The sequence below is a fragment of the Haliotis rubra genome, unplaced genomic scaffold, assembly GCF_003918875.1.
Source record: "Haliotis rubra isolate DU_JTF1 unplaced genomic scaffold, ASM391887v1 Scf27, whole genome shotgun sequence".
Classification (NCBI taxonomy): domain Eukaryota; kingdom Metazoa; phylum Mollusca; class Gastropoda; order Lepetellida; family Haliotidae; genus Haliotis; species Haliotis rubra.
In genome coordinates, this window is record NW_025766780.1 from 2,995,854 (window position 1) to 3,067,942 (window position 72,089).

General features: G+C 39.7%; 2 protein-coding genes across 10 annotated transcripts in view; one reads left to right on the forward strand and one right to left on the reverse strand.

Moving 5' to 3' along the window:
• Window positions 1–288: 288 nt before the first annotated feature.
• LOC124280573 lies at window positions 289–45,446 on the reverse strand. Of its 9 annotated transcripts, none has more exons than XM_046716537.1 (13): window positions 45,303–45,443; window positions 44,577–44,663; window positions 43,370–43,474; window positions 41,656–41,706; window positions 41,350–41,451; window positions 40,861–40,944; window positions 40,048–40,104; window positions 5,765–5,866; window positions 3,608–3,691; window positions 3,134–3,199; window positions 2,731–2,763; window positions 2,253–2,373; window positions 289–1,885 (listed from the first exon to the last, which is right to left on the reverse strand). In XM_046716537.1, the coding sequence occupies exons 3-13, from the start codon at window positions 43,422–43,424 to the stop codon at window positions 1,162–1,164; spliced, it is 1,479 nt and encodes a 492-aa protein (XP_046572493.1). In that variant the 5' UTR covers window positions 43,425–43,474; window positions 44,577–44,663; window positions 45,303–45,443; the 3' UTR covers window positions 289–1,161. The 9 variants fall into 9 exon arrangements, with proteins under 9 accessions (XP_046572493.1, XP_046572492.1, XP_046572494.1 ...); XM_046716536.1 differs by having other exon boundaries at window positions 43,370–43,442; window positions 45,309–45,442; XM_046716538.1 differs by lacking the exon at window positions 45,303–45,443 and adding an exon at window positions 45,185–45,195 and having other exon boundaries at window positions 43,370–43,442.
• A 12,778-nt stretch (window positions 45,447–58,224) lies between these two features.
• LOC124280572 (organic cation transporter protein-like) overlaps window positions 58,225–72,089 on the forward strand; it is a 30,421-nt gene continuing 16,556 nt past the window's right edge. Inside the window, exons 1-2 of the mRNA XM_046716535.1 lie at window positions 58,225–58,509; window positions 71,029–71,254. Coding sequence (XP_046572491.1) covers window positions 58,364–58,509; window positions 71,029–71,254 — 372 coding nt within the window. The 5' untranslated portion in view covers window positions 58,225–58,363. The remainder of the gene's footprint in view (window positions 58,510–71,028; window positions 71,255–72,089) is intronic.

A 72,089-nucleotide genomic window follows, 5' to 3' on the forward strand; every position in this document is an offset into this window, starting at 1 on the left:
GTTTGGGGACTTATGAAGGAAAGTGTCAATAAGAAAAATCTGACAAATATCGCTGAAATGAAAGAAGACGTTTTCCGATATTGGGACAGCATGGACCACGACTTTCTAACTTCTTTGATCAGTAGTATGCCCCGCCGCATTGAAGCCTGCATTGCTGCCCATGGTGACTTGACAAAATCCTAACTAAATTTACAATCTTTAAATTCTCAATAATTTCTGGTTGTGTATGCAAATAAGTACAGTAAAATAATTAATAATAAATATACACGATGAAAGATGTCTTTTTTGTGTGGCAACACCCCTGTTAAGTTTGAAATGCATTGGTCCACATGCCTACTTCATCTAACGAGCAACGTCACTCAACCCTGACTATGCCTGGGTCGTCTAATTGCTACTGTTTACGTGTTTTTAAAATTAGACAGGTTGATACCATTTAGAAACTGGAGCAGTAAGGAAGGATAACAATATATGGCTGAACAACTTCTTTATTCCAGTGAGAGCAAAAGCGCTCAACTTACACAGAAACGCCGCTTCCAGTACAATAATAAAGAAGTTGTTCACCCATATTGTTATCCTTCTGGCAGTGACACAGATAGGCATATACAGTTTACATAGTCATAATACATATTCAAGCAGCGTTGTAAGGTTGAACAGAAATGGAAGTGATCTGTTATTAACAGCAGTACCTGTGAATATTTTAGAAAGAAACCATATATAGTATGACAAGTTCCACAGACACCAACGGTTTGAATGTGTCTGAAACATTAATGATAAACTGTGGAAGGATGACCAGTTGCATGTATGCCACGAATGTATGTTGGACCAATGTGAAATTACAGGCACAGCCTAAAATAGAGCTAAATGTATTGCACCCTGGCTTAAGGGATACTGGTCATCGATTAAGTCCGATGCTGATTATCAATGTGTGACCCTTGGTTCAAGATAGTGGAACATGGTTGGATAGTTTGTATTATTTACAATTCATCAAACGTGAAAGCAAGTGACATTTGTATGATAAGATGTGAAAAAACAAAACTATAGAGATATACAAGACATACAAGTTGCCATACTAAGCAGTAAATGGTTAAAGTTAGTATCTGTGAAAATAAAAGAGAAAAGTTCTAAACTGTTTTGCTAAAGTTTATCAGATTTTTTATCCGTTCAATTGACTTCAGCAAAACCAGGGAAGCTTTTGAAGTATTCTGTATCAGCATTATCGGGCTTGATAATTGGTTGCTGCACTTCTTTGTATTTCTCGAGAGCATCATAGACATGTTTGATTACCTGCCCGTGCACCTGTAGGACAGTAGCATGGGTTTGCCCACGGTCTAACTCATTCATAACCTCGCTATTCGTATTCAGTGCAGTGACAACACCTACGATGGCTTTAGTAAAGAAGCTTGACTGCAGATTATATGATTTCTCGTCGGCAAGTGAAGAAGACCACTGGACAACCTTTACGGGGTCACCCTTTTCTTGAGGACCTTTTCTGATGGTCATACATTCCCACAACCGAGGAACTGCATCTAATTCTTCTTCGTCTCCAACACCCTTTGTTTCTGGAAGTTCATCTCCATCCTTCGCTCCGACATTGGCTCTGCCACTGTAGCACATGTCCAGAATCAACAGAACATGCTTGGCAGGAATTGTCAGCAGCATACGGGCCAGATCTTCATCTTTATAATAGTCCTGAGATGGATCAGCCCTTGTGTCCACCTTAAACTGATGTGTTTTGCTGAAATGACCAGAATAGTAGAAAATGAAGTTGTTATCTTCAGAGTCTTCAAGTTCCTCTTTGAGGTCACCAATAGCCTTTTCTGTTTGCTTCTTAGTTGTTTGTTTTACAGAGCCTGGTTTTGGCCATACTGAGAACACTAGGTCCTCGCTGCAAACATAGAATGATTCATGTATCTCCACGTACATTCAGACAGAAAACACATTAAATTGATGGTCCATCACACCATTTTCTATTGCATTTTCTATGTCTATTTCAACGTTTAATGACCATGACGTTTACTGAAAACTACTGACATTTCCCGTACAATATCCGCCGGAAAAGCTAATAATTCTTAACTCTTAATATTAATATTTTTGAGAACTTATTGATAATGATTGATTTGAATATTTTCAAAATAGACTTGGATGAGTCTTGGATTATCATACTATGGCTGATACTTTAGCTTTTCTATTTATGTTTCTTGCAAATAACTTTAACAAATGCGTCATTCAACCACGAGAGCAGCAACATGTACCTCAGTCCAATCTTCTCACTTGTCAATAATGTCTTCATCAGTTCCACATCTCCCTTATATACTTTTATGTCGGAGGCTGTGCCGGCCCCAGATAAAAGCAGGGCTCCTGTCTTTCCATTGCCTGTAAACAGAATGCAAATATACATACAAAACAAAATAACCTCGTTAGTTATTTCGAATTTCGTGATTCTGTGTCAAGTGTCCAGGATTACTGTCTGCAGTGCATGACCGCTCAGCACTACAGTTTTTATGCGAATACAACCATGATATTTATCATTCGGTGGAGATGTTTTCAGTTGCAGCTATGTCATTGTCACCTCGGTAGGAAGTATGATGTCAATGCTGCTGTTATCATCGGTATAATCTGATCTTATGCGTTGGTCAGGACTGTGTTGTGGTTTTACCCGAAAAGCTGTATTTATGTTTATATGTTTTCGGATTTTGTTGGGTTTTTTTTCTAGAGTTTATATCTACTTACCAAAGGTGAGTTGATCAACCTTACGCTCCAAACCTAATGGAACAAAACAATATATTCAGTAGTTGATATCAATGTTTGTGAATCCACATAGCACTAAGATAATAGCAAAACGTAAATCATACCATTTTTATCACGTTTTGCTTAAAACCTTAATTCACTCAGTATTATACGTATTGGTAGATTAAATTGCCCCATACTCCAATAGGCATCGAACCACTTGATAGTTACTTCACCTTATTCGATATACACTGTCTAAATTGAGAAACTCACATCAAAATGTAATCAACAATAGGTTGTTCAAATATATAATTTGTTGTTAACGTTTACATGTATGTCAGTGTGTCGTTTCTTTTTGAGTTTATTCAAATTGTAGCATTTGTTATATTGTGGCAACAGAACAAACCTTGACCCCGTCCTGATGGTTCACCTTGTTCAGCGGCAGCGGCAGCCGCAGCAGCAGATGAAGTCACTGAAAATGAATCATTACAGGGAATGAAGCAGTCTCTACTCTATGTATAGGGGCGGTGGGGTAGCATGGTGGTGAAAGCGTCCCGAAGACCCAGGTTCGATTTCCCTCATGGATGCAATGTGTGAAGTCATTTCTGGTGTCCCCCGCCTCGATATTGCTATAATATCGCTAAAGTGGCGTAAAACCATACTCACTCATTCGCTCCGTATGTATGTTTGGCATACGGCAAGGCTCAAATAAGCTGCTTAGTACAGATATTTCGTCTACAATATTTTATCTCGTTTCTTGTTTTACTTAGCGTGATAGGTATAGCAGAGACCAACCATTATTTGGAATGAATGCAATGCCCTATCGTACATAGTGTATTGTATATCTGTTGTTTCTGGTTGTTTACGCTCAGTAACTGACCGATATTGTGGTGCATTGTTGCAGCCGTTGTTCCACCTCCTCTGGTTATCCCCCCAGTCTGTGCTGCTTCAAAGTATGTAGCATCTACAAGAAATAAGACACAATCGTATTACTGATACCATTACGTGTCACAAATGACTAATGGTTAAATCCGTGAACACTATTATTACAGAACGAAAATCGCACCTCAAGTAAGATTTATAATCCTCTTTGATCACGCGTTGATGCCATAAATACGCTTTTATATGTGCATAAATGCCTGTTTGTATATGTTTTACCGTCTGTCATAACCAAATGTGAGTCTCGCTGTCCTTCCTGCACCAAGGCTTATGTCTATATATATAATTATTCTTTTCAAGATGAAGAGCGGTGAGACGCAAATAAAATATGTCTGTCACACGATGGGTTACCTATTCATTGTTATAAAGGATCAATTTACATCACGACGGGTATAAGTGGGAAAACATGTCATAATCAACCCATTTTTGTGATATCGTATGAGAGTGTGAAAAGGTACGTCAGCCATCGATATTGTAGAATACTATCTATTAATGTGAATATACTGAACATCATTGAAAACGCACCACCTGTATTAGTTTGGATTTCCAAGAGCATAAATGAGCAATCGGTGTAATTTTTACATACATTTGTAGTCCAATGATTGGTAAAGAAAAGAAACAAGAACCAATCCAACAAAACAGTGAAGTTTTAATTCAGCTGACCATGAAAGAAAGATGGAGTCAAATTTGAAAGTCAGTAACGTATATAACCACCGTTAGCAGCAACACAAGGTCTGCAACGTCTCCTCATTGAACTGATAAGTCTCTGAATAATGTTTTGAGGCAATGCATTCCACTCTTGTTGGAAGGCATTCTCAAGTTCCCTAAGATTGTTGATCTGTGGGGGACGTGAGAGGCGTGGGCCGATGTAATCCCACAAGTGTTCAATGGGAGACAAATCTGGTGATAATGCAGGCCATGGAAGTAGAGGAATGTTGTTGTTTGCCAGAAACTGTGTTGCAACACGTGCAGTGTGCGCTCGAGCATTGACCTGCTGGAATGTGTGCAGCTATTGATGTTTGTTAAAGAAGGGAACGACGATGTTCTGAAGAATGGTGTCACGGTAGTAAAGGGCATTCACTCTGCCACGACAAACTACCAGAGCGGTTTTGTGATGATAACTGATCCCCCCCCCCCCCCACACACACACACACACACACACCATAATGCTTCCTTCACCCCACCGATCTGTTTGCACAACACAGTCCTGACGGTAACGTTATCCCCGTCGAGGCCCGTCAGCATTTCGCAAGTGAAAATGTGACTCGTCGGAGAACACAACACCATGCCAACGTCGTAACAACCACAAACGATGCTGTTCAGCCCATCGTCGGCATTCACGGCGATGTCTATCAGTCAGGATGGGTCCCACATAAGGGCGTCGACACCGTAATCCTGCTGCACGGAGACGGCGTCGGACGGTGGAACCACTGATCAAACCACGTCGGCCTTCGACAGCGTTGGCGGTTCTGGCAGCCGGCAACGTACGATCCCGAATATGGCGCCGAGCAATGTCCCGATCTTGGCGAGGGGTGGTAACACGTGCTTGGCCAGGACGTTGGCGGTCCCTGGTGGCTCCTGTTTGTTGGTACCTGTTGGTTCCTGTTTGTTGGTACATGTTGGCAAGTCTTATGATGGTGGAATGATGGCAAACAAATCGTCTGGCAATAATCCTGCTTGATGTGTCAACCTGCAACATGTCCAACGCCCGTTCTCGTTCCTCTGGTGACAATCTTGGCATTGCAAAATAAACTTTACTTGCGGAGGTACAACTAAAATGAGAACGTTTTTTTGCCGACGGTCATTTATACCCCTAATCAGCATGTTTTACGCATGCAATTTGTGCTTTTCGTGTGTGTTGTGCATGAATTTTGTTGTTGTCATATGATGTGTTCCATGATGTGTTCAGGCAATCCTTTCTTTACTGTTCAGCATTATTTATGTCTTTTGTGTTATTAACAATATTTCCAACGTTCATTTTCACTTTCAAAAAAATCCTATTACCATATTTACAGGTGGTGCGATTTCAATGATGTTTAGTATATATACTGTTGTACCCCTCGACGCATACACGCGAGTGTATTGTACGTGCACTTACCTTCACCTAAAGTAGTTTGCCCTCCCAATGCAGCTATGACGGTACTGCCATCATTTATCCCACCTGCTTGGCCAATCTTTACAATCTTTGGACCAGACGAAGCTGAATTGGGGAGAAGCACTAGGAGTATTTTTAATATCTATAGTAACACCAGTAACAATCGCATTGATGGGAGAGAAATTAATGAAAAAAAATGTACATGACAAACAATAATTACAGAAATGTGTTCTAAATCATGGACTTATATTGTTAATGAACTTAGAACATGTAATTATGTCACTAAGCAATACAAACCATTATTGCAGACTGCAGACATGATCTTGTGGATTTCTGCCCCATCCCGCTGACCACCTGTGTCACATACAAACCTGTGTCACATACAAACACATGCAAACACATGAGGCAATAGCATTCACAATATACCTAAAAGAATTCACCAGTGTAACAGAGAGATCCCAAATATACTTCAAACTGATTAGGCGAAGAAATAGGGAGATCTTGGATATACTTCAAACTGATTAGGTGATACAAAATGGAGATGCCGCATATGCTTCAAACTAATTAACCGATGAAATAAGGAGATTCGGAATACTTGAATGTTGTAGAGGTGGGGTGGGGTGGGGTGGGGGTGATAGTCTGTTTTGACAGGTGTCCTACTTAATTTGATGAGTGTGTTTAATGAGTTTTAATCCCTCTCACGTGACCTCATACGTGGGTTGCTAGGTGGCCTAATGGAAAAAAACCATTCTTATCAGTTCGTGACACGCATAAGGGGCATGACATGATAATGATGGGGTTTTTCCATTAGGTCACCTATCAACCCACGTATGAGGTCACGTGAGAGGGATTAAAACGCATTAACCACACTCATCAAATTTAGTAGGTCACTTGTCAAAAAAGGACTATGGATAACAACTTTTATGGATAACAACTTCTTTTCCTTTGTGAGTGCAACGTTTCGATACAGATTCTTGTACCGCTGTACCTGCCTGACAGCGGTACAAGAATTAAAGCATCGCACTCACAAAAGAAAAGAAGTTGTCATCCATAAATACTATTTGCCATTGTTTTTATTCCATACATCTAAACAGCCACTCAAAGAAGAGATCCCGAATATGTTTCAAACTTATAAGGCAATAAAATACTAGATTCTGAACAGGATTGGTCTGTTGAAATTTAATTGTGGTGAGTGCCATCAGCGGAGCAGGATACGCACACATTTTCGAGAACACCTTGTATCATCAGTGTTTGATACTGATAAATAAACACATATATTTCATGAGGTAGTCGGAGGTATACCAGGGACATAGCTCAAGGTTTCTCCTGACTTTGTTGCTGTTGAGTTGATTATGGAAATGGTTTTGTATGTTATATATGCTAGCGTCTCAAACATCTTAAAGTGTGGAATAAGAACTCCTGAATGATGAATCCTTCCTCCCGAAATACAACACCCGACGTTGTCAGCATTTGTAATGTAATACAATTTATACTCCTATCTGAACAGAGATAGAGGTCAGCAAATATGTGTACAAATATCATATATCTCCCTCTCCTCCACCCACTCTCTCTCTCTCTCTCTCTCTCTCTCTCTCTCTCTCTCTCTCTCTCTCTCTCTCTCTCTCTCTCTCTCTCTCTCTCTCTCTCTCTCTCTCTCTCTCTCACACACACACACACACACATTGGCATGGATCTGACCCTATAAATTGGAGACTGTTTTCACCTGTACCGGACATAAGTCATTAGTGGCTGTGATGTTAAGCAATATCCATTTAAAAGCGATATTAGAAACTTTACACAAATGCAGCTAGTTCAGTTGACTGTAACATATCATATATACGGCTTTTTGATGACGAGTCTGTTTAAATAACATCTAGCAAAATCAGTTATAAACGTCGTTAAAAAACTTAATGTATTTCTTGATATAACACCAACAAGCCTTTCAGTAAACATGTTACTTATTCTCTTTGTAATAAGATCAAAACAGACGTCCAGTTTATACTCAGTTTAGAAGTTCTACATGTTTGTAGACGATACCTGTTGACTGTGAGTCTGCATCTGTCATTTTCCTCTTTTTGCTTGCCATTATGTTTTAATCTTCAGACACTCTGGATGACTCTGATCTCCTTCAACCTGCAGAACGTAAAAACCACAGACATTAACCTTTGTGAAAAAATCAGATACCATCACAAATTAATCTGACTATTGACAAGTCTTGCTCGTTAGACCCGTCGCAAACACTGTCCCTGTAATCCTACACCACATATATCCGTAAACAATGAAATGCATACTATTAGTCTAACATTGAAAACTGTAACTGTGATAAAATCGCAATTGCAATTCATATAATTTCATCTGTATGACGGTGAAACCTAAAACCGTGATGGTGACATGTTCTGTATTCATAGCATGTACAGTAATACTGATGTTAGGCCGTGGGCGGAACCCCAAAATTGTGTCAAAGTGCTTCAACATATCTGGTGAATACAAAGTTAGGGTTTTATAATCAAGTTCGTTATTTATAAAGCCTATTAAAAACTTTTCTTGTTAAATCACGTGCACATTAATTATTTAGAAGCCTTAGAATGGAAAATTCTAAAGCAGTGAATCACCATGGTTTCAAGGCATTTTTGACCAATCAGGATACAGGAAGCAGCTATTTTGTGCGGTACTACAACATGGCCGCGGCCATGGCTTGGGAATGTTTATGTTCCATTACTAACAATAAAATCTGTGATTTAGGTCCATTTACGGATATAACAAGGCCAAAAGTGAGTGAATGTGTTGCAAAATGGAAAGAACTAGATGGCATTGAAACATCTGTAGTTGAGAAAGTTTGTACAGCTTCTAAAGGCACAGCTAAGTTCCATCTGAAGTGTTACCAAACATTCACCGATAAGAATAGCATTGAGAGAGCTTTGAAACAAAAAGACAAGGGTTGTTTGCATAAAGGTGAGGTAGATTCTCCTTTTAAACACTTGTTGTATTATGTTGCACTTTTGGCATTCATGCCTTAAATGGTAGATTAGATAATGATTTATGTTGCCAATCATATGCTTTGCTTTGGTTGCTGTGACTACAGGTTCTTCTTCATTATTTCCTTTCATCACACAGTTTATTGTAGGCACACTAGATAACTCATGTCATTCACATTCTAGCTCCCCACACTGCTCATTCAAACACATTTACCTCTAACAGTAATACACAGGAGGGTAAAAAGGACAAATGGACAAAATACATGTGGTTCTAGGATGAACACAGTGCATTCATTACAAACTTTAGGTCACACTTTCACACTTGGTAACACTTTTTTCAGAAAGCAGCTGATCACACACAAAAACCATATGATGCTACATTTGCTTCAACAAATAAGAACACAACCACCTTGATGGGATCAGGAATTAGAAAACATAAAACATGACAATTATGCAGCGCTCAGAGCTCATAGAGATCACAATGCAGATTTTAATATCTTCAGACAGTTACAAACACTCTTCAAATGTACATTCAAACAAAAATGAGTACTGTTCTAAAACAAACAGAAAGATAAATTAGTAGCAGCAAGAACTAACTCTAAATTATTTCAGAAAACACTTTCAACCAATATCACAATCATGTCAACAATAGATAGATCACTTCTCAAATCCTTTACGCATTAATACTCCTCAAAATACACAAGAACATTTACCTCCACCTTTACAACCTACAAGCAACACATTCTTTTTTAAATAAATCTTTTCCAAACAAGAAATATCTACAGCTATTCTCTCTTTGCTAAATATTAAAGCCCCGGGTCCATATGGAATTGCACATGGATTTCTAAAGGAGTCGAGACGTTTCATTGTCCCTACTCTCACTGATTTTTTAAATAAAAATTATGACTTTGGCTATTTCCATCCCATTTGGGGTAAGGGCATTCTTGCCCTTTGTTACAATCTGGCGACAAGAACGTCCACCGACAATTACTGTGGTATATCTTTGATTTACTCTCTTTGTAAATTATTTACATCAATTCTAAATAAAACATTAAAATTTGGTGCGATTTAATTTATTTTAAATAATATCATGTGTGAATATCAGGCTGGTTTCAGGGAAAACTATTTTACAATGGACCACGTTTTCACACTTCAGGCTATGGTACAGAAATATTCATGTAAGAAACAGGGTAGATTTTATTGATTTTTCAAAAGCTTTCAAGACACTTAAACATGATGAACCTTTACATCTTGTCCGTAAGGTTGGGGGACGGTGGGGTAACCAAGAAGTTAAAGCTTTGGCTCGTCACGACAAAGACCTGGGTTCGAATCCCCACATGGGTACAATACGTGAAGCCCATTTCTGGTGTTCCCCGCCGTGATATTGCCGGAATATTGCTAAAAGCGGCGTAAAACTACACTCACCATCACCGTAAGGTTGGGTTAAATGGGAAGTTTTAAAATATTATTACTTGTATGTATCATTCACTTTATGCCTGTGTTAGAACCCTTGAAGGACTTTCTAAACAATTTTCTTGTAATGTGGGTCCCCGTCAGGGACCTTATGTTTGCTAATGATGTTTCGGCTCTTTCAGACATGCATATTCAACTGCAGAAAATTTGATGAATGCCCTTGAATTATTTTGTAATGAAATAGGAATGAAAGTAAATCCATAAGGAAACTTAAGTTGTTGTTTTTAGAAAAGGAGGGCCTATATTTTATGAAAAGTGGTATTTTAATGGGGAACAATTGGAAACTGTATCTTTTTATAAATGTATTTGTCCCGGGGCACAACTATCTTTAGCATCTCCAGCCAGAAAGGCAATTTTATCAGTTAATCATCTTCAAAAGAAATTTGGAAACATTAATTGTACAGATGTATTCAAATAAATGTATTCACTAAACTTTGAAGAGCATTTAGAAGTGGAATGCATAAGAAAAGCAAGATTTATCGATGACAATTTCTTTATTGTGAATAACTCCTTCATCAGGTAAATTTATTCACTGATCACACCAGTTTTAAGCTATGGCTCAGGAATATGGGAAACTTCTTATTGTAAAAGTATTGGATCTCTACAGCTTGTTTTTGTAAAAATAAGTATCTAAAAATAAATAGGTTATATTGTAATTCTATGGCCCTGGTGAATGTGACAGATTGCCCTTGCAGCTTAATTATATGACCCATGTAATCATATATTGGTGTAGAGTAATACAACTTCCCCATGACAGATTACCCTTTCAAAGTTACCTTATGCTCAAGCCATTAGATGATAGTGGCAGAACAACATGGGCATAAAAAGCTAAAAGTATTCTTTTAGATTTTGGTTTTGGATATGTTTGGTTGATCCAAGATGCTGGTGATGTAAACATGTTTATAAGCTTATATAAACAAAGATTATCAGATAATTTAAAACAGTCTTGTACACTTCCTTGAGTAATTCCTCCTAATGTAACTATTATCTGGGTTTTTTTAAGTCAGTATTAAATGTTATTTACCGCTAAAGCTTTCTACCCGTTTAAGAGCTGCTTTAGCACTATTTAGGTGCAGTAATTTTAAGATAGCTGTAGAAACAGGGCGTTATATCAAAACTGACTATAATCAAATTCTGTACATCATGTAATCTAAAGGTCTAACCTACATCGAAGATGAATTCCATGTATTGCTGATTTGTGAATCCTATTCACAACTGAGAGAGAGGTATATTACAAAAATTGTTAAAAACCTTACACTGTATATTTTTAGTTGATCTTTTAGAGAATATTAACTTAAATATAACTTGTAAATTATGTTGCTTTGTATCTATTTAATGTTAAAAGGATTATTATAAACTCTCTTGAAAGATCATTGTGCCTATGAAGACACTGTAGTTTATAAATGTATTTTGGGCCTATGGCTTTTTACTGGAAATAAACTCTGACATTCAAATCATCAACATAATGTGTATTAATGACTCATTCTGTAGATGCTTCAAAAGTGTAAATACTGTTTCATATCTTATGTCTGATCAAATCTGTTTCCAGAAAGCTGAAACTGACAGAAATTTGGGCCTGTTGCCATTCAAATTTGATAGTTTCATGTCATATATACATGGATTTTATTTGTATCATGTATATCAATTATATTTAATTAATTAGATCAGTTGCATAGATGGATGTAATGTATGGTATTGTTTATGTCAGAGATAAATATAACATGTGTTATATTTAGGATTACACTTTCTCAGTAAAGTACAGATTCTAATATTGTTGTGTTGAGTCCCATCCGGGATTTGAACCCACACCCTTTGAGTCAGGCACCTAACCGCCAGCACGCTAAGTCAGCCGCCCAACCTGCGACCTCCACAGATTGGGCGGCTGACTTCATTTGCTAGTGATTAGGTGCCTGGCTCCGAGGGCGTGGGTTCGAATCCCGCATGGGACTCAACCCAACAAAATTACTAGGATCTGTACTTTACTGAGAAAGTGTAATCCCAAATATAACATGTTACATTTGACCACTTTTTTTAAATTGCATTGTGTAATCACAGATATTAATATGTTTATGGGCCAATACTCTTTTGGATTTATTTCACTTTAATGATTGGTGTGTAATGATCAACACCCTGCCGAAAGTTTAATTGGTGAAATTTTTAATTCACGAAATTTGAATTTTAACAAATATTGACTGATTATGAAATTATGAAAACATTTCTAATGTTTCTACAACATTACTTTTGCACAAGTACCATAAAAGGCTGTTACCAACAGGCCAAGGTCAAGGCCGTGTAATGAGAATCCGGTCAGGGGTAGGCTACCCTTCTTTTAAAGTCAAAGTCAAAGATGTTTATTGTACAAAAGGCCTCCGGCCCATATACATTGGAGTTATACATATACATTATACATATGGTGCAATAAGTAGTAATTAGTGACCCAGACAGCAAATCATTATACAGGCAGTAAATTATGTACAAGTAGGGAAATACGATGGACATACAACACTTTTTATCAGATTGTTACGTGTAATAAGAGCATAATTGATATAGTACGACAGCTTTATTATTACATGCTGGTCTTTCAGGAGCTGTGAAACATTAATGTGCAACTATTTCTGCAAGAAATGTTTTGCTTCTTAACAAGCGCATCCTGGGAATCATTTATATCTAGTTCTTGTATTCACAAAGTATGTTGAAGCACTCTCCTATTTCTAGAGGCCCTACACATTTCGGCCCACGGCCTGACACAGACTGAATTCTGAAACCCTACTCTACACCTCTATCAAAATGACCAGCCTTTGTTATCAAGCTGTATATCCAATGCATGGCTGAAAAGTGCAACAGTTTAGCAATGTCTTACCAAGGCCAGTTGAGAAGACATGCTTTCACAAATATCTTGGCTTTTCAATATTTTGTTTTAGGTTACCAACACGTATAATTCCTCATGATGTTTAGCCCAGTACTGGTCGCAACACATGTATGCATTGTGATCATTCTTTCCACATTATGAATGGTACGTAGGTCTCAAAACTTTCAAAGTCAAAGTCGATCTACCAACTTTTCAATCGTAGAATATTTGTTATAAAAATTGGCTAAAGTTTAGTACAATCGCCAGTGGCTGAAGGGATGGTGTAAATCCAGCTAAGGTCCATGCAGGTAGCAAAAGTACTGTAAGTTCCAGTGGTCCCTAGTATGGCGATCAACCTTCAGTTGCTGGTGCTCTATAGCCCGTGTTTCTGTTGTAATGTCCTAAATAGTATATAATTTTAAGTTACAATGATAGTGTTCAATCTCTAACTGTGATATTCTGGTTGTTATTATTAATGAAGTGTTATATTAATGAAGACGAATTTTAAATCCTGCCCAAAATGTCCAATTAATAATAATAATAGACAAACATACATAAATGAATATTTCTGTCAATGAATGTTAACGAAATGTACGAATTGTCGTACAGTAACATACAGGTTATTGTTACAAAGTTATTATGAAACATACATTTATGAATATATTCCATGCATTTTTAGAAATGTAACAATTCATCCAGACATCCAGATCATATACTATAGATCCATGGACTATGGACTATAGACTTATGAATAAACAATGATTATCAAACTTCATCACATCGCATTCAATCAATCAATCAAGTTTTTTTCGTAAAAGGGTCTTAGGCCCACTTACAATAGAAAACAAACAAGTGTTATCATAAGATAGTGGCAATTGACAGACAGATTCATATGTGTAAAGAACACAGTGACAATGCTTCCTGAATGTAATTAGAACAATCTGTTCCTGTTGAAAAATTTGTACATGATAATGTGTTGAAAAAAGTATTGCTGGTCTATGTAATTTGGTAATGCTTAAAATACTTACAGCGCAAATCATGATAAACTTTACATTCAAATATAAAATGAAATTCATTTTCTTCAAAGTTATCATTACGAATATTACAAAGTCTTTGGTGCCTCAAATCTACCAAATATTGAAAGTGCACCAGTTCGTAACATTGTTATTGTACGCCTCGCATCTTTAGATTTCAATAAAGTTAAATATGGTTCAATGCAAAATACATTTTTGATAGAGGAATAAACACCAAGCAATGAACATTTGTGCATTTCTGACAATATCAATGAATTATTGCTTTTGACAATCACCAACTCTTACATGAAAATCTTTCAAAAACTGTTCCTCGTTGCCAACCCCTTGAGCTTCCCACACAAATCCAAAACCATAACTAAACAAAGTATTTCGGACAAAATATACCCCCGTTTTCCTAGTACTAACTTTGTCTAAACTGTTTCACATAATATAGCACTGCTTTGGATTCTATCCTTCAGTAAGTGTAAAAGTTTGAAGCAGTACTTCATTACACGTTATAAACTATCAACATAAATATAATTTCTACCACATTCCGCCAAAACAGCAGCGTTAGAGCATTTATAACTTACATCCAACACATACTTACAAAACCTAAAATGAAACTGTTCAATAACATGCCATTTCTGAAAAAAAAACATATTTCCGAAGCGTACAAAATTATCGGCTTTATCTGAACGTCAAACATTTTGAAAAAATAGTAGGAACATTTTTAAGTCTCCCATCCAACCTCAACTGATCATGAGGACAAGGCGTTATTCGCTTTACTTACCAGATTTTGAACCGATTTAGACCACGAAAGTCTATTTGAAAACAAGAAACCCAAATGATTGAAATATGTAGAAACGTTTAACTTATGATCACCAAAGTACCATGACTCATACCGCCTTAATTTACCTCCCTTTCTTAAGACTTAATAGCTCTGTTTTCTCAACATTTACAGACAAACCCCATTTTTTACAAAACTCTAATAATACATTGATCTGCCTCTGAAGACTAATACAATTCCATAAACTCTGGATCAATAAATACGCCCCTGTCACCAGAAGTAATTATTTCCGTATACAAATGATTAACAAACAATGCAAATAAAAGAGGACTTAAAATACAGCCTTGTCTAACCCCACGCAAAGAATCAAAATATTCTGAAACGTCTAAATTATTTAACATATAACACTAGCCTTTGTCTTTGAATACATATCTCTAAAGATATGATATTGAATATAGAACTATGCATATGGATACTATTAAAAAAAATATATTAGATAACAGAACAAACCAAATAAATCTCTATTACCTGAATCGAACGCCTTATGGAAATCAGCAAATAAACAATCAAATCTACCTCCTGTTTTTGACAAATATTTTTGTATAACACTTTGAAGAGTAAAAATGTCATCTACCGTAGAATAGCCTTTACGGAAGCCACCTTGACACTCAGGATACAGATCTTTTAAACGCCTGTTCATAATGGAAGTAAAAAACATTGCCACAAATATCCATAAGAGAGATACCACGATAATTATGTACTTGGTGAATGCTTCCTTTTTTATGCAATGGAAATATAAAACTAAGTGACCACTGATCTGGAAGTTTACCTGACCAGAAAACGCCATTAAACAAAGTACAAAAATATGTGTGAAAAACAATTTTATTACCCTTAAACATCTCAGGCGGAATACCCGCCGACATAGCTGGAATATTGCTGAATGCAGCGTAAAACTAAACTCACTCACTCAGGAGGAATCACCATCTGGACCAGGACTTTTGTTAGGCCGTAAACTACCAAGAGCAAATTCCACCTCTTCAATACATATGTCCCTGTTCACAACATTGTTGATATCATCATCATTACAGATTTCACAGATTGACTTTTGCACATCATGATTTACAATATAATCTTTTGTAAAGGATAAAAAAATCTTCATCAATATGAATATCTTGAATATTTAAAACATCTTTGAAATAGTCAACCCATGACAAACATCGCACGGATATATACGTGACACTAAATCTACTTTAAGAGATATATTTTTTCCATAGTCAGTTCATGTGATGCGGCTCTCGTTTTGAGGTTACCCTGTCATTTAAGCAGCCTCTCGTAAATGATATCCTAACGTGAAAATAACACAATATAAAAGTTATGGCGGACATTGTGGAATTAAGCTATATATTTAAGTTAAATGTTTTATAAACGGAAGTTATGGATACTACAAAAGATTTGAAAATAAATACAAAACAAATGTTTGAATCCAGTGTCAACGTAAAAATAGAAAAATATCTGTGTACCGAATGTCAGTTTGCTGTAATTTTATGGCTCAAATACAGATAAAATAGAGCCTGTTGGCTAGAGACGTTTTCCAAACATGGCTAATATTGGTTCGCGCATGTCCTGATCTTACGATATTTGTTTCTTTTCTCTCTGAAGTGATGTAGCCTGGTGGTTATGTCGTGAGCTGTCACACCGATTGCAAGGATCGATTACCCACATACTTCGCAGTGTACAAAAGCCTTTTCTTTGTTTCCGCATTCAATACACTACTGGAGTAATGCAAAAACCTGTGTGTGACTCCAACACATGCATGATCTATTATTAAAACCTGTTGTAGCTACATTGTTTCAATGTACCGCCATGTACACATGTCTTCTGCTGTGTGCAGTGTCCTATTTTACAATGACTACTTCATTTTGCCGCGTAGTTATATCGCACGATATATTCTCGGTCGTGGAGCAATGTCTTTGTTCGACATGATGTTGATGGATGAATGTACAGATCCTTTACTTTACATTCAGTACAAAAGTCTGAGACTACTTACTTAATCTGAAACCTGATTGTACAGATGATACAGCAGAGACGTTCTTCACACGGCCAGGCAGTCACCGTGAATGACTGCGAGGCTTTCCTGTGAATAGAAACAGAAATAATAATAACATGAGCGGGAAACCCCAGGTGACATGTACCTGTATTTGAATTGCTGACTTGCACGAACTGCTTTTCTCGGGGAATTTCAGTTGACTCATTACATTTACCTGGAATATGTTATTCTTCTCACCCATATCAATACGGTGAATATATTATCTCGAAACGGGGCACCTCTGAATGTCGTTTTCTATCTTTCAGATTTTCGTAACCATATACTGATAAAGGATATGTTTGATGGTTGAGATAAAGGCACGGACATTTGAAGCGAGACGTTGAAGTCTTTTCTTCGATACACCATTGGAATAAAGCCTGTGTGTAACTCCAACACGGGTATGATCTATTATTAAACCTGTCGTTATGTACAGTCATTACAAATGATACTGCTGTATACAGAGTCCTATTTTACATTGACTATTTTGCAGGTACTAATATTGAATTATGATATTATATTCTCGGTCGTGGGGCAGTGTCTTTGCTGGGCATGATGGTGATGGATAAGTATACTCCATAGATCATTTACTTTACATCAAGAATCGCGGATCTGCTGTCCGTTGAATAGAGGGCCTTACCTATATCTATGTACATCTGAAACTACTTACTTGATGTGAATCCTGATAATACAGATGATATAGCATGGAAGTGAGTCGCACCCCGAGGACGAGTAAATGAAATGGACTATCTCCTGTAAACAGATACGAAACGTAGCAATTAGAGGCGGGGAAAACCCAAGTTATCAACACTCATGTTTGAAATGTTTCCTTGTTGTACTTTCTTCTCGGGGAATTAGTCACGTGGAATAATTTACCAAGCACGATCTCCTTGATTCATATACGCTATTGGCTATAGTTGTTCTGAAGGGAAAATACAGTGACTTGCCAAACGTATTGCAAAACTCATTGCTGACGTCACCGATATACGATCAATAGCGTTCCCGTAGTGATACCAAACAAGCAGATGGAGTAACTTACCATATCAAATTGTACTTGGTAACCAATCCCTTCTGACTGATAACTCTACGTGTTCTCCTCGGATTTGCTCTACGCAGGGAACCGATGAAAACACAGCGCTTGAGTGAGTGAGTTTAGTTTTACGCCACTTTTAGCAATATTTCAGCAATATCACGGCGGGGGACACCAGAAATGGGCTTCATACATTGTATCCATGTGGGGAATCGACTTCCGGTCTTCGGCATGACGAGGAAGAATAGTCGCTCAACGTCTCGAAGTGACACTCACGTGGTTTTCATACTCGCCTGCCATTACGTCTGAACTAATTCTCAACGGGAATCATCACAAACAGACATTCTCGAACTCTGTAACTGGTATATGTGTTGTAGTAACTCTCTAAACGTTTGTGCTTGATGTTCTATGTGTATGCAACGCCTTGATTGTCTGACACACGTATCGTCTGCAAAGTCTCAATCCACAGCAAATACCGTAAAACTTCCAAAAGACTGCACAAAACTCTAAATGACTGCATTTTGGAAATGAACTCAAAATCTAAAGTTGTGCTCTGAAGTAAATTCTCCAAAATGTCAGAAACTAAAAAACATGCTTCAACATCGGGTGGTGCTACTCCAACTAACTCTCAAAATACACAAAGCTTGCCAGTCTTCCAGAGTAATGTGCCATTACCTCCTAAGTTAGAAATTCAAGGAAACCTCTGTAGTAACTGGAAAAGATGGAGACAATTATGGGACTCATTTGAAATTGTAGCGAGAACACTAGAACAGGACCACAAGTATAGATACCTTTATTACATGTGTGGGTTCTGATGCACTTGAGATCTACAATGGTCTACCATTTCCAGATGCAGAATCAAAACATAACATTGACTGCATTCTCAATTTGATGGAACGACAATGTCTTGGAGAGACAAATGTAGTTTATGAACGTTACATGTTCAACAACCGCACTCATCAAGAGCACGAGAACATCGACACGTATGCTACTCAGCTTCGAGCTCTTGCTCAGTCATGTGAATTTCGAGATCGACATGATGTACTTATCCGTGACCGGATCGTATGCGGCATCAGAGACAATACTGTAAGAAGAAAACTGTTACAGGAATCATCTCTGTCTCTAAAAAAGTGTATTGATGTTATTAGAGCATCTGAGTCAACTTCGTGCCATGTTTGGAAATGAAGAAATTCACTTTGCTCAAGGACGTTCCACAAAATAGAAGTTGAGGAAACCTAAACCTGAAACTCTGAGATTCGACTGTCAGTACTGTGGTACTAGGCATGCACGTGACAGGGATTCTTGTCCAGCCCTTGGCAAGGAATCTCACAACTGTGGTAAAATGTCTCACGCAACCTGCAATGTTATCTCAAAGTCTGACCTACCTGCGAATATCCAGCTTGAAGACTCAAATATCAAGTTATACATGTACAACAAGACTATCATTCCTGCAGAAGGTGTGACTACTTTGAAACTCACAAACCCCATGAGTAGTATATACTGACTGACTGACTGAGTATGGTTTTACGCCACTTTTAGCAATATTCCAGCAACATCACGGCGGGGGACACCAGAAATGGGCTTCACACATTGTACCCATGTGGGGATTCGAACCCGGATCTCCGGCGTGACGAGCCAATGCTTTAACCACTAGGCTACCCCACCGCCCCAGTAGTATATACAATAGCGATACGAGATCAATTCCAAGAAAAGACTCTGTAAAGCTTTATTTATGAAATATAGCTTTTGTCAGGCCCTTATCTCTCTCCGCTAGTGTGTATACCAGTTAACTTCCTGGTCACTATGACCGCGAACCAACACTTCCTTGTTACGTGACACTATTGGGATCACTCGACGAGGTAAGTGTTCAATATTTGAATCGCCTTTGGGGGGTAACATTGTGCCGTGGGGTATGATCAATAATTCCTCTCTGACGAAACCTCTCGGTGGCCCATCTTTCAAGTAGTACAAGTTCGGTTCGTCGGCTTTGATGTCCACTTTAAGTTTTGATTGACCGTGTCGGATCGGTGGCTCGTTTCTGAGTGTCTGCTTTGTGTTCTCCCGGTTGATAGAGGTATCTCACGGGAACCCGGTCCGGTATCTGTTTCTCCTTCCCACGCGATGGTGCAGCCGGTTTGGCCGTCACTGATTTCAGTTTGATAGCGTCGGCCGGTTTCTTGTTGGTGAGCCGAGTGGTTTCGTGGTTGATAGCCGACACCACTTGAGGTAGCCGCGCTACCCATTCCGTCGATCGTCTCCCCGGGTTGCCCATCTCTCTAATGCCCGTATAAGCGCTCGGCCAAAGTCCTATTGAATCTCTCGACTATGGCTTGACTGGGATGAGCTCCGGCTGCGCCACGCCTGACCTGGACGCTGTGCTTAGTTAGCAGTTGTGACATGCTACCCATGAACTCCCGTCCGGGATCGACTTGCAGCTCTGTGGGCCATGTCAGCAGGCTGCGCTTGTATATACGTTCGAATCCGCGTGCTACCTGGGCCGAGTCTTTCGCGATTAAGGGTTTGGCTTCTTTGTAGTGGCTGGCCACATCCACGACGGTTAGGGCATACTTGTACCTCTTGTCGTGGGGTAGGAACTTGGTCGGTCTGGTGGATGCTATTGGGTACGGCAATGCCGAACTTTCTTCTAGGTACGTAGAGTGGTGCCGGTAGGTAGGGCTTGTTTTTCCAGCCACGCTTTGGTGTCGTCCGGGGATACTCTTGCCATTTTGGCAAGCTTATGTATGGCGCTCGCTCCTTTCCAGTACCCTAGCGAGCTGTAGTAAATAGCCTCAAACTTTCTCTGGTTCCGTGACATCGTATACATACGGCTATGTCTTTGGTTCAATTTTCTCATGCCCGTACGCGTATGTGTTGATTCCATCGGCGGCTATCCAACGCTTCGTGTCCATCGGCGACAGGGACGTCTTGTTTATCGTCAGTCCGTGTTCATCTGATGCTTGAAGGTGCGGGCCCTGAACAGGGCCTCCTTGAACCTGGCGTGTATGATGTGTTGTTTCACCACGTACTTCTTGACACCCTTCGCTTTCCGGATCTAGCTATTGTCGGCTTTCAGGATGGAGAACATCTTGGGCCTCAAGCCTATGTACTCGGCGATCGGCGTGCCAGCACACTCGTCCTTCAGCTTACCGAGGACCTTTTTGTTAACCGTGCTGTGCATGGCATGGCCCTTGGGGTAGTCGCTGGTGTCGTACAGGTGTATGTGCTTCTTCATGTCCTCGTACACGTCTTCGGTTCGAATCTCCATCAGCAGGGAGTCCGTGTCCTTGTACAGCACTTCGGGTTGAGCACCCTATGGGTTTTAGTCAGCCTCATACCCAGCAACAGGTACAGCTGCAGGTTATGATAGTGAACGATGTACTTGGTCTTGTTCATCTAGTTGGGTACGAGTTTTTCGACGTTGGCTAGCTTATTACCCCCCGCCCTCTGTTGGTAGTCAGACATCCAGTCCGGGTTAACCATCAAACGTTCTATGGCCAGGGGGTAGCCTTTGTGGGACTTGTGTAATGCTGCTGGGTACTCCAAGTCAACTTCGAGTATGTAACCTGGCCCCGAATCCGGGGGGTATGCTCATGACGTCTATCTCAGGCACCCACTCGAACCCCCTGGTGGGTAGATACTGGCTCATGGCCCAACCTGGAGGTTGTTGGCGTCGAGATAGAGGAGATGATTGGTGGGTTTGCTAGACTCGTAGCCCTTCACGTACTTATTGTTGGCTCTCGCATACCGTTTGGCAGCCATGGAGATCCCACCTCGCAATCTTTTCTTGATGAACATGTGCATGTTGCAATCAGTGAGGAGTTCCAGCTTAACTCTGGTCTTTTTCAGCAAGGCATACCAAGAGAGACCGGGGCTCAACCTGGGGTAAAGGTGATACTGCTTGAAACACATCTTTCTGAACGTCTCGAACACGTCAGCCAGCAGGAGTACGTCCGTTCTCAAGTACAGGTCGTGGTAATCACCCAGGTTCCTGCAGCCCAGTTTCTCCCACACATTCTGGGCGTGGTCGTAATCGCCCTGGGTGATGGCCGTGTCGGTCAAGTTGCTGTAAAATTCACTGATGGGGGTAGTCGGGTCTCGGCAAACTTGGCCCAGCTGTTCATGTACTCGTAGGGGTAAACACCCTTCCTCATCAGCAGGGGTTGAGTCTCGGCGTCGGTGTAGCGATCGGTGATGGGGAAGGTATCGTTGACCAACTATCAAGACACGACAGTAGGAACTGAACTTAGTCTATGAACCTCAGGCCGTTCAGGGAGGAGATGTATCTCTCCATGTTGCTGGGGATGCACGTCAGGTTGCCGTCGACCCTCGCGATGGCCTGCATGATCAAGTGAGAGTTGTACCCTCTCAAGTTGTCGAAGACCACGTGGATGTTGATTGTTTTGGGGTTGATTCTGAGCTTGAGGTTGCACGCGCTGTGAGCAGCGCCTCTGTACTCCCCGGCGATGTGACAGTGATCTCTTACCGAATCGCCGTTCAGCAGGCCGTCGCACACGTGGCAGTGAGTGCTGCAGCCGTGAGCTCGCTGGTCGGCTTGGGTCAAAAGCATGGGAACGGCGGTGTACAACCTCTTCCTTGGCCGTGTCTGCCATCACATCAACTGGTCAAGGAAGTGCTATTGTTTTTCTATCTGTCCGTTGTTGAGTCATCACCTGTCCATTGTTGTCAAAAACTGTATATATATATATACTTAGTATGCTCACATATAGATTGTGAGAGAGTTCGAGTCCGGTATACCGACGGCTGTGTAAGGACGACCGCGAGCAGGATAATGCCACTCGTAGGAAACGCCCTGGGGTTGAGCAGGTACTCCGCTCACCCTACCTTTATGCCTTGTATATTTTTTGTCATGTAACTAAAGAAGTTTGAACTCAACGTATTCCTACGTCTTGTCAACGTATTGTACATACACTTCATTTTAAACATGAGCTAATTCCCCAGGCGACCATATACCACACGTTGACAATTGCATGCTAAGACTTTCGTACAAGAAATGCTGATTGGCTTTATTCTTCTTACTCTATGAATCGTAATCACACGATGAGTTCATCATAATAGCTAGAAGTACAAGTAGACCTGACCTGAGACGTTGACATTATTCATACAGGCAGATTATTCAAATGTCTAATATACATAGCTTTTTTATGGAATGTCTAATGGTTGCTGGCCACACATCTCCCAATACAAGAGAGAGTAACGCTTGTAATGAATCGACCGTGATATTCAGCAGCATACGGTACCATTCGTATGGTCATGTTAAGGCATGACACTGTTATCCTTTAGCAGATGAGGAATACGGGAAGACAAGTACCACTATACAAGGTCCCATGATCCCATTTCTATTGAAAACATTATTCACACAAAAGACGCATTTTCCAAGCAGTAACAGATGCTTGCAATATATCGTCAAAACCAAATGTTTTAAAATGGTGCCTCTTAAATGTGTATCTCTTTTCTTTGTGTGGATATAATAGTATATACTATATATCTTGTATAAAATAACATTTATTTGTTGTTACTGCGGTTAACCTTTGTGATTCAAATCGAATATTGAGTATACATGAGCGTGACATTCTCTGTGGCACTGTTGACTCACGAGAACATCAAAACAAGCACACGTGTAATTCCTGATTCGTATAACTTCACGCTGATCTGATGATATCCTCTGTAACAGGGAGAGGACGCAATAACGGCATGAAGATATTCGTCGGCGACCAGATCTGCTACAGCTGGCCGGCAACTAGAGAACCTCCCCCTATAGCGAATGTGACATGTCGACGTCCACTGACTGGAAACACCGTCACTATTCGTACACCACGGGAGTATCTCACCCTATGTGAGGTGGAGATATTTGGTATGTGTTGATGCAGCCTTACCCAGAAAACCATACACCAGTCCAAAACGTGCATATATAGATTACTTTCGAGGTAACGTCTGTGTCTAGGTATGTCACCGCTTGGTGGGTTTGACTGTTACGTCACTGGAATATGGCATTTACGGTTAAATGACAAGTTGATGTATTATGGACTGCCTTGGATCGAGTAAAAATAACCTTGGCTCTTGTTTAATAAAACGTCATTTTGATGGGTGACATAAAAGAAGATTTCGTTTGAATTCAAAGTCTCCCACCCAACGTAACAATAACGTTTCGTGCAAAGAGATCACTTAGAACGGTAGTAGGTAACTATGGTCATCTCCAGTTTGCAGTGATGGTTGGTTTGGGGACAATTGCGACAAACAGTGCCATTGTGCAGACGTGTGTGACAAGATCACAGGTCGCTGCCCGAGTACGTGTGATTCTCTGGTTCCACCTGCCAGACACGTGAGTGTGGGGAGCAAATGTTTTGTTGTTTTGTTCTATGGTCGGAAATACACACGCTAGGTCACAGCGGCCATCTGATATCCAACTTCCAACACGTCATTAGTGACATTAGAAGCAACGTTTCAGATGAAACCTGCTATCTTAGGATGAGCACGTCATTGGCCATATACCTCAGACAAAGTGTCATGGATATGGAAGATCCTACAAATAGAATTCGGGAGCCAGAGTTTGCTCAAGATAATGGAATACACGTTACTTCTTATTGTAGACCCTTTTTCTATTCTCTAATACAATTCTTACAAGACGTGTATTATCACAGGGTACGTGTGTGTATGACACTGAACTGATAGTAAATTGTTATACATGTATTCTGTTTAGCATGCGATGACGGTCTCTTTGGCAACCAATGCCAATATAAGTGCGGCCAGTGCAAGTCCAACCTTCCCTGCAACAAAGTCAGTGCGATCTGTGAAGACGGATGCAACCCTGGATTTGAGGAGCCATATTGTGTTGGTGATGATCTTGTGAGACGGTTGCTTGTAGAGGTCAACCTCCACATAGTGTCTTTATCTAGTACAATACTGTCTGGGATAGGATTTGGCTGATTGGTTATTTGTTTAACCATGCACTCAGCAATGGCTGGACCCGGAACACCAGGAATATACACTGTATGAATAGAATGGCGAAATGATCCATTTAAACATAATTGTAAATTGGTTTTCGAACATACCTCTAAAGTATTTTTGAAGCAACCACATTAGGATAGATAGTATATACCTGTTTATGTCTGAGATAGTTGTTACTGCTATTAACCTTTGTGTGTTGAACATTCTGTGTGGCTTATATACATATATGGAATTCAAAAGGTGTGTGTTGTGTTCTGAGGATCGACTACCTCACAATACCTGTAACAAGTTTTGTAAGATTATTTTTGATTTTGTCAAAACTATTAAATATGTCGTCAGATGGCAGGGCTCACCCGGGCTGTAACTTGGGGTGTTGCGTCACACAGACATTGAATTGAAACTTATGAATAATGGCTTCTGTTCAGGATATCGTTATCTTTTTCTGTTAGTATGTTTTCATGGGATAACCGAGACAAGGACAGTTGTTAATAAGTGTCCAAAACCCATTACACGAGAATACTCTAACGAACCAGAAACACCATCGTGGAAGGAGAGAATAACGCTCGTTTTGGCTGCTTTCTGCTGATAGCAGTATGCCATCAATATACAGACGGGGTACCCAGAAATAGGTATTTAACACCTATTTTCTCCATCTTCTAACTGCACCCCGAACATTAGATATGACAAACGTTCTCCCAACTAGGTTACCTTATAAATATTCACTAATTTGTACGTCACGGGCGGTGGGAAGCTGATGTCCGGTGTATGTCGCTTGATACCCATCTGAGCAGGATAAAAAAAAAATGAGATGAAGGATATAAATCTGGAATCACAAATTGTGACCAGATAATTAATAGATTCAGTGGATTCAATTAGAGATAATTCCTGCATATGCCATGCTGATATGTTATATTTCATTGTTGTAGGACTATATCGAACTCATCATTATTTCAGATGAATGTGTGGACGGAATGTATGGATCCATCTGCACATCACGATGTTGTCACTGCAAAGATTACCAGTTCTGTAACAAAATCAACGGAGTTTGCGCTGATGGGTGTGTTAATAATTACAAGGCACCCCTCTGCCAAGGTGAGAGCATGAAGTTCAGTGCTAGTAATGTACGTTTGAAGTAACCATGACTGAGTTTGCAATTAGTAGAATTGGCACACTTATAATGAGCATGTTTAGATAGTGCTGCAGCAGTTTAGTAATTAGACTAAAGACGTGGATATTTGATGATCAAATAGGTCCCCAGTGTATGTTTTCAAGGAAATGTTGCGGTCACCTTCTTCCGTTCACCTGCGGAACCAGATGTGCTCCAGTTTCACCAATGTCGACGTATTCACAAACATCAGGTTCATCGAAAACACTTGCATCTAGAGAGCCAGTTTACAGAACTATTATTGGGTTACGTTTCACTCTTCCAATACATTGTAGCTGTATGTACGACTTCATTCTCAGCTGCATATTGTTGGTACACCTTTCAGTGTTACTAAGGTATCTGTCTGTAGACATGCCAGTCTCACTAACCTGGCGGATACTTGTCATCGTATCCTTCTTGTGTAGATAGATGCGCATGTTCTTGATCACAGGATTGTCTGGTACTGGTAGCCACCATCTCGCTGGAATCTAGCTGTGCGGCGTTAAACAACAAACAATCACATCAAACAACTTCTGCTGGTACTTAGGGAGGGGCTGGGATTTTGTTTTGAAGAATGCAGCTCATGAATGTTGTGAGCCAATTTTTGTTTATGAACCACACCTTGCCAAATGAAAACAAAACACTCACCAAATCCCACAAACCACCCCACTCCACCCAGACTCATAATACCAAATGATCGGTTGCACCTCAATATTAAGTTGCTTGGTTTTTCAGTAGAGGTTGAACGTTGTGATAACGCAAGTAATCTGGCCTCTCAGCGTACTGCATTGGGAGCAGCGTTAGGAGTGGCCGTACTGATAATTGTTCTGGCTGGATCCCTGTACATCGTACGGTGAGTACACTCGTCTACTTTGATATGCAATGCAGTCCTTTAGTTATATCTGGCTTGTCAGCTTAACGGTAAGTTTGACATGATATAGTTTCACACATTTTTTACCGCTTTGTGAAGCCTACAAGTAGGGTATTGTGCTTGCAAACCTGAAACTTTATTGAAGCGAATCGTGTTTTCAAATCTGTGATGAAAAGGATTTAGGCATGTCTGAGTGTGAGTGAGTGAGTTTAGTTTTACGCCGACTTTAGCAATATTCCAGCAATATCTCTGCGGGGAACACCAGAAGTGGGCTTCATACATTGTACCCATGTGGGGAATCGAACACGGATCTTCGCCGTGAGGAGCGAAGGCTTTAACGACTAGGCTACCTCGCCGCTCCTTAGGCATGCCTGAGGGAAGCAGGGTTAATGCCTGAGGGAAGCAGGGTTATTTATCCTGCTTTATCCTGAATAGGTCACCCGTCCTCCCTGTGTTAAGCTGGTCCGACTGTATATGTGTGAAGCGATCGAAATTAAGCTGGAAGTGTTATTATTATGCAGTTACTCTCATTTTACAGGCTGAAGATGTACAAGAAAGCTTTAGAACTGGAACGTGGCACCATGTCCTCGACACCTATCTGGATCAGGGAGCAGTAGAATAACATGAAGATGTGATTTGATCATGAATCCAACACGTTTCATCATCCGAAAACTTAAAACTAAACGTTTGCATTTGATACCCTTGACAATGTCGATTTAACCTAGTTTTCATTAGATTGTTGTATTGTAAAATAGTATATTGATGCGGTCTGTTTTTATATATTGATCTACTAGTACAAGTGTAGATGACTTGCCTCTCTAGTATATGTGCCATAACGCTCTGTCCTACTTGGCGTTTAGGGGAATGCATACCAAACTGACTGCTGCTCTACCTACACTATAGATGAAACATGAGGGGTGATATATATTACTATAAGCGACCCTTTTGTTAATCTAAGTTAACAGGAAACATCGTTGCATAATTACAAATATGCCATTCAGATAGAGATTCCCCGTCTTCAAGATTACAAAATTATATATATGACATTCAGATCTGAAATTTACGTTAGAATGTAACTTGATCATATGTTCTTATAAATATTCATATTTTGAGCATAACACGATAAGATGATTATGACATGGACATCGCTGACAAGAGAATTAGTACTGCTGTTTGCCGGAGTTCCCCATTCTCCAAGATTGCATGTTTTCACGAGTTTAAATTACATGTATTTGTCTTCGCGTTCAATAAAGCAGCTGACAATACAAGACACTTGGTATTTATGTGTTTCCCCTTTTTAATCACGTGTATATTTCCCCGCCCTGTCTCCATGTATCCAAGCCTTGTTGAGACTCAGATCAGATATAGTTCCATGATCGCAACATAAGTGGTCCTCGACGTCTGGAAGGAGGATCCAACTAACCAGGACGCTGGAGGGAGATCCAACCTGCGGATTCAAGGCCAACCAGAACGTCGGGAGGCGGATTCACCCAGCCAAGACGTTGGGTAGCAAATCCAACCAATCCGGACGTCGGGAGGGAGATCCATCCTGCCAGGACGTCGGGAGGGAGATCCATCCTGCCAGGACGTCGGGAGGGAGATCCATCCTGCCAGGACGTCGGAAGGCGGATCCAACCAACTTGGACGTCGGGAAGCGGATTCGACCAACTGGGACGACGTTAATGCCGCGAATATGTAAAGGGCGACAATAATCAAGAACTGAATAGTATACAACATACTTACAGCAGACATCCACGTCCATGCCTGCACATAAACACCACAACTCCAGCATATTCGGAATGACTTCCAAGCAGATACCGCTGCATTTAACATATTTTGATCAAATGTCAAATATCTGGGCGGCGTAGAGTGCTGCTATATGTTAACAACACAATAAGTAATTACAACATAATTCTACAATGACATTTAAGTATGTTCGTTTTTGATTGGCTGCTACTAAAAAATTCGAAGTGAAAAAATTTCAATAACCACTTCTGAGAGCCGGTTCACTGCGCGTAGTGTCAAAACACTACGCAAGTGTAATGAGTGCATATTTCAAACGCGTTTTATTCATTGTGCATATGTCATGGTAAACTTTTACCCATCGGAACAATTCAATAATGTTATTATCGTGCATTGTGTATTACTGTAGTAATCTTGTGAAATTTATCCATCGTTTTATATATTGATGTATAGCAAATATGTGTACATGCCGTTAATGTACGTCCTATGGGCCTGTGGCCTTGGACTTGAAATGAAATAAACAAACATGTCATGGTAGAATGGAGATAATCCTACTGAGTTTACGTTAGCGTGAGGTTTTAAATGAAAAATTTAGCAGCGTTCAACCAACTATAATCACTTCCAAAATGTAAACACAATAGGATTATCTCCTAAATAACTCGCTTGGTAATGGTACCATTACCAACAAACACAAATAACAACATAAGACATCGGTGAATAAATGATGAGTTTATTAACCAGCCACCGAATAAAACGCGATATAATCTTCTCTGGAATAAAAAGTTTTAGCACGTTACAGTCATTTATGGAAGTACATATATACCAGGAAAAGCAAAGCTCTAAAAAGAATTGCAAGTAAAGATACATTAGTCACGATAGGTTTAAAGATACACAAAACTAATTATGGAATTAGTAATCATTATTGAATGGAGCATCTCCGACACACTCCTATACATTACCCGAGTGGGCAGTCACACAGCTTTGACAGGCATTTAGAGGATTACAACCTGGTTCGTCTAATTTTTAAGCCCTGACAATACCTGGATTGTCTAACCACCCATGAGTGATTTCTCTCCATGGGTCAGTGTGAGCCGTGGAGTCACTGACCCTGCAAAAATCTGTTAGGAGAGGCTATTGGAGATCTTGGGGGTCTCAAGATGCTTACCACTAATGAGATTATATTAATTAAAGGGGTTTATCAATTGAAGATATGTCCAAGTGATCTGACAATAAAGAGATTAACAGCAGTAAGCTTATTTTCAAACACTTAGTAATAAGATTAATGAAAGTTATTTTTCTAATCAGGAAATGCAAGTCTCGCTAACCTGGCGGATACTTGTCCATCGTATCCTTCTTGTGGCAGATAGATGCGCATGTTCTTGATCACCAGGATTGTCTGGTACTGGTAGCCACCATCTCGCTGGAATCTGGCTGTGCGGCGTTAAACAACAAACAATCATCAAACAACTTCATATGGTACTTAGGGAGGAGGCTGGGATTTTGTTTGAAGAATGCAGCTCATGAATGTTGTGGGCCAATTTTTTTGTTTATGAAGACCACACCTTGCCAAATGAAAATAAAACACTCACCAAATCCCACAAGACCACCCTCCACCCAGACTCATAATACCAAATGATCGGTTGCACCTCAATATTAAGTTGCTTGGTTTTCAGTAGAGGTTGAACGTTGTGATAACGCAAAGTAATCTGGCCTCTCGAGCGTACTGCATTGGGAGAACAGGCGTTAGGGTATGGCCGTACTGATAATTGTTCTGGCTGGATCCTGTACATCGTACGGTGAGTACACTCGTCTGCTTTGATATGCAATGCGGTCAGCTTTAGTTATATCTGGCTTGTCAGCAACGGTAAGTTTGACATGATATGGTTTCACATTTTTACCGCTTTGTGGAAGCCTACAAGTAGGAATTATTGTGCTTGCAAACCTGAAACTATTGAAGCGAATCGTGTTTTCAAATCTGTGATGAAAAGGATTTAGGCATGTCTGAGTGTGAGTGAGTGAGTTTAGTTTTACGCCGACTTTAGCAATATTCAGCAATATCTCTGCAGGGAACACCAGAAGTGGGCTTCATACATTGTACCCATGTGGGAATCGAACACGGATCTTCGCCGTGAGGTGCAGAAGGCTTTAACGACTAGGCTACCTCGCCGCTCCTTAGGCATGCCTGAGGGAAGCAGGGTTAATGCCTGAGGGGAGCAGGGTTATTTATCCTGCTTTATCCTGAATAGGTCACCCGTCCTCCTGTGTTAAGCTGGTCCGACTGTATATGTGTGAAGCGATCAGGAATTAAGCTGGAAGTGTTATTATGCAGTTACTCTCATTTTACAGGCTGAAGATGTACAAGAAAGCTTTAGAACTGGAACGTGGCACCATGTCCTCGACACCTATCTGGATCAGGGAGCAGTAGAATAACATGAAGATGTGATTTGATCATGAATCCAACACGTTTCATCATCCGAAAACTTAAAACTAAACGTTTGCATTTGATACCCTTGACAATGTCGGTTAAACCTAGTTTCATTAGATTGTTGTATTGTAAAATGAGTATATTGATGCGGTCTGTTTTTATATATTGATCTACTAGTACAAGTGTAGATGACTTGCCTCTCTCTAGTATATGTGCCATAACGCTCTGTCCTACTTGCGTTTAGGGGAATACATACCAAACTGACTGCTGCTCTACCTACACTATAGATGAAACATGAGGGGGTGATATATATTACTATAAGCGACCCTTTTGTTAATCTAAGTTAACAGGAAACATCGTTGCATAATTACAAATATGCCATTCAGATAGAGATTCCCCGTCTTCAAGATTACAAAATTATATATATGACATTCAGATCTGAAATTTACGTTAGAATGTAACTTGATCATATGTTCTTATAAATATTCATATTTTGAGCATAACACGATAAGATGATTATGACATGGACATCGCTGACAAGAGAATTAGTACTGCTGTTTGCCGGAGTTCCCCATTCTCCAAGATTGCATGTTTTCACGAGTTTAAATTACATGTATTTGTCTTCGCGTTCAATAAAGCAGCTGACAATACAAGACACTTGGTATTTATGTGTTTCCCCTTTCTAATCACGTGTATATTTCCCCGCCCTGTCTCCATGTATCCAAGCCTTGTTGAGACTCAGATCAGATATAGTTCCATGATCGCAACATAAGTGGTCCTCGACGTCTGGAAGGAGGATCCAACCAACCAGGACGCCGGGAGGCGGATTCAACCAACCAGAACGTCGGGAGGCGGATTCACCCAGCCAAGACGTTGGGTAGCAAATCCAACCAATCCGGACGTCGGGAGGGAGATCCATCCTGCCAGGACGTCGGGAGGGAGATCCATCCTGCCAGGACGTCGGGAGGGAGATCCATCCTGCCAGGACGTCGGAAGGCGGATCCAACCAACTTGGACGTCGGGAAGCGGATTCGACCAACTGGGACGACGTTAATGCCGCGAATATGTAAAGGGGCGACAATAATCAAGAACTGAATAGTATACAACATACTTATACAGCGGACATCCACGTCCATGCCCAGCACATAAACGACACAACTCCAGCATATTCCGGAATGACTTCCAAGCAGATAGCTGCATTTAACATATTTTACGATCAAATGTCAAATATCTGGGCGGCGTAGAGTGCTGCTATATGTTAACAACACAATAAGTAATTACAACATAATTCTACAATGACATTTAAGTATGTTCGTTTTTGATTGGCTGCTACTAAAAAATTCGAAGTGAAAAAATTTCAATAACCACTTCTGAGAGCCGGTTCACTGCGCGTAGTGTCAAAACACTACGCAAGTGTAATGAGTGCATATTTCAAACGCGTTTTATTCATTGTGCATATGTCATGGTAAACTTTACCCATCGGAACACCAATAATGTTATTATCGTGCATTGTGTATTACTGTAGTACCTTGTGAAATTTATCCATCGTTTTATATATTGATGTATAGCAAATATGTGTACATGCCGTTAATGTACGTCCTATGGGCCTGTGGCCTTTGACTTGAATGAAATAAACAAACATGTCATGGTAGAATGGAGATAATCCTACTGAGTTTACGTTAGCGTGAGGTTTTAAATGAAAAATTTAGCAGCGTTCAACCAACTATAATCACTTCCAAAATGTAAACACAATAGGATTATCTCCTAAATAACCTCGCTTGGCAATGGTACCATTACCAACAAACACAACAACATAAGACATCGGTGAATAAATGATGAGTTTATTAACCAGCCACCGAATAAACGCGATATAATCTTCTCTGGAATAAAAGTTTTAGCACGTTACAGTCATTTATGGAAGTACATATATACCAGGAAAAGCAAAGCTCTAAAAGAATTGCAAAAGATACATTAGTCACGATAGGTTTAAAGATACACAAACTAATTATGGAATTAGTAATCATTATTGAATGGAGCATCTCCGACACACTCCTATACATTACCCGAGTGGGCAGTCACACAGCTTCTTTGACAGGCATTTAGAGGATTACAACCTGGTTCGTCTAATTTTTAAGCCCTGACAATACCTGGATTGTCTAACCACCCATGAGTGATTTCTCCATGGGTCAGTGTGAGCCGTGGAGTCACTGACCCGTAAAATCTGTTAGGGAGAGGCTATTGGAGATCTTGGGGGTCTCAAGATGCTTACTAATGAGATTATATTAATTAAAGGGGTTTATCAATTAAGATATGTCCAAGTGATCTGACAATAAAGAGATTAACAGCAGTGAGCTTATTTTCAAACACTTAGTAATAAGATTAATGAAAGTTATTTTTCTAATCAGGAAATGCAAGTTAATTAAGTAACTAAATACATGGAGAGGCTAGTGGGAGTATAGATGAACATAAATAGAATTTAGAGTGTAGAGTACTTGTTTGCCATATGAGAGATGTTTAGGCAATTCCTAACAGACTACGTTCAGTATAGAAACCATGTGTCTTGACTTGACCAGTACTTTGATTAATTATGGCGAATGCAATAGTTAAGTTGTCTTTCGTCCCTAACCTTCATGGCGGAAGACCCCCCACTTCGACACAATGAATGCGGACATCTATGTAGTCAGTATATGATAACATATATTTATGTATATTTTAGAATACTGATATATATGCTTTTTATATATGTGTGTGTGGTGATAAGTTGCAGATGTTTGTGCAACTAACTATAATATAAGTACAAATATATGATAAAATATATTTCTATATATTTGTGAATGTTATATATGTGTGAGATATATAGTATGACCAGAAATTATTGAGAATTTTAGGAATATGTTTAATTGGATTTCTAGTATAAACAACCTTGACCAGCTATCAAGTGCTTGGTTTCATTCAAGAGAGACAACCCCGTTAATCCTTTTTCATTAGTTTGTGAAGAGTTATCCCTCTTTGTTTACTAGCTAGCAGTGATCCTCAGTATGGATGATTTAGAGAAGAGGAAGTTGATTTTAGAGTATTTTAACAAGGACATCAGATCAGCTAAAGTGATTTCAAGTAGAACAGGCACCCCTTTGTCCACAATATGAACAGTGAGCAGTACACAGATATTTTCGAGGGACATTTACTTCCATCTGCTCACGTGTTCTACGGAAATATTTGGATTTTACAGCAGGACAACGACCCAAAACATCGTTCAAAGCATTCACAGGCCTGGTTTCGGACCCAAAATATGACATTATTAGATTTGCCAAGCTATAGCCCTGACCTAAATCCAATAGAAAATGTTTGGGGACTTATGAAGGAAAGTGTCAATAAGAAAAATCTGACAAATATTGCTGAAATGAAAGAACAGGTGGTCCGATATTGGGACAGTATGGACCACGACTTTGTAACTCAGTAACTTTGATCAGTAGTATGCCCCGCCGCATTGAAGCCAGCATTGCTGCCCGTGGTGACTTGACAAAATACTAACTAAATTTACAATCTTTAATTTCTCAATAATTTCTGGTTGTGTATGCAAATAAGTACAGTAAAATAATTAATAATAAATATATACGATGAAAGATGTCTTTGTTTTTATTTTGTAGTAACACCCCTGTTAAGTTTGAAAACGATTGGTCCACATGCCTACTTCATCTACCGAGCAACGTCACTCAACCCTGACTATGCCCGGGTCGTCTAATTGCTACTGTTTACCTGTTTTAAAAATTAGACACGTTGATACCATTTAGAAGGAAGGAAGGATAACAATATATTGCTGGACAACTTCTTTATTGCAGTGAGAGCGAAAGCGCTCAACCTACACCGAAACGCCGCTTCCAGTACAATAATAAAGAAGTTGTTCGCCCATATTGTTATCCTTCTGGCAGTCACACAGATAGGCATATACAGTATACATAGTCATAATACATATTCAAGCAGCGTTGTAAGATTGAACAGAAATGGAAGTGATCTGTTATTAACAGCAGTACCTGTGAATATTTTAGAAAGAAACCATATATAGTATGACAAGTTCCACATACACCAAGGGTCAGAATGTGTCTGAAGCATTAATGATAAACTGTGGAAGGATGACCAGTTGCATGTATGCCACGAATGTATGTTGGACGCGCGTGATTTGACCAATGTGAAATTACAGGCATAGCCTAAAATAGAGCTAAATGTATTGCACCCTGGCTTAAGGGATACTGGTCATCGATTAAGTCCGATGCTGATTATCAATGTGTGACCCTTGGTTCAAGATAGTGGAACATGGTTGGATAATTTGTATTATTTACAATTCATCAAACGTGAAAGCAAGTAACATTTTTATGATAAGATGTGGAAAAACAAAACTATAGAGATATAGACATACAAGTTGCCATACTAAGCAGTATATGGTTAAAGTAAGTATCTGTCAAAATGAAAGAGAAAATTTCTAAACTGTTTTGCTAAAGTTCATTAGATTATTTATCCGTTCATTTGACTTTAGCAAAACCAGGGAAGCTTTTGAAGTATTCTGTATCAGCATTATCGGGCTTGATAATTGGTTGCTGCACTACTTTGTATTTCTCGAGAGCAGCATAGACATGTTTGATTACCTGCCCGTGCACCTGTAGGACAGTAGCATGGGTTTGCCCAGGGTCTATCTCTTTCATAACCTCGCTATTCGTATTCAGTCTAGTTACAACATCTACGATGGCTTTAGTAAAGAAGCTTGACTGCAGATTATATGATTGCTGCTCGGCAAGTGAAGATGACCACTGGACAACCTTATTGGGGTCACCCTTTCCTTGAGGACCTTTTCTGATGGTCATACATTCCCACAACCGAGGAACTGCATCTAATTCTTTTTCGTCTCCAACACCCTTTGTTTCTGGAAGGCCATCTCCACCCTTCGCTCCGACATTGGCTATGCCACTGTAGCACATGTCCAGAATCAACAGAACATGCTTGGCAGGAATTGTCAGCAGCATACGGGCCAGATCTTCATCATTATAATAGTTCTGAGATGGATCACCCCTTGTGTCTACCTTAAACTGATGTGTTTTGCTGAAATGACCAGAATAGTAGAAAATGAAGTTGTTATCTGTAGAGTCTCCAAGTTTCTTTTTGAGGTCATCAATAGCCTTTTTCTGTTTGCTTCTTAGTTGTTTGTGTTCCAGAGTCTGGATTTCCACATTACTGAAAACACTAGGTCCTTGCTGCAAACATATAGAATGATTCATGTATCTCCACGTACATTCAGACAGAAAACACATTAAATTGATGGTCCATCACACCATTTTCTATTGCATTTCTATGTCTATTGGGACGTTTAATGACCATGACGTTTTATGAAAACTACTGACATTTCCACTGCAATATCCGTGCCGGAAAAGCTAATAACTCTTAATATTAATAACCTTTGAAAACTTATTGATAATGATTGATTTGAAATTTATCATACTATGGTTGATACTTTGAAAGCTTATATTTTTATGTTTCTTGAAAATAACTTTAACAAATGCGTCATTCAACCATAGGAGCAACAACATGTACCTCAGTCCAATCTTCTCACTTGTCAATATGTCTTCATCAGTTCCACATCTCCCTTAAATGCTTTTTATGCCGGAGGCTGTGCGGCATTAGATAAAAAGCAGAGCAACTGTCTTTCCATTGCCCGCAATAAATAGAATGCAAATGTACATACCAAACAAAATAACCTCTTTAGTTAATTATTTCGATTTTTCGTGATTCTGTGTCAAGTGTCAGGATTGCTGTCTGCAGTGTATGACCGCTCAGCCTAAAATTTCTATACGAAAACTGGCAATATTTATAATTCAGTGGAGATGTTTTCCAGCTGCAGCTGGATTATTGTCACCTCGGTAGAGACACGGATGTCAATGTTGCTGTCATCATCTGTATAAATCTGATACGTTGAACAGAATTGGAAGTGATCTGTTATAAACAGTAGTACCTGTGAATATTTTTGGAACAAACCATACATAGAATGACAATTTCAACATACTCCAAGGGTCAAAAGCATTGAAGCATTGATGATAAATTGTGTAATGGATGGCTCTAATGGATGACCAGTTGCGAGTATGCCACGAATGTATACTTGCACGTGCGTGAATTGATCAAAGTGAGCTAATGTATTGCAACCTTGCTTAAGAGACACTGGTCATCGATTAAGTCCGATGCTGATTGTCAATGTATGACCCTTGACAGGTTTAAGATAGTGGACATGGTTGGGTAGTTTGTAATATTTACAATTTCCAGTAACATATAACGTGACAGATATTCGAAACTTCGTATATTTAGCCCATTTAAAAAAAAATATTTTGAGCCAACAAAATTCCTAGATCCCGGAACATTACATTTTCGTCCCTTAAGTTGCGATGAAAGGTAATCATCAACAGTATATGTACAACTTTCACATCAGTAGCAAACAGACTCTGAGTATTTTCAAACCCAGATTCCAGTATTCTGCTCTCAAAGATCATCTCTACAAATGGAGGCACTACCCACATCGGTAAATGCTGTGACGACAGACAACCCTGACGGGACCCAATGTGACATCTTAACCAGCAATAAAGAAAAGAACCTAACAAAACTTACACAATCAACATAATAGAGTAACATGTCTATGTCATGTTAAAACAAGTCTGTTGATTTAGCAAAAACATTTTCTTCGCCATTGAACTAACACGAAGCAATCGTGAAGGCAAGCGATATGATATGATAAGATGTGAAAAACAAAACAAAACTATAGAGATATAGACGCAAGAGTTGTTGCTTAAAGTACTAAGTTACAGTTAGTATCTGTAAATATCAACAAGGAGGATATCTAATCTTCTTTGCTACAGTTCATAAGACTTTTTTTATCCATTCAATTGACTTTAGCAAAACGAGGGAAGCTTCTGAAGTATTCTGCATCAGCATGATCTGGTTTGATAATTGGTCGCTGGGATCTGTTATGTTCCCTGAGATGTCTGTCCACTTGCCGGTGCACCTGTAGGATAGTAGCATGTGTTTGCCCACGTTCCAACTCATTTTTAACGGCGTCATTCGTATCCAGAGCAGTGACTACGTCTACGATGGCTTGAGTAAAGTAGCTTGACTGCTGATCATATGATGATGGCTGGTCGGCACGTGAAGATGACCACTGGACAACCATCTCGGGGTCACCCTTCGCTTGAACACCTTTTCTGCTGGTCATAAATTCCCACAAGCGAGGAACTTTAGCTAATATTTCCTCGACTCCAACATCCTCTGTTTCTGAAAGTCCATCCCCATCCTTCGCTCCGACATTGGCACTGCCACTGTAGCACATGTCCAGGATCAACAGAACATGCTTGGCAGGAATTGTCAGCAGCATACGGGCCAGATCTTCATCATTATAATAGTTCTGAGATGGATCACCCCTTGTGTCTACCTTAAACTGATGTGTTTTGCTGAAATGACCAGAATAGTAGAAAATGAAGTTGTTATCTGTAGAGTCTCCAAGTTTCTTTTTGAGGTCATCAATAGCCTTTTCTGTTTGCTTCTTAGTTGTTTGTGTTCCAGAGTCTGGATTTGGACATACTGAAAACACTAGGTCCTTGCTGCAAACATAGAATGATTCATGTATCTCCACGTACATTCAGACAGAAAACACATTAAATTGATGGTCCATCACACCATTTTCTATTGCATTTTCTATGTCTATTGGGACGTTTAATGACCATGACGTTTTATGAAAACTACTGACATTTCCACTGCAATATCCGCCGGAAAAGCTAATAACTCTTAATATTAATAATTTTGAAAACTTATTGATAATGATTGATTTGAAATTTATCATACTATGGCTGATACTTTAGCTTTTATTTTTATTTTTCTTGAAAATAACTTTAACAAATGTGTCATTCAACAACGAGAGCAGCAACATGTACCTCAGTCCAATCTTCTCACTTGTCAATAATGTCTTCATCAGTTCCACATCTCCCTTAAATACTTTTATGCCGGAGGCTGTGCCGGCCCCAGATAAAAGCAGGGCAACTGTCTTTCCATTGCCTGTAAATAGAATGCAAATGTACATACCAAACAAAATAACCTCTTTAGTTAATTATTTCGATTTTTTTCGTGATTCTGTGTCAAGTGTCCAGGATTACTGTCTGCAGTGTATGACCGCTCAGCCCTAAAATTTCTATACGAAAACAACCTTAATATTTATAATTCAGTGGAGATGTTTTCAACTGCAGCTGGATTATTGTCACCTCGGTAGGAGCACGGATGTCAATGTTGCTGTCATCATCTGTATAAATCTGATACGTTGATCAGAACTGTGATGTGGTTCTACCTGAATTGCTGTATTTATGTTTATATGTTTTCGAGGGTTTTTAATGTTTATATCTACTTACCAAAGGTGAGTTCATCAACCGTATGCTTCAAACCTAATGGAACAAAACAATGTATTTAGTAGTTCGTATCGATGTTTGTGAATCCACATAGTACTAAGATGATAGCAAAACGTAAATCATAGCATTTTGTATTATACGTTTTGCTTAAAACCTTAATTCACTTACCCAGTATTATACGTATTTATAGATTATGTTGCGCTATACTCCCATGGGCTTCCAACCACGTGATAGTTACTTCACCTTATTTCGTTAAAAACTGTCTAAATTGAGAAACTCACATCAAAATGTAATCAACAATACGTATAATTTGTTGTTAAAGGTAACATATATGTCAGTGTGTGTCGTTTCTGTGTGAGTTTATTTAAACTTTCGTAACATCTCGAATGGTCATTATGACAGATATCTTTTAAACAGTCATTAATCCCACAACCCGCAATTCATCCATTATCCTATATCCACCACTACCGTTCTGAGCAGGTTATTCTGTGGCAACAGAACCAACCTTGAACCCGTCCGGATGGTTCATCTCGTTCATCAGCGGCAGCAGCAGGTGGAATCACTGAAAATAAACCATTACAGGGCAGTAAGCCTAGTGGTTAAAGCGTCCGTTTGTCATGCCGATGACCCAGGTTCGATTCCCCTCATGGATGCAATGTGTGAAGCAATTTCTGGAGTCCCCCGTCGTGATATTGCTGGAATATTGCTAAAGCGGCGTAAAACCATATGCACACATTTTATCTAGTTTCTAGATTTAATTAGCGTGACAAGTATAGCAGAGATCATTATTTTGGATGATTGTAATGCCCGATTGTACATTATAAGTTGTTCACTGGTCACGAGGGGGGCATGGGTTGACGTACCCTCGATGTTTGTGTATGTTCCCTGAGCCCGAAGGGCGAGGGGACATATATAAACATCGAGGGTACATCAACCCATGGACCCCGAGGGACCAGTGAACAACGTATTTATCTTACCGAACACCTTGTTAACTTTGAATTGTTTGAAACACGGGTACAAATCCTTTCGGAGCCATCGCTAGATTTTGCCGACATGAAAAACAGATTTAGAGTTATCTCCTTTCATCCGTACATCATACGTGATTCAATGTAATTCGAGATAAAGAATTACTACCACGAAGTACCAAATGAGTTGCCATTGACAGCGGGGTACATTGAAATGTTACTCGCTTGTAAGCGGGGTTCATTGAAAATAATAGAAGAGCATTCAGCCAATCAGAAAGCGACATTTATGTGTGAGGTAAGATAAAGTGTATTGTACATCTGTTGTTTCTGGTTGTTTACGCTCAGTGACTGACCGAGAGTGTGGTCTATTGCTGCAGTCACTATTCCACCTCCTTCCGTTGTGCCGCCAATCTGTGCTGCTTCAATGTATTTAGTACCTACAAGAAATAAGAAACAATCACGTTACTGTTTATAATGGTACGTGTCACAAATGACTAAAGCGATGTTTAAATCCGTAAACAGTGTTATTACAGAACGAACATCCACCTAAATTGACCCCCGTTGACCTCAGTTATATACTACTACGGCATGCATCATGTCCTCTACGATTAATCTGCTGCCACATGATAGGGTTTACTTATTGTTTGTTATAATGAATTGATATATGTCACGACGGCTAGAAGTTGGAAAAACATGCCACAACCAACCCATTTTTGTGATATTGTATGGGAGTGTGCCCGTGTATGTCAGCCATCGATACTATAGAATACTATATATTAATGTTGATAAATATTGTTGTACCCCTCGACACATACAAGGGAGTACCTTGTGCGGGCGCTTACCTTCTGATAAAGTAGTTCGTCCTCCCATTACAGACGCGACGGTACTGCCAACATTTTTCCCACGTACTTGGCCAATCCTCACAATAGTTGTGTCAGACGAAGCTGAATTGGAAAGAAGGCACTAGGAGTATGTCTAATATCTATAGTACGATCAGTAACAATCGCATTGATGGGAGAGAAATTAATGAAAGAAATGTAAATGACAAACAATAATTACAGAAATGTGTTGTAAATCATGTGCATATATTATTAAAGAGTCTAGGAAATAATGTAATGCAGGAAATAATGTCACTAAGCAATACAAACCTTGTACTGCAGACACGAGCTTGCCGATTTCTGCCATACCCGACGGACCACCTGTGCCACATACATCAAACACATGAGGCAATGGCGTTCACAATTCACCAATATAACAGAGACATCCCGAATATACTTCAAACTGATTAGGCGATGAACGATGGCGAGTGAGTGAGTGTGAGTTAATATTTAACGTCACATTAGCAATATCTCAGCCATATCGTGACGAAAACAATTTGAAGATTAAAACCTGTCGACGATGGACAGTACAAATACTAGAAAATCACAGATATAATATAAAACTAGCGAGCAAAGCTAAAACATTCCAATTAAAGAAGTCAATACAGTCTAAAACACGGGCTATAGATCGCCAACAACTGAAGGTAGATCACCATACTAGGAACCATGGGGACTTACATTACTTTTTGCCACTTGCATGGACCCTAGCCGGATTTATATCATCCCTTCAGCAGCTGGCGATTGTAGTCGAATTTAGCCATAAGTTAAAAGCACAGAAATACTACATTTAAAAAATCTGGTAAGTTGGGATTGACTTTAAATGTTTCGGGACTTATGTACTATGAAATAAAGAGATCCCGAATATACGTCCAACTGATTAGGCGATGAAATAAAGAGATCCCGAATATACTTCAAACTGATTAGGCGATTAAATAAAGAGATCCCTAATATAATTCAAACGTATTAGGCGATAACAAAGGGAGATCCAGAATATGCTTCAGTCTAATTAGACGACCTTGAATATACCTCAAACTAAGTTGGCGATGAAATAAAGAGATCCTGAATATACTTCAAACTAATTAAGCCATGAGAATATTAATGAAGAACAACTTCTTTTCTTTTTGTGACTGTAACGTTTCGATATTCTTGCAACGTTGTACCTGCTTGACACGAATCTGTATTGAAACATCGAACTCACGAAATAGAAGAATCTAAAATGACACTCAAAGAAGAGATTCCGAAAATGTTAATTCTGAACAGGATTGGTCTGTTGAAATTAATTGCGGTGAGTGCCATCAGCGGAGCAGGATACGCACACATTTCCGCGAACACCTTGTGTCGTCACTGTTTGATACTGATAAATAAACACATATATTTCATGAGGTAGTCGGAGGTATACCAGGGAAACAGCTTTTGGTGGAGGTTTCTCCTGATATTGTTGCTGTTGATAATGGAAAAAGTTAATGGTTTTGTAGCTTATATTTACCAGTGCCTGAAACATACCAAAGTGTGGAACAAGAGCATCTGGTTGTTGAATCCTTTCTCCCCCTAAATACAACTCCCACCTTGTCATTATTGTAATATTTATCAAAGCTACGCAAAGCTCAGCTTACCCCGACTCACTCACAATGGCACGGATCTGAGTCTATACGTTGTACACTGTTTTGCCTGTACCGGACACAATACTCCATAAGTGACTGTGACGTAAAGCAATAGTAATTTAATAGGGATATTAGAAACTTAACACAACTGCAGCTAGATCAGCTGACTGCAACACGTATACGGATTTTGTATGACGATGTCTTCTCAAAATATGTTCAGCAAAAACATTTACAAACGTCGTTAAAAGAACTGAATGTAATTCTTGAAATAACATGTCAATAATGCTCTTAGTAAACATGTTAATTATTATCTTTGTAATTAGATTAAAAGTAAGGTCCAATTTAAACTCGATTTAAAAGTTCTAAATGTTTTTATACGATACCATTTGTTGACTGTGAGTCTGTCCCATTGTTCTGTCTGTCTCCACCGCTTGCCATTGTGTTTCAACCTTCAACCTACAGCAACGAAAATACCACAGGCACTTACCCTTGGGAAAAAATCAGATACTATTAAAAGTGAATCTGAATATTGACGAGCCTTGCTCGTTACACCCGTTTTCAAACGCAAGCGTAAACAATAACAGGCGAAAAGTTCCATACACTTCAAATCGCTGCATGGTCTAGCTCCTGAGTATATCAGTGAACTCCTATCAACCTACACTCCAGAGAGAGATCTTAGGTCAAGACCATCAAGAGCACTGGATGTTCCTATGACTAGGAAAAGACACTATGGAGATAGATCGTTCTCCAAAGCCGGCCCCTGGCTCTGGAACAGTCTTCCTCGGCACATTCAGAACATGTCAATCTCGACCAGTTTAAACGACAACTAAAAACCCACTTGTTCAACATAGCCTTCGCCTAAGCGCCTTTGAGCAATATGTTGGAACAGGCGCTATACAAATATTAACTTTATTATTATTTTATTATTTATTTATATACTAGTATTTCTGTTAAATGTTTTATTCATGAAACTTATGCAATACTACAAAAGTTTTATAATAAAAACAAAACAGATGTTTTAACCAAGTGTCAAAGAATATGAGAAAAATGTCTGTATACCGAATGTCAGCTTGCTGTAATTTTATGGCTCAAATACAGATTAAATAGAGCGTGTTGCATTTGGCTAAAGACGTTTCACAAACAGGGGTAGTGTGGGTTTGCGCATGTCCTGATATTACGATATTTGTTTCTTTTCTCCCTGAAGTGATGTAGCCTGGTGGTTATGTCGTGAGCTGTCACACCGACTGCAAGGATCGATTACCCACATACTTAGCAGTGTACAAAAGCCTGAACTTTGTGTCCGCATTCGATACACTACAGTAGTAATGCTAAAACCTGTGTGTGACTCCAACACATGCATGATCTATTATTAAAACCTGTTGTAGCTACATTGTTTCAATGTACCGCCACGTACACATGTCTTCTGCTGTGTGCAGTGTCCTATTTTACAAACTAATTCATTTTGCCGCGTAGTTATATCGCATGATATATTCTCGCTCGTGCAGCAACGTCTTTGTTCGACATGATGTTGATGGGTGAATGTACAGATCCTTTACTTTACATTCACTACAAAAGTCTGAAACTACTTACTTAATCTGAAACTTGATTGTACAGATGATATAGCAGAGACGTTCTTCACACGGCCAGGCAGTCACCGTGAATGACTGCGAGGCTTTCCTGTGAATAGAAACAGAAATAATAATAACATGAGCGGGAAACCCCAGGTGACCTGTACCTGTATTTGAATTGCTGACTTGCACGAACTGCTTTTCTCGGGGAATTTCAGTTGACTCATTACATTTACCTGGAATATGTTATTCTTCTCACCCATATCAATACGGTGAATATATTATCTCGAAACGGGGCACCTCTGAATGTCGTTTTCTATCTTTCAAGATTTTCGTAACTATATACTGATAAAGGAAATGTTTGATGGTTGAGATAAAGGCACGGACATTTGAAGCGAGGCGTTGAAGACCAGACTACAAGTCTTTTTCTTCGATACACCATTAGAATATAGCCTGTCTATAACTCCAAAACATGTATGATCGATTAATAAACCTGTCGTCATGCACGGTCATTACAAATGATACTGCTGTATACAGTGTCCTATTATACAATGACCATTTCATTTTGCAGGTACTAATATTGAATTATGATATTATATTCTCGGTCGTGGGGCAGTGTCTTTGCTGGACATGATGTTGATGGATAAGTATACTCCATAGATCATTTACTTTACATCAAGAATCGCGGATCTGCTGTCCGTTGAATTGAGGGCGTTACCTATATCTATGTACATCTGAAACTACTTACTAGTACTTGATGTGAATCCTGATAATAGAGATGATATAGCATGGAAGTGAGTCGCACCCCGTGGACGAGTAAATGAAATAGACTCTCTGCTGTAAACAGATACGAAAAGTAGCATTAAGAGGCGGGAAAACCCACGTTATCAACACCCATGTTTGAAATGTTTCCTTCTTGTACTTTTTTCTCGGGGAATTAGTCACGTGGAATAATTGACTCATTGCTGACGTCACCGATATACGATCAATAGCGTTCCCGTAGTGATACCAAACAAGCAGATTGAGTAACTTACCATATCAAATTGTACTTGGTAACCCATCCCTTCTGACTGATAACTCTACGTGTTCTCCTCGGATTTGCTCTACGCAGGGAACCGATGTAAACACAGCGCTTGAGTGAGTGAGTTTAGTTTTACGCCGCTTTTAGCAATATTCCAGCAATATCACGGCGGGGGACATCTGAAATGGGCTTCATACATTGTATCCATGTGGGGAATCGAACCTGGGTCTTCGGCATGACGAGCGAACGCTTGAACCACACGCCTACCCCACCGCCCCTGCTATTAAGGAAAAATATTAGACTCATATCACCACTGACGACTAATGAATATTGATATCTGCATTATGTCAGGCATCGTGATCATGGGGTTATTTGATGCATAGATGAAAGCCTAACCACAATAAACTGCAAGAATAGATACATGAGTGAAGCCATTAGCATCATGGCCCATTTCCATGTTCAGATGGGCTCCTCCTGTTTTCACAAGTGCCAATGTTGGAGATAGATGGCCTGAAACTGGTTCAGTTTATAAATGCCAAACGCCTTTAACCTAATCAGCATATAGATTTTATAGGTTCTTTTCTCGAGAGTATAGAATATTAACGATGTCACGAACAAATTAGTTTTTTTTCGTGAAACAATATAGACAATCGAATCGGACTATGTGAAATGTTGGCCTCATACCAACATATAGGTGAAATCATTGCCTATATGAGTGTCAATTATATACTGTACAGAGAACTGCAATGGTGACTAATTTACGCAGTGTTACCAATGTGAATATAACCTATGAGCTATTATTACATGGCAATGCAGATATGAATGTTCGCATAAATGAAAATAGTCGCTCAACGTCTCGAAGTGACACTCACGTGGTCTTCATACTCACCCGCCATTACGTCTTAAATAATTCTCAATGTGAATCAGCACAAACAGACATTCTCGAACTCTGTAACATGTATATGTGTTGTAGTAACTCTCTAAACGTTTGTGCTTGATGTTCTATGAAGATGCTTTGTGTATGCAACACCTTGATCGTCTCAAACTCTCAATCCATACTAGGCACATAAAGAAACTGTGCATACAAAAATTTAAAATATAAATTCATCAAACCTGTGTAGACACATAAGGATTTTAACTCAGAGATTAGTGACATGTATCCAACATGCATGCACGTGCCACGTTCCTCGACGTCAGTGGGTTCGTCCTTGAGACATGCAATACGTTGTTGCACGTGCATTCCAGGAAAGAAAAACAGAGCAAATGAATGCCACACAATCCTGCCCTTGCGATCGTTCACAAAATTAAATGGCTATTGAAACGCATAGCATGCCAAGGCTCACGTTTGCACAACGTCATGAGGCCATTAGGATGGTCCGTGGGGGAATGTCTCAACGACAAGTGGCTGCACATTTCCACCGCCACTGGTGAGACGCTACCAGAACACAAATGACGTCATCGATCGTCCACGTTCTGGATGTCAACGTGTAACAACGCCAAGACAGGACAGATGGATAAGGGTGACCCATCTTCGCCACAGGTTTCAGACTGCAGTGATGACTGCCCGAACTTCGCCGTATCCACCCCAACACAGTTCGACAACGTTAAAGTCATCACGGGATCAGACCACGACGTCCCGCCATACGGCCTATCCTGACACAACGTCATCGACAAGCTCGCCGAATGTGGTGCCGAAATCATGTCCGCAGACCCTTGTTTTGGTGGAGAAATGTTGTTTTTACAGGTGAGTCCAGGTTTAACATTTCCCATAGTGATGGACGTCAACGTGCCTATAGACGCGTGGGAGAACGTTATGCACAAGCCTGTGTCTTGGAGAGGAATCGCTTTGGTGGTGGTTCCGTGATGATTTGGGGTGGAATAACAGCACGCCAAAGAACTCCTATGGTGATTGTTCAGGGCAACTTAACTGGTGTGGGCTACAGGGATCAGATTCTTCGACCTGTGGCAATTCCTTTTCTGCAATGTCATGGCCCTGGGTTAACATTCCAACAGGACAATGTCCGCCCTCATACGGCAAGGTTTGCTATGGCTTTCTTGCAACACCACAACGTTGACTTACTGCCTTGGCCTGCATATTCACCGGATATCTCGCCGATAGAGCATGTTTGGGACGATATGGATGGACGTCTACGCCGTCTTCCTCATCCGCCAGATAACGTCCTTGACCTTGCAACAGAACTTGAGAGAATCTGGCGTGACATCCCACAAGCCTTCCTTTCACGTTTGATAGGCTCTATGCGTCGTCGATGCACTGCTGTTCTCAATGCCGATGGTGGACATACCCGTTATTGAGCTTGTGACATGGTCGTTTGACCCCTGTCCCGCTTGTGGACTCGTGACGTCATTGTGATTGATTTTTCAATTGAAATTCTCCTGACTTGTTATGGTCTCATGATCCCTCCATTAAAGTTTATCTGTACCTTTGACATTGTTATCGTACTTATCAACTGGGATAATATTTTGACAATGCACAGTTTCTGTATGTGGCTAGTATACATGAAATACTGTAAAACTTCCAAGAGACTGCACAAAACTCAAAATTTAAAGTAAATTCTCTAAAATGTCAGAAACTAAAAAACATGCTTCAACATCGGATGGTGCTACTCCAACTTACTCTCAAAATACACAAAGCTTTCCAGTCTTCCACATCAATTTGCCATTACCTCCTAAGTTAGAAATTCGGGGAAATCTCTGTAGTAACTGGAAAAGATGGAAACAATTATGGGACTCGTTTGAAATTGTAGCAAGAACACAAGAAGAGGACCACAAGTATAGAGTGGCAACTTTTATTACATATGTGGGTTCTGATGCACTTGAGATCTACAATGGTCTACCATTTCCAGATGCTGAATCAAAACATCACATTGACTGCATTCTCAATTTGATGGAACGACACTGTCTTGGAGAGACAAATGTAATTAATGAACGTTACATTTTCAACAACCGCACTCAACAGGAGCACGAGAACATTTATACGTATACTACTCAGCTTCGAGCTCTTGCTCGGTCATGTGAATTTCGAGATCTACATGATGAACTCCGTGACCGGATCGTATGCGGCATCAGAGACAAAATTGTAAGAAGAAAACTGTTACAGGAATCATCTCTGTCTCTAGAAATGTGTATTGATGTTATTAGAGTATCTGAGTCAACCTCTGCTCAACCTCGTCCCATGTGTGGAAATGAAGAAATTCACCTTGCTCAAGGACGTTCCAAAAAACAGAAGTCGAGGAAACCTAAACCTGAATCTCTGAGATTTGGCTGCAAATACTGTGGTACAAAGCATTCACGTGACAGGGATTCTTGTCCATCCTTTGGCAAGAAATGTCACAACTGTGGTAGGATGTCTCACTTTTCTAAACCCACTTCCAAAGGAAAGTCTAAACATGTTAGACAGTTCAGTGACACTTCAGATGAAGAAGTAATGACTTTAGATCTAGTAGAATCTGTAAACAGTGTAGAAGAATACAAAGACAAAATCTTCACTCACCTTGAAGTGGATAGCTCTCTCAAAAAGTTTCTGATTGACTGTGGGGCAACCTGCAATGTTATCTCAATGTCTGACTTACCTGCGAATACCAAGCTTGAAGGCTCCAATGTCAAGTTACGCATGTACAACAAGACTATCATTCCTGCAGAAGGTGTGACTACTTTGAAACTCACAAACCCCATGAACTCTAGATCTTACCAAGTAAAGTTTGTGGTTGTAGTAGACCCTAGAACACCGTTGATTGGTTCTGGTAATGCACAAAACATGGAGTTTCAAAGTCATGTATGAAAATGTTCTCCAGACCACAGTGATAGGAGACTATGTTTAAAAAGACAGACATTCTCGAAAAGTACCAAGTTGGGTTCAGTGATGCAACCATAGGACACCTGGAAGGAGAACAGAAACTAGAAATTGATCCTTCATTTACTCCAGTGAAGCAAGCGCTACGAAGGATGCCACACTCCATGAAACAGGAGTTAAAAGATGAACTTCATGATCTTGGGTGTCATCCAGCATGTTGATGATCAAGCCTAGTTCTTGTCAAGAAACTCTCAGGTCAGTTAAGGATATGCATTGATCCAAAGCCTCTCAATACTGATCTAAAGAGGAGTCACTATCCCCTGCCTGTGGTTGATGACCTTCTTCCTGATATCTCCAAGGTCATGGTTTTCTCTAAATGTGACCTGCAACATGGTTTCTGGCACGTGGCCCTGAATGATGATTCTAGTTTTCTCACAACATTCGGAACTACATTTGGTCGATATCTTTCAGTATCGCATAGATCAGGCACTCCATGGTCTTGAAGGGACATTCAAGATCAATGATGACATACTTGTGATTGGGGAAGGTGATACTGTTGAGGAAGCTCTACACAACCATGACGAACGTCTCATCAAGTTGTTGAAACGATGTCACTCAAAGACCATTCGTCTTAACCCAGACAAACTCGAGCTTCACACAAAAGAAGTTGCCTTCATAGAACATCTCTTGTCTTCGGGTGGACTAAAACCACATCCTCGCAAGATTCAAGCAATAATTGACGTGCCAAAGCCAACTGATGTCCAAGGAATGCAAAGACTACTTGGCATTATTATTATGTTTTACAGATTAAAGATAGTATGCAGCAGAGAGGGTTCGGATGATCCTGGCACAGTCAGGCTGGTAAGGCTCATCATCCGCTCATGGCCCTCGCCCCCTCTACACGCAGCCCAGACAGCGAATGGGACTTCTCCCAGGAAACACTGCCTAGGCGAACCCACCAACACAGTTCGACAACGTTAAAGTCATCACGGGATCAGACCACGACGTCCCGCCATACGGCCTATCCTGACACAACGTCATCGACAAGCTCGCCGAATGTGGTGCCGAAATCATGTCCGCAGACCCTTGTTTTGGTGGAGAAATGTTGTTTTTACAGGTGAGTCCAGGTTTAACATTTCCCATAGTGATGGACGTCAACGTGCCTATAGACGCGCGTGGGAGAACGTTATGCACAAGCCCGCTGTGTCTTGGAGAGGAATCGCTTTGGTGGTGGTTCCGTGATGATTTGGGGTGGAATAACAGCACGCCAAAGAACTCCTATGGTGATTGTTCAGGGCAACTTAACTGGTGTGGGCTACAGGGATCAGATTCTTCGACCTGTGGCAATTCCTTTCTGCAATGTCATGGCCCTGGTTAACATTCCAACAGGACAATGTCCGCCCTCATACGGCAAGGTTTGCTATGGCTTTCTTGCAACACCACAACGTTGACTTACTGCCTTGGCTGCATATTCACCGGGATATCTCGCCGATAGAGCATGTTTGGGACGATATGGATGGACGTCTACGCCGTCTTCCTCATCCGCCAGATAACGTCCTTGACCTTGCAACAGAACTTGAGAGAATCTGGCGTGACATCCCACAAGCCTTCCTTTCACGTTTGATAGGCTCTATGCGTCGTCGATGCACTGCTGTTCTCAATGCCGATGGTGGACATACCCGTTATTGAGCTTGTGACATGGTCGTTTGACCCCTGTCCCGCTTGTGGACTCGTGACGTCATTGTGATTGATTTTTCAATTGAAATTCTCCTGACTTGTTATGGTCTCATGATCCCTCCATTAAAGTTTATCTGTACCTTTGACATTGTTATCGTAATTTATCAACTGGGATAATATTTTGACAATGCACAGTTTCTGTATGTGGCTAAGTATACATGAAATACTGTAAAACTTCCAAGAGACTGCACAAAACTCAAAATTTAAAGTAAATTCTCTAAAATGTCAGAAACTAAAAAACATGCTTCAACATCGGATGGTGCTACTCCAACTTACTCTCAAAATACACAAAGCTTTCCAGTCTTCCACATCAATTTGCCATTACCTCCTAAGTTAGAAATTCGGGAAATCTCTGTAGTAACTGGAAAAGATGGAAACAATTATGGGACTCGTTTGAAATTGTAGCAAGAACACAAGAAGAGGACCACAAGTATAGAGTGGCAACTTTTATTACATATGTGGGTTCTGATGCACTTGAGATCTACAATGGTCTACCATTTCCAGATGCTGAATCAAAACATCACATTGACTGCATTCTCAATTTGATGGAACGACACTGTCTTGGAGACAAATGTAATTAATGAACGTTACATTTTCAACAACCGCACTCAACAGGAGCACGAGAACATTTATACGTATACTACTCAGCTTCGAGCTCTTGCTCGGTCATGTGAATTTCGAGATCTACATGATGAACTCCGTGACCGGATCGTATGCGGCATCAGAGACAAAATTGTAAGAAGAAAACTGTTACAGGAATCATCTCTGTCTCTAGAAATGTGTATTGATGTTATTAGAGTATCTGAGTCAACCTCTGCTCAACCTCGTCCCATGTGTGGAAATGAAGAAATTCACCTTGCTCAAGGACGTTCCAAAAAACAGAAGTCGAGGAAACCTAAACCTGAATCTCTGAGATTTGGCTGCAAATACTGTGGTACAAAGCATTCACGTGACAGGGATTCTTGTCCATCCTTTGGCAAGAAATGTCACAACTGTGGTAGGATGTCTCACTTTTCTAAACCCACTTCCAAAGGAAAGTCTAAACATGTTAGACAGTTCAGTGACACTTCAGATGAAGAAGTAATGACTTTAGATCTAGTAGAATCTGTAAACAGTGTAGAAGAATACAAAGACAAAATCTTCACTCACCTTGAAGTGGATAGCTCTCTCAAAAAGTTTCTGATTGACTGTGGGGCAACCTGCAATGTTATCTCAATGTCTGACTTACCTGCGAATACCAAGCTTGAAGGCTCCAATGTCAAGTTACGCATGTACAACAAGACTATCATTCCTGCAGAAGGTGTGACTACTTTGAAACTCACAAACCCCATGAACTCTAGATCTTACCAAGTAAAGTTTGTGGTTGTAGTAGACCCTAGAACACCGTTGATTGGTTCTGGTAATGCACAAAACATGGAGTTTCTCAAAGTCATGTATGAAAATGTTCTCCAGACCACAGTGATAGGAGACTATGTTTAAAAGACAGACATTCTCGAAAAGTACCAAGTTGGGTTCAGTGATGCAACCATAGGACACCTGGAAGGAGAACAGAAACTAGAAATTGATCCTTCATTTACTCCAGTGAAGCAAGCGCTACGAAGGATGCCACACTCCATGAAACAGGAGTTAAAAGATGAACTTCATGATCTTGGGTGTCATCCAGCATGTTGATGATCAAGCCTAGTTCTTGTCAAGAAACTCTCAGGTCAGTTAAGGATATGCATTGATCCAAAGCCTCTCAATACTGATCTAAAGAGGAGTCACTATCCCCTGCCTGTGGTTGATGACCTTCTTCCTGATATCTCCAAGGTCATGGTTTTCTCTAAATGTGACCTGCAACATGGTTTCTGGCACGTGGCCCTGAATGATGATTCTAGTTTTCTCACAACATTCGGAACTACATTTGGTCGATATCTTTCAGTATCGCATAGATCAGGCACTCCATGGTCTTGAAGGGACATTCAAGATCACTGATGACATACTTGTGATTGGGGAAGGTGATACTGTTGAGGAAGCTCTACACAACCATGACGAACGTCTCATCAAGTTGTTGAAACGATGTCACTCAAAGACCATTCGTCTTAACCCAGACAAACTCGAGCTTCACACAAAAGAAGTTGCCTTCATAGAACATCTCTTGTCTTCGGGTGGACTAAAACCACATCCTCGCAAGATTCAAGCAATAATTGACGTGCCAAAGCCAACTGATGTCCAAGGAATGCAAAGACTACTTGGCATTATTATTATGTTTTACAGATTAAAGATAGTATGCAGCAGAGAGGGTTCGGATGATCCTGGCACAGTCAGGCTGGTAAGGCTCATCATCCGCTCATGGCCCTCGCCCCCTCTACACGCAGCCCAGACAGCGAATGGGACTTCTCCCAGGAAACACTGCCTAGGCGAACCCACCAAAACTTTCCGGAGAAAATGAAGGCTTCCCAACACAGCAGCCTTCTGCATTACCAAGAGCGTCAGAAGGGCTGTGCTCCCGGTGGAGAACCCGGGCACTCTCCTGATCTGCGCCAAGAGATCAGGAGGTACCAAACCAAGGGCACGGAGAACACGGGGAGCCTGACGACAGTGTGCTTGGGATGCAAGCGAGACATTTCAAAGGCGAGGTCTGCATACTTAGTATGCTTTTCCTGATACTTGCCAATCACACTGGTGTCAAAAGGGACAGAAAATTCAATGATATATATAAATTCATTGGCTTTATCAAAAAGGACAAGATCACGTTTGTTGGCTTAAATTCTGCTGGGCCTATTCCACAGAAGTTTGAAAGCATCATTTTCCATGACGCCCTGGATTTCGAAAATGACAAAGGTAAAGTGAAATATTATACGGGTTTACCAAGTTTTACAATTCTGATGGCGCTGTTTAACCTTCTATCGCCCAATATGCATGAAAATAGAAATAGCTCTCTGAAGAAATTCCAGAACATAATTCTGACACTCATGCGACTTAATTTACGAATTACATATCTCAGCTATCTTTTTGGTGTTTCGCGAACCACAGTGTCGACGGTTTTCTTAGATACATTGAACTTGATGCATGGCATCGTGGGGCGTCCAGTGCGTTGACCAGACAGAGATGAACTTTATGAGACAATGCCAATGTTTTTTTCGAAAATATACTGAACGGCAAAAGAAACGGCAACAATCTTGAGACACATGGATGACGATATATCCGCACAAAACGGGTGTGTGGTCGGAGCAAGCCCTGTGATTGGTCAACGCTTGTAAATCTGCACTTTCTTTTTAAATTTTTACTTTCATCGACTGCTTGATTTAAAAATGTAAGATTGTTTTTTCCAGCAATGGCTTCTCAAAAGAAAGCATCAGGTGTAAACATCTCCTTAACAAGCATCAACCAACCAGAGGGCTTGCTTCGACCACACCCCGCTTTGTGCGGATATATCGTCATCCATTTGTGTCAAGATCGTTTAGTTGAGAGTCAAAATCAGATGGCCTGTGCTGGGAACGTCTTCAGTGGGCACACCAGCGGCAAAACTGGCGTGGGAGATAATGGAGAGGGGTTATATTCTCTGATGAAAGTCGGTACTGCATTTCTGTGGCGTATATTTAAAAAGAATAAAATAGGTTCGAATACTCCACTGATACTTAAATGTCATTTCCAATATTACGACGTCTCTTTGCCTTAAAGTATACTTTGGACAGCAAGTTACCTGCATTATTGAATGTTTTGAAATTTCTCTTGACCGCCCCTCAAATTTGACTGCAAGAACTTGGTCCAACTACAAGCACCACAATACTGCCAAATACTTCATTGGAATTTCCTTCCACACAAGGGCCTGTGAGTTACATTTCCAAAGGACGGGGTGGAAGAACCAGTGTCAAATTTGTAACTGCCCACTCAAACTCTCTTGACTATCTCAGCAATGGTGACATTATGCTAGCTGACAGAGGGTTCGAAATGAAATAATTAGTTGCACTTATTGGTGCTGAAGTGAAAGACCCTGCATTCATGAAGGGATAACAGCAAATGTGTGGACCAGAGGTAGAAGGAACAAGGAAACTTGCCAATGTTCGCATACATGTTGAAAGGGTGATTGGAAGTCAGGCAGAAGTTCATGATCCTTGGTGCCACCATTCCAATTGACTATATAATTTCTAAACCTGAAGAAGAATGTATAATGCTGGACAAGATAGTCACAGTTTGTTGTTCACTCATTTGTGCCGCTCCGTTGTACCATTCGATTAATCATCAAAGGTTTGCTTGCAGTGGTTCGCTTCGGTTATATTCTGACAGGGCTTTGATTAATATTTCTTAAAGGAAAAAGACAACAAAAAACAACAAAACATGTCTGCAGTTTATCCCAATATGATGAGAAACAAATTCATATTTCATGATTGGATAACCCAAGCTGCACTGATGAGGTATGGGAGTGACAAATTCTGTAAACAACGGATACAAACTGAATGCTTAATGAAAGTCGTCTTACAGAGATCCATGTCGACCACCGTAAGGTAACTTGTAAATGTATTTTATCATGATAAAGTTTTAGTTGTTTTGTTTGGGGGGTTTCCAATTTTTTTTTTATATTTGGTGTGGCCGTAGTAACTTTTAATATTGTCTTTGAGCATTCATTGTCAATATTTATTTCATTATAAATTCAGTGTCACTGCTACAATATTCTTTTTCTAAATGCAATTCAGTGTCACTACTAAAACATTTTCTTTTCTTAGAATGCATTTCATTTTCACTGTGAAATCATACAAAGCTATTGTACAGACAATTCAGTGTTGCTCGCTCTGATACAAATTCGACAATAACTGACGCTTCCCTTGAACATTGGTCAGAAACTGTCTTTCTTGGCAATCGGGACAGAACCAATCACCTGAAACTACTATAAATGTATATTTGGACAATCATCTGAGTCACAACAATCATCTGTGCTTGTTTCGCACCAGCACAGATACAGTACAGTCTTAGGTTTTCATCTGATGTATCCAGTTCAATATGTGGTTTGGGCGTATTGGGGCTTTCATGGATGTAGACTTTACAGTCGTTCCCGAAGTGCTCAGGTTGGGATTGTTTGGCCTGGTGTTCCGCGAAATTTCTTGCAGGGTTTTCTTCTTTAGGGCTTTCTTTCTTGACTCGACGGTTGTTCGAGATGTGCTTGAGGTAGAGTTGTTGGCTTCGGAATTCACCGACACTACTTGAGAGGATACTCTTGCACTGTAGTAATGTCCAACAAGTTCTGATTTGCTGATTGTTCAACAATATTCTTCCACAGTTCAGAATTGGGTTCGATCCTCTGAACCAAGATGTCTTAATTTGTCCACATCACAAAGTCACAATAGTCCACATCACATACATAAATGTGAGCCTGAACTCAGTAATAATATGTATGATTCTGCTTCAGTTGCAGTCCAGTGACAGTCTCTTCGAGGCATGAACCTTTCACTGCTTGGACTTTTTCATCTCTTATGCAGAATGTACACTTGATTTCCAGACATCCTGTCTCGCAGCAATCACATTCAACTAGCCCATCTAGCGACGACCCCAAATGCGGAAAATTAGGATTCAGATGCAGACAACTAGTGTCGCACCTAGAGTTCTGATGATCAAAGGCAACTACTTCTTTGTATTTTTTGCCGAGAAAATAGATCTCAAGAGACTTGCATTGACAAAGGGTCCTCACAGGGAGTTGAACAGGCTGCTTTCATCTGTGAAGCTGTTATGCGACCAACACGAAAGCTGTACCACATACTTGAATCCGCTGCTTCTTCTTCTGACACAATTATTTTTGACAAAGTTTTTGCAATGCTCTAGGACATCTTATTTGGACATATTTACACAGTTTTCATCAAATTGTTCTGTCAATACAAGGGGGGTCTGAATCTGCAGACTTCTCGGTGTGTACAGACTACTGCATGTCCTGACGTTAAGTCTTGACATGGAAACTTTACTGGCCATCTTCTTGCCAGGTGTCCTATGTGGAAGCTCTGCATCAACACCTTGTCCAGTTGTTTCTTTAGGGACTTGGATGAGGTAAAATCAATCTTATGTAGTGGGGCATACTCCACAAATGTCCTTGAAGTTGGAAGCATCCAGCAAGCTGGGGCTTGGGTGACTGTACTGACTGCCCTCAGTCGGTCTTACTGTAGATTCTAAGTAAAATAACACTGAAGCAACATGAGAACAGCTCTCACCAAGTGAGACAATCCTGTTATCATCACATATGATCCAGGGATGTAAGCTTGGGCCCGGCATTGGGACTGTGAATGCATTACGCTTTCCTTCATAATCTTTCTTGACTTCTGAGCTGTCCTGTACTCGTGTACTGACACTTCCCTCACCCAACCGCACACAAAACAATCATAAGCCTCTAAGCTCTTGCAGTTTTGAAAGTCTTGGATGGTATAATAAGGGCTTGGATGAAAGATCAGATAGTTCACGAGGTCAGATAAGTCACATTCGGAAACAAAGCTTGATCCACGTTCCATTCATTTTCATCAATATGATATGGATCCACATCTCCATCTCTTTTGAAATATACTACCCACACTTTGCTAAGGATCACAAAAAATCGCAAATTTATTTAAACGTAGATTCATAATTTAAAACTGTATCCATTTAAAACTGGATAAATAAAGATATGGTAACACATCTTTAGGAAAACAGCCACTTTAAGCTAACCGTATGCACTTGATGCATGAGTAACCATGAAAATAGTTTTCATGGCACCAATCAAACATTGTGCAAATCATGGCACGGGTCATTGATAAGTACACAACACCTGTCAAAAGCAGCTATGGGATCCACCAGATGAAATGACATACTGAAAGCTTGGATCCATGCTTACAGTAGGCTAAGATATTTAAACCAAATTTGACCCCACATCTTAGTTTTCTGTTGAATCAACGGGTTTGATCCTTAGCAAAGTGTGAATAGTATATATACTTTTAAGTTAAACTTGAACAGACGTAGAAATAGATGGTTGTCAGTGTATTTTAGAATCAACATTTGCAAATTACAGTTGATAAGAAAACACTTAGATTACTTTGTAAATTATGACCGTGATTCATTTGTAAACGTTCCTCTCAAACCTCAAAACACGTTGAGATATTGGACCATATGGTCATTGGACCATATCAGTTTCGTAATAGGAGTACCTCTTGTGTGTTGAGGCTCTATCTTCTTTGACTTGTGTACAAAGCTCGTACATAGTAAGAAGGGGTATCATTTGTTAACTGTACAATATCAGTATTTTAGGATGAAGTTTGATCTTATTCTAGAGGATCACCTTGGACCGTTTGGCCCATATCAGAAACGGATTTTCCTTTTGTTATGTATGCCTGCAGTATTTGCCGGGCTGCAGTTGTTGAGCCATGTCTTCACGCTCAATGTACCTAAACACAGGTAAGATTTGACACTTCTTGTGAGATGCGAGGCGAGGTTTGAGTCTATCCAGGTTAGTTGCCTGAAGGTAAATTGTCATGCATACTCAAAGGAAAACGTTAGTGGGTCGCAGAAACAACAAACAGAATCAGTGCTTAAGTTATTGAAATGTTTCAGTTTACGATAACGATTAACAGTCAACAGCGAACCTGACATATACGAATGAGCCACAACACAAGGAGGGGCTCTCAACCTTTTAAGTTAAGTGCGGTCTTTTGTGAGTGTGACCTGTTTGATCATTCGCCTCCTTGAGGTCACTATATGTCAATGGAAATCCGTGGGTAGATGATTCCCTGTCCGAGGACGAATATGAGGACGAAGGACGGAGTTCCACTGTTTGTGGAATCTTTGGATGATGTCGTAAACGCCGAACCATTTTGTCCCCTATGTATTCAATGGGTGACAAGTTGGGTGATCGTTCGGGCCAGGGCAACACATTAACACTGTTAGTCTGGCGTTGTCATGTTGAAACGTCACTTCTGTGCAAAACGTTATAGTGGCCATTTGCACCATTTCCTTCCCTTACCTCACAACATTCCCGTTCCCCTCAATCACACTCACTAGCGTCCTTGGTGCAGCCGTTATCCCACCCAAGACTGAAACGCGCCTACCTCCAAACCGATCTCTCTTCCAGAACATAACGAACCTACACATGTGTACCTGATGACACGTGTCCTGTCGTCAGCTCAGTGAAGGACGTAACATGACTTATCGGTGCCGAGACCTCTGCGCCATTAGAGACGCCGATGTTTTTGCGTCTAAATTGGCCTTCGTACTGCATGGATGACGCAAACGCGTACACTTCGTCGAAGTGTTTTCACATATATCTCTGTTGTCTGGTCTGTCTATGGACGTTGAATCGAAAGCAACCCCACGCTGCGAGGTACCAGATTGAAGAATAACTATAGGTCTCCATCAGTCATTTTCCGTGGCGTGGGATGTCGAACCTGCTCCAGAATGGTGAAAAGAGGTGTGGGTTTTTTATTGCTGCATTTCTGAAGACTGCACTGATTGGAAATAGTCAGCCCTCTCAGACCACCACCAAAAGTTCCCTGGCCTTCAGTTTCAGTTTGACCAAGTTGGAATCCTGTTCACAAAACATCATGAATTGGATGCCATCTGGAAAACAATATGTGAAATGATGGAATTTCTAATTGATAAGATCCCTGTGAAATTTTGGGTAAAGCATGTCACCAAGAAGTAGGCATACCCATAGGAACCAAATGTACTCTTGTCCTTGCAGATCTGTTTCTTTATGCATATGAATCAGAATTTCAGCTTGGCTTGGCAAAAACAAAACAAGGTCATTTGACCGAGAAGTTTAATTAAAGCTTCTAGTACATCGATTATCTAATATCGTTCAATAACCATCAAATAGCCAGTTGCCTTACACTAATTTACCCGCCTGAACTTGAAACTAAGGAGACAAGTGAGACGCCTCAACTGTTTCATATTTAGATCTATGCACAAAGATTCGGAGTGACAAAAACTCTCCACCAGACTGAATAACAAAAGGGATGATTTCAACTTCCAATAGTGAACTTCCCGTTCATGTCGAGCAATATTCCAACAGCTCCAGCCTTTGGTGTTTACATTTCACAACTTTTGAGGTACAATCGAGTGTGCTCTTTTATAAGGACTTCAAAGAGCGTCATACCCCTCTCGCTCAGAAGCTGTTTGATCAAGGTTACAACATTCAAGGCCTCAGTAAATCTTTCAAGAAGTTTTATGGCGACAAATTTAATGCATAGTGACAAAAATGATATCCGATACAATTCCCTATTTTGAATTATACAATACGTTCCCGAATTGTTTCAGGTGAACAATTGACTAGACTTAGCATGTGTTTATGACGGGTGCCGCCGGTGGGTCAGGATACGCTCATCCTTTTCGCGAACACCTGGTATCGTCACTGTTTCATAGTGATTCATAACCACATGCTCTGTCATCGTGTCGCATTGTGACAATCAATGGATTGTCTGCTCCAGAATTGATTTGTTTACAAACAACATCGCACAGCTGTTATTCTGCTGAAACAAATACATGATCATGATATAGTCATAATTGTACAAACCACTCTGCTTATAGTAGAGATTTCTTATGGATGTCAAAAGGGTTGCATGGCTTCTATTTACATAGCATCGGCATATGAAGAAATAGACTACATCAATTAAATGTTTCTTTAGTATACAATCATCTCATTTACAATTGCATGTACTCTTCCTCATCCAAATATGTGCCACTCGTTGTCAATTACCTGTTGTTTTTAATGTTAATCTTCTTCTTTGAATACACAATGCCATTTAGAAAGTGGCCAAATGTAACCCATGTTATATTTGATATTACACTTTCTCAGTAAAGTCCAGATTCTAGTACTTTTGTTTGGTTGAGTCCCATCTGGGATTTGCGGAAGTGGCGATGGCTGTGTGGGTTAGATGGTTAGTGGTGATTAGGTGCCTGACTCTGAGGGTGCGGGTTCGAATCACAAATGGGACTCAACCCAACAAAACGTATGGGGTGTTATTCACATTGTACATGCTTCTCCATAAAAATCATCATCACCTCCGCCCCCACCCCTAGCCATAAATTTGAACGGACCCTCACCGAGAAAGTGTCATCCCAAATATAACAAATGTTACAATATTCTGCTTGTCACAACATACCTTGCTCATATGCTTTTGATTGTAACCATTTTAGCTTGATAACGGTGTAAGCATCTACACTGAAACGTCCCTCTGTGCAATAAACATAACGTAGTATGTTACGTTAAACCCAACCTTCGCCTTTCCAAAATCATCTTTCTCTTGAATATCCCTCGTAAAAATGTCCTGAGCATCTCTAATCAGTTGTAACATGTTGTGACTTTATTTACAAATTCTACAAGGATGCTGTGCACATTCATAGATCAAAATACACGTCGTTTTATATCCACACCTTCCCAGATGATTTCACATGGTCTCCTTGAAAAAGTTGACATGGAAGGAAATTTAATGACACACAGCCCATTGATTCGGCATGTATTTCAAACGAAAAGGTGCGAGTCTTACCCCATATATACGAAATCTTAAGCATTTGAAATTGTACAATTACAATGAATATCTGCTCCCGGGCAGGGGCGGATACAGCTTTTTGAGAAAGGGGGTTGGGTGGTGGTGTGCACACTATTGAGAAACGGAGGGGTGCACAATTCATTTTCACCCGAGTTTCAATGGTCCTTTAACAAACTTTCAGCACAAAGGAGGGTGCGCACCCCTGCATCCCCACCCCACCCCACCCCCACCCCCACTCTGGATCCGCCTATGCCGGGGATATAAATGATTTGTTCATTTATAAAGTTTGAAATAGAGTTTGAAATTATAAGCTGTCCAAGTTATCCAAATATGCACACAAATTTTCATGTCGTAGATTTGTCGCTACTGGCGACATATGAGACATAACACATGTGGCAGGATATTTTAATGGGTATCAGGGAAGACGCTTGCATTGTTGTAGGTAAGTAACCACTGAGGCGCGAGTCAGTTTAAATGACAGACCATTAAAATATCTGAGCTCATGAAAGGATCACAGTGCATGAGTAAGTGTAAGGCATTTAAGAAAGACAGCCAAGCTGAATACACCATACATGAGACGTAATTCAGCCTGTGCATGCAGCACATCTTTTATTCTCCCTGCTAATACCAAAAGTGTAGATCAACAAAAGTGAGTGTGCACCTATTTGCTACTCTCCCAAATCCTACAGATTATATTTTAGATAAACTTCAAAAACTATGTTTTAGATTTATTTGGATAGGAAAACCAGACAAAGTCAAAAGGGACATTAGTACATCTCTCCCTAAACATGGTGGATTAAAGGTACCAAAAATCAAAGAGACAATTGCTGCCCAAAAGCTTGGATGGGTAAGAAATTACTACAGAAATCAAATAAATGGGATTATCTTGTTTTTAGAAAGGTGACAAGTGAAATTTACCTATGGTCTGCAGATAGTAATTATATTTAAAATGTTGTTACTCCAACCTTAACTAATCAGTTTTGGAAGGATGTGTTACTTGCTTGGGCTTGGTTTATATCTAAGCAGAAATATACTATTACAAGTGAATTTGAAATCCAGTCACAGTCTTTCTGGTGTAATGATGACATATTGGTTGATAACAAACCTATTCTGTATAAATATTGGTATAACAAGGGAGTTGTGTTTGTATCTGACATGTTGACAGCAGAAGGGAAATTTCTATCCTTTGATGACTTTATAGATCTATATAAACTCAGAACTAATTTCCTGACCTTTGAAGGGGTCAAACAAGCAATTATTACATACATGTTAAAGATAAATATTTCACATTTTACAACTCTGAGCATTAAACCGACATACCCATTTAATTTGTCTAAACTAAAATTCAGTGAAAAAGGTAGCAAATACTTCTATGAAACACTCCTATGCTCTAAATTTAAAACAGAACACTATAATAAAAACTGGGATAGCTTGAATCTAAATCTCCTACCAAAGGACTGGGAAATATTTAATATTATCCCATGGAAGTGCACGTATAGTACTGATCTAAGATGGTTACAATACAGAATTATCCATAATTTTCTACCTACAAAACAGTTTTTGTTTAAGATCACAGTATATAGACTCTCCCATTTGTAGTTTTTGTAAATATAACATTGAATCAATTACCCATCTCTTTTGGGACTGTGAAATTGTTCAAGATATCTGGAAAAACCTCCAGTCATGGCTCTTAACTGACTTGAATATTCCATTGCATTTCACGAAACAGAAAGTTTTACTTGGAATGAAAGGAAAAAAATAATAATCCAATTAATGTCATAATATTTGTTGTGTCTTTAGACACAGCAGAAATGCAACTGTGCCCCTTATCAGTCATGTGAAAAGGGAGATAATCAAGTATTATGACATTACAAAATATGTTTACTCCTCTTCTTGTGGTGTTGACAAATTCTACCCCTTTTGGTCATCTCTACATGCACTCTTCAAGCAATATAAGAAGGGGGATGAATAATTTTGTCTGTTTATCCTTATTTCATATGGATACAATGCATACCCCCACCTACTCCTCCACACATACATACAAGCATACATACACACCCATACATACACATGTACACACACACACACATATTGATTGTTTTGTATGCTTGAATATCAGCACAATTGTCACACATTGACTATTAATGTATGTACTGTACCTATAAATAAGTGAAGTTATGGTGCCATCTGATTGCATTTGTAGACCTTTTCTATATCATTGATGGCTGTGCATACCTTGTATATCAGCACCATTGTACCTATCAACGTCACACATTGACTACATGTACTGTACCCTATATGCGTTAAAAATGGTATAAAAAAAAAAAAAAAAAAGTGAGATACAACAACCTCTGCTCGCTGAACACCAGCCATAGCTAACACGAAATCTCTATGACTGGGTCTTATATACGTGTTGATAAATGTGACAGTTAAAACATTTTATTTATGTATCCCTATAACTGAAAAAACTGAGTAGAACTCAGGCTGCAAACTGCATAAGAGGTACATAACCAATATTAACATTTATACAACATACTGCATAAAAGTTATACAAACAGTATGATAGGAGCTATGCACATTGACCAAGTTACATATTAAGGTGTGGAAATTATTCTTAAATAAAGCCATAACTATTTTCCAAAAGATTGAAAGTTTTCTTAGAGTTCCTAACTTATTGGTGTTAAATAAAATATTCATTTTGTACATATTTGGTCTAATATAATAATATTTGTGAATATATTTTTCTCTTTCTAACTCGAGAGAGATAAACAGATAATGAAATTCGTCACTAATATCATTTAAGTTACACAGAGTACACTTTCTATCATTTATTGGGATTCATCGACATCTACCTGTCTTGATTTGAAGAAAATGGTTGGAAGTTGGAATTTCAACAAGCTATTGTAATGCAGAAAAAAATTAGGTATTGTTCAAAATTGAGAGATGGATTTTTCAAAATGCTATAAGTGGTTTCTTAGGAAAAGGTTTAAATTGTTGACATTCATGTTTGCATATAAATGTCTTTTAATTACTTTTGATAACCGTTTTAAGCCAAAGTATACTTTTATAATTTATCTGTACTATAAGCATACAAAGTTTTAATCAGAGCAGAGGAGTTATCTCCAAATATTAAAACAAACAATGAATTATTACAAGATCCCTGATTCACTTTGCTTCGAATGATTCAAATTCAGGTAGTCCCTGGGGCTTCCCCTAATAGGTTTATTTCAAAGAGTAGACATACTGAGAGTAACCAGCTATACAGGTACAGTGCATTATTAAGTGTAGGGGTGCTCCATTATATGTTTATGTTCAAAATGGACAAAATGGGAGTAGTCATAGTGGGAGTAGTCATAATGGGAAGATACCGTGTTTACTTGGATTCCTTCAGTGCAATTGTCCCCGATTCATCATTAAACGCTTCATCGGGGGTTTGTAAGTGTTATAAAACGAGACATAAGGATAAATACGATACACTACGTCAGATTAATTTTGGGTTGGGCTAAAAATGTATGTATTTATCATGACTTCATCATTTCGGCAAACACCCCTGCTCTGGGGTTTGTATGGTTGGGTTGTGAGCATTTGGGACCTGGTTGTGGATTTCAAAAGGTTTTGTTTTGGATATGCTGACTGCATTTCCAGATTTGAAAACCGCTTACAATTACAAACATAATTCTCCCCTTCCTGACCTGTACCAAGTGTCCCCGTGAATATCCAGGTAAACAATTGGCTTGCCATTGAATGAGTTTGTTGCGTGTCTCGCAGGTGGAACGACGTGAGCTAGCCCTCTCTGTTACATCACCCTGTTTAATAACTAGTTTCGGCGGAGGCCGATAGGGTGCAGTCAACCCGGAGAGGTATTTAGCATTGTTCGTATTAATAAGGGAAAGCTTTTGTTAACTGCTCAACACGGGAGGAAAGGACATTATAATTTTTGTCATGAGAAATCAAATTTATGTTATTACACAAGTTTTCATGGCCATAAATATAATTTTAGCATGTCCAACCAATCGTGTAAAATATGGAATTATTGGACCTCGACGAACAGTAGAGACGCACTATATGATTATCTTTTGGTGTTTTTTTGTGGCGATGCTATTCATTACGATTCAACTGCGTGTACATGAAAAGCAACAAAAACATATAGGTCATATCTTTGAAATTCATAAAACACAAAGGTCGATACTCGCATTTCTAATACTGAGATATGGTTATTAATGAACGGCTGAGAAAAACTCAGTTGTGATAAGGGTATAAGATAGTAATTGTGCAGGTATGTTTAAAGAAGGTCATTGATTCATATCTTCAGTACCTAAGCCTTAGAGAGGATGCTGACACATCTGAATGTCTACAATAGATACAGTGTCTGCTCACATACAAACCATGAGTGAGTTCAGAATTTAAGTCACATCGGCCATATTTCAGCCATATCGTGACTAAATAAAGTTTTAGATTAATAACAATTTAAAGGATTCAACGAATGACAGCAAAACAACTTGATTATCAGAGATATAAATTGAAAACTAGTGATTAAATCTTAAACAGTTGAACTATAGAAGACGATACAATGCAAAACCAGGCTATTGATTACCAACAGCTGAAGATCACCGTACTATGTACCATGGGGACTTACAGTGCCTCTGCTTCCTGCATGGACCTTAGTGGGATTCATGAGCAATTATCGTAAATAGCTTGATAATATCACATTATTTTCTAAATGTGAGTATGTTGTATTAAACTGAGCTAACTTCACCACAAGCGCACAGAAATATAACATACGAATACGTGTACATCGCAGCTAAAGGCCACGTGTAAATGGCTCTGTTTGGTCAGCTGATATCAGGCATCAAGTATTCATCATTTCAATCGGATATAATCCACTGATAAACGATGGGGTCAGCTAACTTGCGATGTATTTGCTGTGATATTATGTATTCCTTGCTGTGTACTGTCTATGTCTAGCGATCGCAAGAGTATTGTAGATTTGCTTGGGATATTTGTTTGTGTAGAACATCGCAGTAGCGGAAAAGAGATAAGAACTTAATCTTGAGATTAACGTATCAACTACATCAGCTGAGGAAGTGCATGCTCATCACAAATAAAATAGATTATATATACAAAAAATCTTACGAACGTCTTCTGACAGAACCCTTGATTAGATCTGTCTTTCGTCCAAAACTGCGAAGTCATTTGAATATACTATCAAAATAAGAAACGCATAGACATTTTGTATATTAAAAATCTATTAATTACCTATTGTATTCCAACAATCGTCCAAATATGTAACAAAAGTGTTGATAACATGACTTTACACAATTGTACAAGTGAAAAATCGACTTGACCTGAAAATGTTGATTTTGATGAGATTTCTTACATGGATTAAAATGGTATCGCCACAACGCAACAGAAATGACCTTCCAGTTGAAATTGTGCAGCAAAGAGCATGCACCGTCTGGCTATAAAAATCCAGATTAACTTCAAAAATCGGCATTCGTTTTGAAGGAGTTTCAAGCTCACATCACCACGCCACGTCTTGATTCTGCAACACGGAACATCGCCATTGAAAGAATGCACGCTGGAGATTACCAATCTTCTGTTGCCAGGCGTCTGAATGTTAGTTCGAACATGATATCACGGCTTGCAGCTCGTTACAACCAAACAGGTATAACAAATGACCGTCCCCGTACAGGCAGACCTCGTGTCACCACTGCCGCAAAAGATCGGCACATCCGGGTGCTACATTTGCGTAATCGTACTCCCCGAGTGAGGGCAGGGTGCCAGGGTGCCTGGACTTCAGAGGATATCCGGTCAAACGGTACGGAACAGGTTGTGAGAGATTGGACTGAGAGCCAGAAGACCCCACGTCGGGACCATGCTACGTCGTTGCCATCGCGCTCATCGTCTCCGTTAACTAAAATTATCCACTTGGTTGTATAGACATTTCCTTCTTCTAAACTGATGTAAAATTTCATGTACTATACTCTATTTGTGGACGAGTTATACATGTTTGAAATTACATTTTCGCAACAGATTTCTGGGTTATGCGTTTCTTTTTTGGATAGTATATTTGCATACCATATCTTCGGGACTCGTTGGCTTAATTAGCCTTCCTTCCTTCAGACTTAACAAATTCAGCTATATGTACCTCGTTTTCACATTCTTCTGTAGGTTTATTCTAATTTTGTCCTACGAATATTTGGTAGTTCTATACCATGCAGGGAACCTAAAACAGCGAACCTATGAAGCCCATTTCTGGTGTCTCCCGCTAAAATATTGCTAAAGCGGCGTAAAACCATACTCCCTCACTAAAACAGCGAACGCCCTGATAGAATTAACATTGTTACTACAGGGTGGTCGCCATGTTTGCTTCCATGTAGAGACATTAAACTCAAACTGTCTTCTTATTCCTTCATAAACATGTATGTGACGAAACATATGGTTAAACTAAGACGAGTGCTGGAAGTGAAACAGCGTTACCTACAAGCATTCTGTGACAAATAATGAAAATTGCGGTTTCACACATTGATATCAGGGCTAATGGTACAAAACAAACTCATACCAGTGTACCACCAGTGAGTCTTTCAGAATGGTTGTTCTTTTCGTTTGTTGGGTATCGACAGTTCACATACAGTCTCCTGTCCATGGTTAGCGTTTCACCCAACCCTTGTCAGTGGTTGCATCATTAGCAGCCGCCGTAAGACGCACATGGTTATGACAATGTGAACTTCAGAATCAGAATCGTGAAAAGAGAAGTGTAATACTGTGGTTTTCGTGATGGGACGTCTATTACTTAACATTGGAACCCTAGCTATACTAGAAAAAGAGGCTAAAATGTGGTTCGAATGTATCTATCAAAAGGCAGTTTTGTCTCTAAGATGAAATATTTTCGTGAAATATATGTACACAAAACCAGCTATTTTCCAACTGAAGACATCTAAACTTGTTAGAGTATTGTAGACTTGCTTTGGACGTTTTTGTATCAAAACACAATTTTGTAAACAGTGAGTGAGTTTAGTTATACGCCGCTTTTAGTAATATTCCACTATTATCACGGCGGGGTACACTAGAAATGGGCTTTACATATTGTACCCATGTGGGGAATCGAACCCGTATCTTGTCGAGACGAGCAAACACGTTAACCACTAGGCTACCCATCGCCCTTGTTGAACAGAATGAAATGGGGGTTATCGTGTTACCTGACGCTGAATGAATGTATGCCACTATACGACCATAGTCGCTCAAACACTGGCCCAGACTCAGATAGAATATCACGGTTACGAAAAAGAGATTAAAACCTGATCTTAAGATTAACGTAACAACTACTGAGGATGGGCATGCTCGTCGCAATTAAAAGAGAATATATATAAAATAAATCTTATGGACGTCTTCTGACAGAACTCTCGTCTAAAACTACAAAGTCGTATTAATATTTGCATAGTATTCAAGTTGTGAAGGTGAATCTTCCAAACTCATTAGCTTTAGTATCCTGCCCTCCTTCAGTAGGAAAGTTCCAACAAACATAGCTGTGTGTACTTGTTTTCGTATCCTTCTCTAGGTTTATTCGTCTTAAACGAATTTTGTCTTATGAATATTTGGTAGTTATTTTCCATGCCGGGAACTGAATCAAACAGAGCGCGGACACAAAACGGTCGATCCTAGTTGTAAAGCGCTTCCTCTTATAATAATTATTAGTTATACTTTCGAAACATAGGATAAGCAAATCCTTCATGGACTCTTTTCAGTGCTGTTCAGATTGTCAGGTACTGGCAAAATGTGACCCAACGTTCATCGTTTCATTTGACGTTAGCGTAATAGGCACGTTAGCTTAAACGCCATGATTTAGTGCTAACTAGAGTCTCTGATACAAGGAATCTCTTTGTGTTATGGAAGCAAGGAGTTCGTTTGACGTTAAGTGAAGACATATCTACTTAATTAACTATTTTAGCCCTGCATTGTACGTAGGTAATCTTTCCATTGTCATATTTCTGGGTCTGTTCGGATCATTAGGTATTCCTTCGTGTCTATATGAAAAAACGGGTTTCCACGCAGAGCCCATTTCTAATGGATCTAACACAGTTTGCCAATGTCTATAATAACATATAGTTGTGTTCTGAATAGCTGATAGTGATTACATGTAATTTGATGACAGACGATTGTGTTACTTAGAATTTCCACTGTACGATTCAAATATTAATGATGAAATAGATTGTGTTCATTCTCTGTCATCAAGTGTAAACATTGGGAAGTATCTACAATCAAACACGGACTAACTTGAACATATATTCATTAACCATCTGACAGCTATAATTTACAAATATGTTGGACTGGCTGGCTTGATTGGTGCATTTCATCGTAACCCATACCATTTGCGAAAATAGATGCTCATGGATTGTCTTTTCCAGGCTCGATTACTTACAGATCGCTGTCATATACATGTATGTGGAATATTGCCGTGTGCGGCGTTAAACAACAGTCTGACAGATTTGAACACACACATGTGTAGTAATAGAGATTACAAGACACATTATTTGACGTTATTGTATAATCTCTGACAAAGTAACACCATACTTATGGAATCTTGTTTAGAGAAAATGGAATCAAGATATTTACGTAAACTGACTTGTAAATGTGTGGGGAATATTGAAGGTTACATGCAAGACGCTTGTTATTCGTAAATCTCATATACACCATTAGGTATTATTAAAATGGAAGCCTGAAAATTTGTGTAAACATTATTTAGTAAACAGTAACAGTAAAAGCAAACTATTCATATAAATACATTTATGTTGTCCATCAAAGTTGGCACCTTCTTGTTTTAGCATTTAGCATACACCATTATGGATGACAGATTCGTGTTTATTGCATTAGGCGACGTTTCGGTGTAGATTCTGTCACCGTTAAAAGTGACTACAACCAAGGGATGGGAAGTATGTATACACAGTATGTTGTGACAAACAACAGATTAACATTAACAACAGCATTTAATTCAATAACAAGTGGTGCATAATTGGATGAGGCCAGGTGGGAGTAAGAACAACAAATAGCACGGACCATGAAGCCAATAAGCAGAATGGATTAAGTCGTAAACCCAGTAAGAGCAAGCTGATAATATGTTTTTAGACAAAATATATAGCCTGATTTGCTCTACGGTGATCGTATGTTTCAAAGGTGCGACCAAAGTTAGGAAATGTCCGAAAACGTACGCAAACCCGTTCATAGTATGTGCTTACAACAGTAACTGTATTTACCTTTATTTAAATGGTGTGCTATCCAGCTTTTCGTCCCGTGGTGGTATAAATACAACTTAAAATAGAGATTATGCTTATGGTACATAGATGGGTGAAGGAGTAACTTCCTTAACAATACAATCACCAACATTAACATTTCAAGTAGGTATGACTTTATACATTGCTGTTGTTTTTTTAAGATGTGCTCTTCCTGGGATCGCCAACGACACCTTTGCCATACAAGGGCCTCACCATGAGCTGCTTCTCAACGCCACCATCCCCTGGAAGATAGTAAAAGGTACCAATGTCAGAGACCCCTGTCACATTTACAAGGAAGATGTTCTGGTGGGTAAAAACAGAACAACACAGGAATGCCGTGTCTGGGTGTACGACAAGTCCATTTTCAAGAGCACTGCTGTTACAGAGGTAGGCAACGAACTTTTGTATCAGACCATTGACGGCGTATTAAAACATTCAACAGAATTGAAAGTACATTTAATAGGGAGAATGATACAATTTGCAATGGCTCCTGAACAAAGTGCGTAAACCGACTTCCATCCATGCACTCACTAGATATCATTTGGACAAATAACTGCTTGCCATTCAAGTCGGAAGAGCTGGAACAGGTAATTCACCAATATAAATTGATGTCAGCGATAGATGTAGTTTTCTCATATTTTATGCAAAGAAAAAAAGAGAGTTGAAATTAAAACTGCAAACAGAAATCTAAAATGAGAAATTGTTAAATATTGATGTTAAAGAGTATGTTTTGACCTAAACTGCATCAATAACAAACGTCTTTGCGTCAACCAAAGTGTGACCAGCAACTGAATACCAGACTTTTGAATCAGCAACTCAGCGACATGTTGATGGTCGACAGCGTCCCACCACACAGCTTCTCGTTCCATGACTGGCTTTTTCTGTTTGCAACAAAACGTCCTCCTTTCGTCACTGCCACTGCGGAAGAAATATGTAGCGTTAACGTTCCTACTCCATGCGTAATCGCCTCTGTGAGGCTGTATTTGAACCATAGCCGGTCACCACAGGAATGCACGTTGGATGGGACTGTAGATCAATTGGACAGTCATGGAAAGAACTTCAGTACCTTTTTCTGAAGAGTCGGGATACTGTCTAGACGTAACAGATTGTCGTCCCCGAATGACGTACACGAATAGAAAGATTTCAGGATTCCAATACAGCCGACAAGAGGGATGAGTAAAACTAGATGAACCGATCTCCAGGGTTCCGTTCCTTAAAGCGA

Coding starts and splice junctions, on each gene's coding strand:
- LOC124280573 (XM_046716537.1), bottom strand. CDS start 43,424: ATGGCAAGCGGTGGAGACAGACAGAACAATGGGACAGACTCACAGTCA. Junction 40,105..40,860: donor AGCAATAGACCACACTCTCG/GTCAGTCACTGA, acceptor GTTTATTTTCAG/TGATTCCACCTGCTGCTGCC. Junction 1,886..2,252: donor AGTGAGAAGATTGGACTGAG/GTACATGTTGCT, acceptor CTATGTTTGCAG/CGAGGACCTAGTGTTCTCAG.